Source organism: Triticum aestivum, chromosome 6D (assembly GCF_018294505.1).
Source record: "Triticum aestivum cultivar Chinese Spring chromosome 6D, IWGSC CS RefSeq v2.1, whole genome shotgun sequence".
In the NCBI taxonomy this organism is placed as follows: domain Eukaryota; kingdom Viridiplantae; phylum Streptophyta; class Magnoliopsida; order Poales; family Poaceae; genus Triticum; species Triticum aestivum.
This window is the reverse complement of record NC_057811.1, coordinates 12,024,018-12,096,106: the sequence shown is the minus strand read 5'-3', so window position 1 is coordinate 12,096,106 and position 72,089 is coordinate 12,024,018. Positions and strand designations below refer to the sequence as shown.

Genomic DNA, 72,089 nt, shown 5'->3' with positions numbered 1-72,089 from the left:
TAATTAACGTGTTAATCAGGGAAAGAAAGGTGGTAACTAGTGCAGATCCTCCTTCTTGCCATACAAAAAAACACAATAACGTACGTGTGCATCAGGTTACACTGAATCAAAGCTAAACTTCAGGTGTTACATTACAGACAAGAAGACGACAATAAGTTTCAGGTCACGTAATAATAATCTCTGGATAAGAGCAAAAAACCCAGTATAAAGAAGAGTTTTATGTGTTCAAAATCAGTCGCCTCCAGCTTCCTTGATGTCAACAGTGAACTCGTACTCCTGGTCGCAGCTGAGGTAGGAGTCCGACATCAGGTAGATCATGTAGTCCTTCGTGCCTGGCTCCGCGGCGGCGGTGAACTCGAGCTTCACACGGGCCCTCTTCTGGAGGGTGACCCTCTTGATCGCCAGCAGCTGCTTGGTGGAGCTGTCGCCGACCACCAACCACCACCCTTCCTCCTTGGTCTTGGGGAACCTGGGGGCGTGAACCGGCCCGACCTCAGAGTTGGGCAGGTTGGTCATGTCACAGACTGTAAACCAGATTCCCAACTCTGTACCTCCTCTGCTTTGTAAGAGTAGCAACCTACTACTGCTGCTGCCTTCCACAGATTCTCTTCTTCAGCATGTTCCTGTGGCAACTCCCAGGTTAATGCTCCATCTTTCAGCCTCGGTATCCAGGTCTTGTTGTTGCTCAGACTTTTTGGGGTGACATGTACCTTGGGCAGCAAAGAAGGATACACCAGTAACCAAATCTCCTATACGCATCTGTCCCACCATCTTTCACATTCCAAATCTGAAGAATCCAGAACCGGTCCGTCTTTGTGCTTGTCCTATACGCATGCTCTCCTCGTACACCTACTCCTAGGTGTATAGATATGTACCACTCACAGTAAGCATCCCAAAACCAGTAACCAAGTCACTCTCATCAATGGAGCATCACCTCCTCTAGTTGAAAGCAATAATCATCCTTGTTTGCTGTTCTGGCAGCCAAATAAGGTAGGTCATCTCATCATCGCTGTTTGTCGTGAAAGGCGAAATCAGTCACTGGTTGTCTCTCAGCCCCTGTGCTGTCCAGATAAAGTAAACAGAAGAAGTATCCCTTTCCTATATTCAGTTATAATGTGTATGCATGGTGCCGTATCAAATTCGATGATTTATACTACAACGAACGGATGTTACAGGACAAACCCCAAGCTAAGAGGGCAGCAAAACAAGTGCTCTCTACTGCATGTGTTACTGTTTATTCACAAAAAGATACATTCATTAGAAAAAGTAAAATAAATGAAAAAGAATGTCAACTCACAGAGCTGTAAATGTAAATATGGGAGTTGCCACTTCAAGGTGACTGAATAAATGGACTCTCTCATTCTTTGGCTTCAGTTAGGACAGCAACAGCCAACAAAAAGCATCCGTCGCGAGCTGCAGTGTGTGTATTGTAAGGTTGATGCAAGTGAAACGAAAATCGACGAGTGAAAGACTCCTAAACTTGGAGTCGCAGCTGGAGCATTCGATTCCATGAGGTGCCTAATTTCAGTGAGTTGCAGAATGGGAGAACGCCTATTGCTCTAAAGAAAAGAGAAATGCATGTAAAGTCACAGATTTGTATAGCTGAGAGTTACCAGCAGAGAAAGATTGAGTTGTGAAATTAAACTCAGTGGGGAGAACAAACGTACATGAATACATATATCGTTTTTCTCAGGGATTAAAATGTCCAAGTGGTTGATGCTCCTGATTCTCAGCTCCTGTGCTATCTGCTATCCAGATGAAGCTTCCCATTTCTGGCTTAAGGTAGGATCCGATTCCAGCTTTAGCGTGGTGCGTTATCACATATTCACATTCGATGGAGTGATATTACCACAAGTGATTTAAGTGAACGTGCAGGCCAAACCCACCAAAGCTGACAGGACAACAAAGGAAGTGATACCTCTACTGAGCCATTACTGTCCCGCTGTACTCTGCCATGCTTCTGTCCTCCTTCCGGCTTCAGTTAGCAGAGCACAAAAGCCAACGCAGCATCCATTTCCAGCTGCAATGTCCCGTGATACTGCAACGGGAAGCAAGGAACAATACTAACTGAACTTGACAACCGCATTCGATACGATGACGTGCTAAATGTAGTGGGTTCCAAAAACGAAAGTCACATGATTGTAAGTCCGGGAGTTACCAACAAAGAAATAAACAGTTGTGAAATAAAATTCTGGGTCGAGAAGAAACATACAAACATATACATACATGATCCATGCATCTTTTTCTCAGGGATTAACATGTCCAGGTTATTGGTGATGTGTCAAACCTCTGCCTTTCTCTGAGGGGTTGTGCTGCTGATAGTTCTTTGCCTGTCAGCCATGTGTAGTCCAACCTCTTCCTCCTCAACATGCAACTGGCAAGGGAAGTAAGAGCATGTACTACATGGATAGATGCAGTCATGACATTCAAGATATCCAGTCATTACTTGTGGAGCTGTTCTGTAGTTGGGAGTAATATGATGATGGTACCTTCTTAATAAAACGAGAAAGGAACAAGCCTGTGACTGTAAGGATGATGACCTGTCTGCTGCTTGCTCTACTTGAATGTTTTAGACTTTTGTTGGCTGTCAGCTCCTCAAGGTTCAGTCGGGAGGGGAAACAGAGCAAGGGGCTGGGAATTCAGATCTATTCGCTTTCACTTTTCAACATGACTCGTCACGACTCACGGATGCCTGGCTGAGGGTGCGGGCAAAGAAAAGAAAAAAGAAGTCAGCGTGGGAGAACAAGCAATGAGTACTTATTCTGCCATCGCGGTATCTACTACACCAGTACTAGAGGAACAATTACAAGCGCAACTACACACACCAATCTTTGTTCTCAGATGGAATCTATACATACATACATACATACATACATACATACATACATACATACATACATACATACATACATACATACATACATACATACATACATACATACATACATACATACATACATACATACATACATACGTACGTATAAACAAAGTTTAGTCAACAATATTCACTCTCACGTGCTTCATATGCTCTGCTACCTGACTCTTTACCGATTTCTTCAATGTTTTATTGAGACCACAACTACCCAACTGAATCTCCTTGAGGCTTGTGAGGGCTGGCAGCCCGCAGAATGCATGTAGCTGGCAGCACCCACCAACTTGTAGCAGCTGGAGCTTAGGTATTGCGTCTTTTTCAAACAGCGCCGACCGGAGGTTGCTTAACAAATGCAACTCCAGCACCATGAGACTCGGGAAAGATGAGCTCTGGAAATGGAGCTGTGTCCCATCGAACGACAACGGCATCAGACGTAGAACTGCAAGATTTGGTAGTAACCCAAGGGCTTGTATGGCATCATCTTGCTCCAATCTGCTATGCCTTAGCACCAACTTGGAGAGATTCTGAAGCGTACGGATCCATTTTGTTACATTGACTAGCTTGCCAAGCAGAGTGAGGCTCTTGATGCTGCTTGGTGGCAACAAACCATCACCCAAACAGCCATCTAACACGTTCTTCTCTTCAAGCCAGCTAACTCTTTTAACTGACAAAGATTGAAGTTGACTATGACCAGCAATGGCAGACCAGAACTCATTGATGTTTCTGTAGCTCAGACCACCCACTTTAAGCTTACGCAGCTGAGTAAGCTCTCCAAACTCTTTTATAGTGGCGTTTCCATTTCTCACGGAAACATCCACAACACCTAGTGCGTGAAGGGCCTTCAATTTACCAATCCCTTTAGGAGGTATAACGCCATCTAGCTTCATCTCCTGGAAGCGGTATAGATTGAATATATCATACCTGTTCAAACCAGCATCTAGAACTTGTGGTCTCAAGAAAAGATGACCTCTGGACAACAAAACACTGCATGTTTGATATGTGGAAATACGATTACTGTAATTTTCATGCTTATCAACTATGTCATCCTCTCTCTTGACACCATGTTTACGGTCCCAATAACCATCTGCCCGAAGGTGCTGTAGCTTCCGAAGATTGGTGATTGTTGTTGGCAACTCATATATACGTGTACCTCTAACATCCAACATTTCAAGGTACCTCAAATTTCCCAAAGAATTAGGCAGGTATAGAATGTTCTGACATCCTCGAAGAGAGAGATACTTGAGGTGATGGAGTTGCCCAATATCATAAAGATGATGATCTTTTAACTCCAGTGTGTCTTCTAAGTCAAGCACTCGGAGGAACCTCATATTGTCAGAGATGAAAAATGATCTCCACTCTCCGAATACGGTCAATGATCGCACATGTGACAAGTCTAGCTTGCTCTCCAGCACATCTTTATCCCTTTTCCAGTTGCTGCCAATGACAAGATGACGTATTGCACCTTGTGTGTCACTCAAACAACATCCTTCCTCCAGCGTCAAAACAAGGTTTTCCTCCCTAGCCTTTGAGATGCATATTTCACGGATCATATCATGAAGTTGGCAAGAATTGATTTTCTGACTGTATTGGTCTGTCCCTTCCCCTGGCAGGATCATACTCCTATCCAAGAGCTCATCAAAATACCTCCGACAAAGCTCAATTGCAGTCACGCCATGCATATTTCTTGAGTAACCCTCTGCAGTCCACCGCCTCACCAAGCGACCCCACCTAATTCTCTGGTCTTCTTGAAATATGGATAGGTATAAGAAAGCAGACTTGAGATGGTATGGCAAACCATCGTAGCTCCTCATAAGAATTGTCTTTATTGTCCTAAGTTCGGAATTTATCTCCAATTCAGTGTTAATACCATCACTCAACTTCTTCCATTCAATAGCAGTTTTTGGTTTAATGGCTAGGAATCCACCGATAGTCGATATTGCAAGAGGAAGTCCATCACATTTCTGCAGGATAAGTCTTGCTTGCTCCATCATAGCTGGGACTAAATCTGTTTCTTCACTATTGTCCTTGAATACCTGCAACGGACATAATTTGGCAAAGTTAACTATTTGGATTAAAAATTTACTGTTGCTAAATTAAGGATATTTAGTTGCATGAGCGTGTTTGTCCTAGTTTCCACTTGTACCTTCTGGAAGTCAAAGCCCTGGCCCTAAGGGTATGTTTACGAAAAACTATCCTCTCCATGGATTTGACATTTACTAAACTAAAATTCTCAACATATGGAGAATTCACTAAGCATTGAAATTTCCTTGTAGCCTGTTTGTGCACTAAATTGTAATAATAGATACTGCTACTATTCAAATGTGCACCTACAATAACATGCTTTGGGTAAAAAAACTATTCATGTACTTCACAAAAAATAATCTAAAAGGTACAAAAAATTTGCCCGTGAAATGAAAAATAAATTTGAAGGAAAAAAATTACTAAATTAGCTGCAATTTCGATGGCGTCCATTAACACTCCTAACAAAGTAATTTAGCTACTTCGATGGCTTCCATTAAACAAACAAGTATAACTCCTTGTATGTTACTTTGACGCTGGAGAGGATAGTTTGATTACTCCAAGGACCACCTAACTCGAGGAAGCAAAACTTTACAACAACGTTTCCCAGGGCGAAGAAAGAATGTAGTTGATTACTCCAAGGACCACCTAATTACAATCTCAACAAAAGTCTTTGTTGCATTTCTGTGCCATGTGGAAAGAAATTGAGGACACAAACTTGCTTGTACATGTCAAACTGCAATTTTTGTTGTGTAACTTTCAAAAGAGCGCAAATCTTTGGTCTTGCTCCATTGATAAAAAAATTAACAATTTATAAGAATAAGCCTACGCCATTACAAACAAACACCAAGAGAAAGGACAACAGCTGAGGACCGGTAACCACTATACGCTCATTGCAACAGACACTCCACCAAACTAACGACAACCTTAATGCCTTACACCCGCTACAACAGACCAGCTAAAACCTTGTCACAGGGAGAGAGAATATAGCAAGAAGGGTAGAGCTAGACCATGCCAACTTGAGAAGATGGCTCATTAACAACAGTGAATTACCTCCTCACACCATTGACAAATGCGCACGTGCCACACCAAAGGTGTATCCTCTTTCCACCAAGTAGGACAAATAGGGTGTGACACACATAATGAGGAGGAAGCCCTGGTAGGCTGACACAGCACACAAGAAAGATCGGCACATTTATTGTCCAACAAACTGTGTCTGGCAACCTAGCTATTGCATCCCCACCCTACAGCTATTGCAGTGAACTTCGAAGTCACCAGATGTTGTCCGACCATTGCCTCGTGATGCAGATAACCCATGCTAGCCAAAGCATGGTCATCGTCTACGAACCCTGACACACTCAAGACACTAGCCAAGACAAGCGGCTCAGCCACGCTGGCGGGACAACATGGCACAAGTTCCTCAACATTCACTCCCTTGCCACATGAAGCCACAAATACCTACACATGATATATGCGCATACACTTGCAAGCTAAACGATGCCCCGCAGACCCAGAGAGACACCAACTGTGGCTCACATGAGCACAGCAACAAGCTTTCTGTTGTCCTGGCCTCCGCTCGAACCTAAGACAACCAAAGCGGCAGAATCCCGATAGCACCGACAAACATGTCAGCTGCTGGCCATCACCGCCCCACCACCCTGCGGAGGCCCCAACATGCCAGTGTACGGAGGCTCCGCTTGTAGCATCCAAGCCCACTGCCCAGTCACACGAGCCCACCACGGCACCTTCCTGAAATTTAGCAAGACGGTCCAGATCTAATATGTTCCTAGATATAATGGACATTTTCCTAGATCTAAAATTACGCACGTACAAGATTATTAGAGTTTAAACATTTTTTTTCAAAGAAGACGTCACCTTTTATACTTCTAAATTACAGATTGAGAGAGAAATATAATGTTACATGAGGTAAGAGTAACGAAATGTGAAGCAAAAACTATATGAAAGGGAAAAGGGCTACTAGTTCTAAAATTACCTTCTTTTTTAAGAGGTCAAGTGCAGCATCCTCTTTCAGACCACCAAGATGGTACCTGTTCTTGTCCTCTACTGAACAATGTTTGGCAATACTGTTTTCTCTTGTGGTGACTATGATCCTTCCAGCATTATACAAACACGATTTGACCAACTCCCACTCAGAGGTGGACAATATATCATCAAGAACAACAAGGCACCTTTTCATTTTTAGTACCCGAGCTAGTTCCTCCTTCAACTCTTGAAGATTCATCACTGATATGCTTTTCTTCTGTGCCCCAGTTGTTGCTCCAGCCGGATCTTCTTGGACAGTATTCTGAAGCTGCAAAGCCAAATCTTTAAGGAGTACTTCTGGCTTAAAAGGACGCAATGCAGTGGCCCAAGCACGCTTCCAGCCACCAAGTTCTTGGCTCCGGTAGATGCTTCGAACAAGAGAGGTTTTCCCAAGACCTCCCATTCCCCAAACTGAGATCACCGTACAACACTTGTTGTCTGGCTGGCCAACTAATTTGATAAGAAAAAATTTCTCTGTTTCTCGCCCACAGAGCAATTCATCAGCCAGTGCCAGTGTCCTGCTGCGATCAAACTTCTTTCTAGCAGTTGAGTTACAAATTTTGTCTTCACCTGCAATATAAGGTTCTTGGTCTTCCTCTTGTATTTCATCGCTGGGCAATGCTGTGTTTGTCTCACCGTTAGTAACTTTGCTTCTGTAGGAAATAGGCTCGGCGGAACATGAAGCTCGCTTAACCTAAAAAAAAGATCTATGAGAATTTATGTACTTTTGCTCAAATGTTGAGGATTTTCAGGTGCACACTTTTTGTGAGTAGTATGCCCAACTGATTATCTCAGTCCAGATACAACGTGTTCATCCTTACTCAACTTCAAAGCACAATATGTTTTCAATTAGCATGCATTTTACGAAGAGGCATGTCTCGACATGTCTCAGCTTTATTTGCCTCTAACTTTAAAGTTTGTTAAATAAGTTTGAGCACCAGGATTAGCTCATCCATACATGGATATTTGCCGATTTTGGTGAGAGCAGTATGCCCAACAAATTATCTAACTTCATATGTATCCTTGGTTCAACTTTAAAATATAATGTTTTTTTTTTCAATTGGAGATACTAGGAGGCATGTCTCAGTTATCTTTCCCTCAAATTTTGATGTTTGTTAAATTTGTTTGAGCACCAATATTGGCTCGGTCGTAGACAGTTGTTTAGGCTACCAAAGCTAGGTTGCTAGGTTGTGCGCGCGTGTGTGTGGGTGCTGTGTGTGGCTAAAAAGAAAACACTAGTGAACATTTATACATCCCAAATATAATCTATGCATATGGAATTCAAGATTTGAATTTCGATATCTCAATCATGAGTCCCACCTTCAGTTTCTCCTCCACAGTAGCAGCCTTTGCTTCGTCGTTGTTGCCAACCATTGCTACACTAACACTGCCCATGTTGACCTGTCCCACTGAATTCTGCAACTAGACGTGAAATGAAAAGAAGAATCAATCATCCATAATAAGAAATAAAAAAAATCTATAACAAAACAATGCAAGAAACAGACTTACCTTCTTGTGGAACAAATAAATAGTTTGATCACAGGACAACTGCTTGAACTCAGAAACTTGGTACGGTTTCTCTGTGCACAAGCTTGCAATTTCAGCTTGCTGCGTGGAAACAACAATTCTACTTAGTTTCTTGTTGTCAGGAAAGTACTTCTTAATGCAATGCCACTCTTCTATCGTGGACAGGTCATTTATGATAACCAGGTAGCTATTGCTACACAACAGTGCATTAAACACATGGACTAAATCACTTTGATCCATCTTCTCCATCTTGGCCAGAACAGCCCCAACACTTGTTTCTTTTCCAGGCTTTCCAACATAATCATAGGAATTTTCATAAAATTGCCTTTCCAAGCTCTGAAGAAAGTCTTGTGGATTGAAAGATGGCTTTCCAACCTCATCATGTGAATTTTCATAAAACTGCCTTAGCAAGCTCCGGAGGAACTCTTGTGGGTTGAAAGGATGCATCAATCTAATCCAAGCATGGAAGCCAAACCTTTTCAATACCTTCGGGTCATCATAAATCTCCTGGATGACAGATGTCTTCCCAACATCACCGCAAGTTCCCCACATGGCAATCACCCTAAGGTTCACATCATTGCTGTTAATCAGCTGGTGGAGGTCCACCACTGATGATTTTTCATGCACAAAGGTGGAAAACCTTGCTTCGGTGATGCCAAACATTGCCGCACTGGCAATGCTGGCCTGCTCCTCTGCTGCGGTAGGATTGGAGCATGAGCTCTCCTTGATGAGGCGATAGCGCAGGTTCCTGTTGCTCACGTCCTCCACCTCAGCCCTCAGCTGCTTCACCTCCTTGGCGATGCGGCGTCGGTCACCTGGGTTGCGGGGAATGCACCCCAAAAATGGCTTTTTCTCCGAGTGGAGGCCAAAGTCCATGAGGCTGTCCTCCACTTTGTAAGCTAGGACCCCGATCTGTTTCACCCAGGTGGTGAGCACCTTGTTCTGGCTTTGCTCCTCATCAGCCGTCATGAGGAACGACTGCATCATCTGCAGCTCATCCTTGATGAAGTTCACATCACGCTCGACGCCAAGCTGCAGCGCGATTTCCTCCGCTGCCTTGGACGTGGCATAGCCCAGTGCGCCGCCCAGCGCGGCCTTCCCCAAGCTCACCCCCGTCGCCTCCATGGCTCTCTCCTTCCTGGCTGTGATGTGGATGTGGTGGTGCTAATGGCAGATGTGAGTCTAGCTAGCAGCTGGTAAGGGCGTGTGGATTAGTAAGGTGAATCCATTTCAGCTACAAGCTTTGTGTCAAGTTGGCACTTTTCTGTCTTCATTACAAGGCTCGAGGAACCAGCTATAACATAGTAATTTAGTTACATTGTCGGTTCTGAATCTGAACTTGTGATTAAACAAACAAGCAGCGCTTCTTGATTACAGCGAGCACATTTGACGCAGCGACTGACCCCAGCTCGAGGAGGCTGAATCTTTTACTGCAGAGTTGTCGCCCACTTACTGTTGTCGTCTCAGAGTATATTTACTGTGTTATTACTCGAAAGAATAAGGCATACAGATCTGGTGATTAGAGACAACACCATGGGGCAGAGAGATGCAACTAAATTAAACTAGGTTGTACCTTCACAGCGGCGAGCTCGCCGGAGACGCGACCACTCACGGCGGAGGTGTTCTGCGCCGTAGGTAACGGACGTGAGGGCGCCGCCGTGCCCCGCCGCGACCCAACCACCGCAGCCTTGCCCGCCGCAATCCGACCTCCCGTCGACCAAATGCCATCGCGGCCCGCCGCCAGGCTTCGCCGTCGCCGCCGCCCTACCGTCTAAGGAGCACAAGGGATTTGGGGGAAGTGGTGGTTACTTGTGTGCTCGGCGAAGCGCCCCTAGATCTTACGCTTTCGTAGCGTGGAAGCGTATTTGTTATTCTTTGTGTTAGAGCATCTCCAACTGCCGTGCCAAAAGACGCGCGCGCGCTGTAAATTGGCTTTTTAACGCGCGCGGAACGTTTTCGCGTGCTCCAGCGATGGCGGAAAATTAGCGCACGGGAAACGATTGCGCGCGCGGGAAAAGGAGGCCACTCGCGCGCTACATTTGGCGCGCCGCGTCCGGCGCGCCTATAAATTGCAGCGCCCTCTACCGCTCTCTCCATCTCTGCATCGCCCTCTGCCGCCTACACGCCACCATGCCGCCTCGCCGCCTGGGAGGTACGGGCTACCGCGGCGTCCGCGTGTGTCCGTCCGGCACCTACTCCGCCGAGATTCGGTCGGGCGGCGGCATGCGGCTCCGTCTCAGAACCTTCAACACCGCCCAGGAGGGCGCCCACCCGTACGACGCTGCGGCGTGGCGCCTCCTCACTAGTACAAAACAGGGCTTTCGTCACAGGGCAATATTCACATTAGTCCCGGTTCAGTCACGAACCGGGACTAATGTGAGCATTGGTCCCGGTTCGTGCGGCTAAGGCATTAGTCCCGGTTCACCTGGGCCCTTTAGTCCCGGTTGGTGGGTGCGATGCCCATTAGTACCGGTTGGTGGCACCAACCGGGACTAATGGGCTTTGAGGCATTAGTACCGGTTCATGGCACGAACCGGTACTAAAGGACCCATCAAACTCTACCCCCTGGACCGCCTTTTCAGTTTTAGAAAAAACAAAAGAAAATAATGGAAATGTCAAAAAAATAAAATAAAATAAGTTTCCCATGTGATATGTGGTCTAGTTGTTGGGAAAATTAACAAATATGAATTTCGACTTTATTTGCAAAATCTCTCTGGAATTTCTTAAAATGGGCATAACTTTTGCATACGAACTCGGATGAAAAAGTTTTTTTTTATATGAAAAATCATCTACTCGAAAAGTTACATCCGAATTTAACGGGGGGAACCCCGTTAAACATTTTCAAAATCCTCAAAAACCTAATAGAAAAAAGTTACGGGGCTTTTAAGATCTGGAGAGGCAAAAAAATTCAAAAAATTTCAAATTGTGGTCAAACAATGGTCAAACTAATTATTCTAGAATATTAGTGTTACTAAATAATTATTTCAGTTTTTTTGAATTTTGGTCAAATCTGGTCAAACTGTGGTCAAACTATGGTCAAACAATGGTCAAACTAATTATTCCAGAAATATTAATATTACTAAATAATTATTGTTTTTAAAACAATAGTTTCAAACTCAAACAGTGAAATGTGTCACTTCATGCTCAAGCTAAATTCGTGAGGGTTAATAGAATTGACATCTTACTATTGTCAGGACAACAACAAGTGCAGACTTCGAAACGAGGGAGAATAGAACCCGGAAGTTAAGCGTGCTCAGGCTGAAGTAGTGAGAGGATGGGTGACCGTCCGGGAAGTTAGATGATTTGGAATGATGAGGGGTGATTAGAGATTAGAGGATAAATTGAGCAGTGATGAGGGGTGGTGATTAGAGATTAGAGGTTAAAATAATTCAGAAATTTGAAAATAAAAAAATTTAAAAAAAATTCGCAAAAAAAAATTTAAAAAAAATATCATAAAATTTCCTTTAGTCCCGGTTGGTAACACCAACCGGGACTAAAGGTGGAGCTCCAGGCTGCGTCCACGTGGACGGCCTTTAGTCCCGGTTCGTGTAAGAACCGGGACTAAAGGGGGGAGCATTAGTAACGACCCTTTAGTCCCGGTTCAAAAACCGGGACTAAAGGCCCTTACCAACCGGGACAAAAGCCCCCTTTTCTACTAGTGCCTGCGGTCCCGTCAGGACATGAACTTCGCCGACGTGGCGACGCGGGAGCGCGCACAGGAGTTGGCGCCTTTCCCGCGGCTTCTCACCGACGAGGATCGTCGCAAGCACCGGAGGCGGGAGCATCGTCTCAGGCTGGCCGAGATGGACGAGCAAGCCATGGCGTTGTGGAGCCATCATTTTCTGGAAGATACCAACGAGGAACGGTTCTTCGCCCAGAGGAGGGCGAAGAGGAGGGAGGAGCGAGCCGACTATCGCGAGGACAAGCGAACGCGGAAGACGGTCGCTAAATACAACCAAGCGCTAGGAGATGCATCCTCCTAGAACTCCGACGACGAGCGGTTCCTTGACGCCTACGCTCTGACGTCGGAGGAGGACATCACTGAGACAAAGTCCGAGTCAAACGAGTAGCAGTAGTAGGATAATTATCTACGAAACCAAATATGTATCGAATCATAATAAAAAAATTTTGAAATATGGCGTGTCTGTTAGAGTGGCGTGGGCGCGCCTTAATTTGCGGCGGCCGCTGGAGCCAGCGCACCGCCGCGCGCAAAAGCTGGCTAACCCGGCGCTGTATCGTCACTTTTAGCACGCGGCGCGTTGCGCGGATGTTGGAGATGCTCTTAAGCGTCTTCAGTTTCGCACGATGCCTTTCAGCACACTATGCAATAAAATCAATAAAAAACAAATCCAAGGTACTTTGAAATATCAACTACTTGGGATTACTACGATCACGGAATTTGCAAAGCACACTATGCGTGCAAGTTATTTAACCATATAATCATATATTTGCGGAATGCGTAATTTTGGAAGACTGGAGCCTATTATTTGAAAGATATATATATATATATATGTGTGTGTGTATATATATATATATGTATATATATATATTCAAGTTTCTAGAAAAAAATAGTATATATGCATGTGTGTGCACACTTTTTTGATTTTGTTTAAATGTATAGAACTAGCATTAATATTAAAGAAGTTAGTTCTAGCCATTGAGAGAGGATCCAGGTGCACACTAAAATTAAAGAAGTTCCCATCATGTGATGACATGTTTATTAATCTCGTTGAGCGTGACACTTGTCCCCCACTAGCAGCAGGCCTCAAACTTTTCTCATTGATTGAGCCCTAGTATTCCAAGTGTGCATGCTCCGGCCGATGTGCACCCACTCTTGACCTACTTGTTTTTATCTCACTGGCTTTCTCTATGGGCAGCGAGTATCTCTACCCCTTTGTGCAAAAACTAATTTTGAAATTGTAATAAAAATCCAAATTTTTAATTAAAAATCATGCTTCTTTAAAAAAGTCCAGGCATTTTGTTTGTTTGAAAAAAACTTCATGATAAAAGGATGGAAAAACTAATTTATAGCTTAAAACCTTTTTCGAGCATGCTTTGTTTCTCAAAGGACAAATGTGTTTTTAATCAAAATATACAAGCAACTAGAAAGCATGACACATTATATTTCTTTTCCAGAATTTGTTGCATTATTACATATTTTTTATGTATTTTTTGTTCATGCTAGAGCCCATTTCACTCCTTAGCCACCCAAAAATTATTTTCTTCATTTAGCTTAAATTGACACTCTATATTTTCTCTTCTCTTTGCTCAATTTCAAAATTGTCCATGTCATCAACTAACAACTTATTATATAACTACTCTAATAGCGCACACCTAGGTCATCTATAGTAAGTGATGGAATTCTTTCTCTTTGCATCTTGTAGCGTGTGCAAGAGTTGTAGGTTTATGTTGGGCATGAAATTTCTGCTCGTGAATTCTCCAAACCCTTCCCTTTACATTCTTGCAAGTTGCATGCTTTACTTTCCGCTGCTCATATACTTTTTGCATGCTTGCTTGAATTGTATTAAGATTGCTTGACTTGTGCTAAGTTTGCTAAAATCTGCCAAGAACTAAAATTGTGAAAAGGATAAGTTTTTATTTGGTCAAGTAGTCTAATCACCACCCCCTCTAGACATACTTTCAATCCTACAAGTGGTATCAGAGCCTTGGTCTCCATTTGCTTTGATTTCCATAGCTTTTGGTAATCATAGCCTTGGTTTCACAACCTAGGAGAGTATGGCGTCTAGCGAGGGAAACTATCACCGTAGAGGTCCTTACTTTGATGGTACTAACTTTGCTAGTTGGAAGCATAAGATAAAAATGCATATTCTTGGACATAACCCCGCCGTTTGGCTATTGTGTGTATTGGTTTGCAAGGTGAATTCTTTGATGGGAGAGAATCGAACCGTGAAGCTACCGCGAAAGAGTTGAAGATGCTGCAATACAACGCTCAAGCTTGTGATATCCTCTTCAATGGATTGTGCCCCGAAGAATTCAACAAAATCAGCCATCTTGAGAATGCAAAGGAAATTTGGGATACTTTGATTGATATGCATGAAGGTACCGACTCCGTCAAGGAATCCAAGTTGGACGTGCTTCAAAGTCAACTTGACAAGTTCAAAATGAAGGATGGTGAAGGCGTCGCTGAAATGTACTCTAGGCTTGCTCTCATCACAAATGAGATTGCCAGCTTAGGAAGTGAAGAGATGACCGACAAATTCATCATCAAGAAGATCCTAAGAGCTTTGGACGGAAAATATGATACCGTGTGCACATTGATCCAATGATGCCCAATTACAAAGATCTCAAGCCAACGGAAGTCATTGGAAGAATTGTTGCTCATGAGATGTCACTCAAGGATAAGGAGGAGCTCCACAACAAGTCAAGTGGTGCTTACAAAGCCTCATGTGAAGCTCCCACATCATCAAGTGAGAAACAAATCTTCAATGAAGAATTGAGCCTAATGGTGAAGGACTTCAACAAGTTCTACAAGAGTAGAAGCAAAGAGAGAAATTCCAAGTCAAGGTCCTACAATGACAAAAGATCTTCTAGTCAAGAACGTGATTGCTACAATTGTGGAAGACCCAGACACTATTCCAATGAGTGTACGACACCCTACAAAAGAAGAGAAGATTCTCCAAAAAGAAGAAGTAGAAGAGAAGAATCACCACCAAGAGAGAGAAGGAGTAGAGATGATCGTTATGAATGAAGAACATCTCGGAGAAGCAAGGATTCGGAAAGGAAGGACAAGTCATCAAGGAGCTACACAAAACAAAGACATCAAGCTCATGTTGATGAATGGGTATCCGGCTCCGGCTCCGACAATCACTCCGAGAGAAGCTATCACTCCGACTCTGAATATGCTGAAGATGAAGGTGTTGCCGGTCTAGCACTTGTGTCAACCAACCCCTATGACATATTTGATTCACCAAATGAAGGACTTGGAAGATGCTTCATGGCTAAAGGCCCAAAGGTATCACATCCCGAGTATGTTGATTTCAATAGTGATGAAGATGACTTGTTAGGTGATGATGATTTACTTGTTGACAACTCTAGTGATGAATACTATGATGAAACGTCAATTAATCGTGCTAATCAAGATAAGACGAATGACAATGATAAGGACAAGATTGAGCTTCTAACTAAAGAACTAAACACTCTCAAGTTAGCTCATGAAACTATCTTAGAAGATCATCGAGAACTTTTAAGGACTCATGAGAAGTTACGCTTTGAAAAGCTCAATCTTGAGCAAGAGCATGAGTTCCTAAAGGCAATCAATGATGATCTTCGCAAGAAAAGTTCTTCTTACATTGCCAAGCGTTTACTCTTATCTACTTACATGCCTCAAGTCAAGTCTAGTAACAACAACAAGAAAGATTCTTCCTCTAGTAGTAACGATAATCATGTTAAAGCCAATATTGTTGCTTCTAGTAGTTCTCGTGATTCCACTAATGATTCTCTTAGCCAAGTTACACTTGAGCAAGAAAATAGCTTATTGAGGGGAATTATAGAGAAAGGTGTTTACAAGAGCCTTGCCGGGAGTAAGCAATTCGAGGAAATTGTACGCAAGCAAGGAAGACACCGAAAGAACCAAGGTGTTGGTTTTGAACGAAAGTTCAATGCCAATGGAGTTGAGTGGGAAGAAGATCAATACCCCAAGACGAAGTTTGTTCCTCAACAAGAGAAGTATGATCCTACTTCCTTCAAAGGGACACAAGTTCAAGATGATCTTCCACCACAAGACCACAAGCAAAAAGGCAAGGACAAGCTTCAAGAGGAGATTGATGCATTTGAAGAAGCTCCTAAGGCCTTGGTCAAGTGGGTTACCAAGACTACGTCAAGTTCTACTTCATCAAGTATGACTACAACTCCAAGGATTCCCATCAAGATGATGTGGATCCCAAAGAAGAGGAACTGAAGAGTTCTTGAGGGTGACTCCGCCAACATACTTCACTCTTATCATTTTGGCAAGAACGAGTGCAATCAACTTCCACATCTTGCACTAGTTCAAGGAGTCACAAACCCTCTTGTTGGTAAGACAAGGGACAAGGTAACCTAATGCCTTCATAGACATCATCTTATGTGTGCATCACTCTATGTCTATGGATATCTTTGTTTGTTCCTTGTGGGACTAACCCGTGTAGGAATTGAAAGTGCAACTCACTCCAAAGGATTGCTGCAAATGATCTACATCAACATTGAGCATCCACATCTTCAACACCTACATGAAGTCATCATCGACAAAACCCAAGGTTAGTTCATCCCTCTAAGGGGGGATCTCACATCTAGGGGGAGCTTTACTCTAAGAATTGAGTCAAAGCAACTCTAATGGTGTGAACACAACAATGCTTTATGTAAAAGTGGTAACCCCACTTGAGCTTAAACGATGAGTATGACCTATGATCAAATGTTCTCATTTGACTCCTAAGTCAATATACTCATATATATAGATGACCTAGTCATCGCCAATTGCTTGATAGATGCTAGAATTGGTTGTGCATGCTTTGCCACATATTTCATTTGTCATTTTATTGTGTGAGCATGTCGTTTGCATATTTTACTCATTCGAGGACATCCACTTGTTGCTTTGATTGTTTGGCTTCACTTCTTTTGCCAAGTGGATGGACAAGAATGCCTAAGAACCTTCTCTAGCTTTCTATGCTCTACTTGTCTCAAACTGTATTCATGCTACATCACAAAGTTTGATCAAGTCAGATTCGAACCACTCTGTGTGAGGAGCACTCGGAGTCCCCGATTAGTCTTAGACTTAAAATTCCAAAACTTGTTTGTGTGTTTCGGTCTGACCGATTCTTCCATTTCGGTCATACCGAGATCACTAAGTCGATCTAGGTTTTCAATCTCGGTGCAACCGATTTGAACTTTTTGGTCACACCGAGTTGCTGTAACTGCTTGCAGTTATGCATCTCGGCGCCACCGAGTTGTTCCACTCGGTCACACTGACAGGGACAGGCTATATATATCCATGGGCAAAATTTTGAAATTTCTCTGAACTCTTTCGCCCGCGCTTAGCCTGCTCTGCCACCCTGGGTCTCCGGATCGTCCTCCTCGTCGCCAGCTGCCTCCCGCCACTGGTCTCCGCCGCCGTCAACGGGAATCGTCTCCGCCGTTGCCGCCGTAGCAAGTCCATCGCCGAACTAGGGTATGGACTTGATCTTTGTGCTAATCTCACTCCGATTCCTAGCACATTGTTTTGCCACGTATCTTGCCACGATTGAGATCATCCTATCCAGAGAAATCACTCTATAGTATAGTTGTGGATTGAAAATTTAGGGTTAGATTTCCGCCGAAATCATCTCGGACCAACCGAGTTGTAGAACCGGTTCCACCGATTCAGCTAAGGCCATTGCACATGTAGTTTTCGGTCTGACCGAGAATTACAAATTGGTGTGACCGAGTTCAGGACTTTGTGAAACCCTAGCAGTCTCGGTGCCACCGAACTGTGACTCGGTCTGACCAAGTTCACTAGTTTAGGTTCCAAAAGCTGCTTCGGTATCACCGAGTTTTCAAATCGGTAGATCCGAAATGCTTTCTGTGGAAAACTAAAACTAAGTTTTTGACTCATTCTTTTGCAAAAACCTCTGTGCTTTGTGATGCTCATCTACTCTACCTCATCTATATCTAATCGCAGGGTCTGCTGTCAGTGTTTGCACTATGTCAGATCAGAGTGACAGTCAGAACAAGTCTGAGGAGCAAGTTCAGTTGAGTGAGGGCACTAGTCCCTCTAGCAGTTATGATGAGGGTAGCAGGAGCACACCCAGCAACTTACCCAAGGCAGCCACCAGGGCCAGAAAGAAGAGAACATCTGATTCTGAGGATGAAGACTATGTGGCTGTTGAGGATGATGCCATTTCAAAGAAGAAAGTGTTGAAGAAGGAGTATGGCACAGCTGCTGCCACTAAGCCTGGAATGAAAACCAAAGCACCTGCAAGAAGAATTCCCATGTCTAAGGCCAGAGCCTCTACTCAAGTACCTTTGGAATCTGAACCCAAAGAGGTTGCTGCAGAAGGGAAGAAGAAGGAAAGAAAAAGAGGAAGATGGTGCAAGAAAGTTGATCCAATGGCAGAATTTGAGAAGCACTCTTCTGATGAAGAAGAAGAAGAGGAAGAGGTTGCTGCACCAGCACCTAAAGCTCAAAAGCTTATGGGAGATGCTATAAGATCAGGGACTGCTTCATCAAAGCCCAAAGAAGCTCCCAAAGCTGCTGCTCCAAAACCCAAGTCTGCACCCAAGAGGAATACAAGGAACATTCCTGCTAGAGAAAAGAACAAGGCCCCAGTGCCTGAAACTGCTGTTGAAGAAGAAGATGATGAGGAACATGTCTTGAGAAAGTTGAAGCCCAAAATTCCAGATCACAATGATGCTCATCCAGTAGCTGAGGAAGGATGCAGGACTCAGACAGTGGAGATTGACTGATCCCTATGCAGTCAGGAGGAGAACTGTTGTGGACTACAGGTTCCATACAAAGGAACAGCAGGACTTCTATGAGACTGTGCTGCTCGACAAGAAGCCAATAGTCTGTGATATGAGATGGGTGGACTGGGAGTACATCAGGAAGAATGAAGAGCATTATCCAGGAGTATATGACAGTTTCAAGTCTTGTGGAGTGGATGACTTTGTTGGGCAGAAGCTCACAAAGTGGAATGATGAGCTTATTATGCAGTTCTACTCCACAGCTCATTTTTACCCAGATGGAAAGATTGTCTCGATGTCTGAAGGTACTAGGTACCAATCATCAGTTGAAGAATGGTCAAAATTGATCAATTCACCTAAGGAGAATGAGGATGACTTGGATGTCTATGCCAAGAAGAAGAAGGATCACAACTCCATGACACATATGTACAAAGAGATCCCAGATGCTGCACTAGAGAGACACAAATTTGGATCAGTACATTACCTTCTGTCAGGTTTGCCAACAATCAACTAGATCCTCAGGCATACTCTATTGCCTAAGTTAGGTGATCACAAGATGATCAGAGGCCATGCTATCAACCTAATTCACATATTTGATGTGCCTCAGAAGTTCAAAGTCATGAGCCTGATTGTGGAAACAATCAAAAGGACTGCTGCTGACCAAAAGAGAAGTTGTGGGTATGCCCCACAGATCCAGGAGCTAATCAACTCCAAGATGGGCACATGCACATACCTCTTGGACAAGGAACACCTGCCCATCTACCCAGACTTTGAGGACAACACTGTTTTTTTGGATGAAAATGAACCATCTTCTGTGCAAGCACAAGAAAAGAAGGAGAAGGCAAGGGTTGAGAAGGCTGCTAAGATGCCAACTGCTGAAGAGGCATCTCAGATCCTCCTGAAGAGCAAGCAAGATCAGCTTGGCTACTTGATTGCCTCCACTCCGAGGATTGAGAAGGGCTTGGCCACCCTACCCCAAAACCAGGAGAGCTTGGAGAGAATCATGGAGCAAAAGTTCTATGCTCTTGATGTCAAAATTACTGAGATCCAAACCATAGTTGAGCAACTTCAAGAGTAAGTGGAGGAGAAGAAGGGCAAATCAACTACAGATGCGTTTGCTAGAGTGTCCAGAGGACAGAGATCAGCTGCAGTGCCTGTTCCAGACACTAGAGCTACAACATCAGCACCAGCAGCAACAGCTCCAGTTCCACCTCCAGCACCTACTCCACCAGCTCCAACAACATCATCTGAAGCCTTCATCCTTATCGTCATTTCTACACCAACCCATGAAGACCAAGCCTGAGAGTCGATCTAGCACTATGCATTTTTATGAACTTTTTGGTAACTTGTTGCCAAAGGGGGAGAAAATGTATAGATCATAGGCTTCGAGAGAGAGAGAGAGAGAGAGTTCGTTTGGTCTCTCTTGTATTTTTTGGTTGAATTCTATTTGCTTGGTTGAGATACTTTATTTGCTTTTGTGTGATACTTGGTTGATCATGTGTTTGATCATATGCAATGCTACATTAATGCTTGTTGGATGACATTATCCTTTTTATATCTCTATATGATCATTCACTTTGCTTGGTGATGAGTGCATGTACTTAATTATTATCATTTTGAGCGCTCCACCAAGATGTATGTGACATGGAAGAGTAACCCATGATCCTAACCCATTGTGCATTTGCAGTCCAAAGCAAATCTTAAACTATGCACAAATTTAGGGGGAGCTCTTGCTTTTCACATACTTCTCAAAGCGACAATGTTTTTCAATCTTATTATCATTTGTCGAAGCTTTGATCTATATGTTGTCATCAATTACCAAAAAGGGGGAGATTGAAAGTGCAACTATCCCTAGGTGGTTTTGGTAATTCCTAACAACATATAGCTCATTGAGCTAATGCTATTTCAAGATAAATATTTCAGGAAAGCTCAATGATTGGCATGGCATGGATGAGTAAAGTGGACCCCTCAAAATGCTAAGGACAAAAGGATTGGCTCAAGCTCAAAGCACAAGACTCTACAATTTATATTTTTAGTGATCCAAGATCACATTGAGTCTATAGGAAAAGCCAATACTATCAAGGAGGGATGAGGGGTTGCTTAATGGCTTGCTTGCTCAAAGTGCTTAGTGATATGCTCCAAAGCCCTGAACTACTTTCTCACATCCACATATGACCTAAACCAAAAGTCAAACTCGGCCCCACCGATTCTTTCTATCCGGCGCCACCGAGTTCAGATGTCATAGCCACTGCCACAAACCCTAGGCAAATCGGTCTCACCGATAGGGATCTCGGTCTCACCGAGATGGGATTGTAATCTCTCTGTTTCCCCTTCGTAACGATTCGGTACCGCCGAGATGAGCGATCGGTCCCACCGAGATTGCAATGCAAACTCTCAATTTCCCTTTCGTAATGTTTCGGTCTCACCGAGATGAGCGAATCGGTCCCACCGAGTTTGCCTGACCTACTCTCTGGTTAGCTCATTACCAAAATCGGTCCCACCGAAAATCCTAACGGTCACTAGATTTGCTGAATCGGTCCGACTTAGTTTTTCAATTCGGTCCCAACGAGATTGGCAAGTTGTGTGTAACGGTTAGATTTTGTGTGGAGGCTATATATACCCCTCCACCTCCTCTTCATTCGTGGAGAGAGCCATCAGAACGTGCCTACACTTCCAACTTATATTTTTTGAGAGAGAACCACCTACACTTGTGTTGAGACCAAGATATTCCATTCCTACCATATGAATCTTGATCTCTAGCCTTCCCAAGTTGCTTTCCACTCAAATCTTCTTTCCACCAAATCCAAATCCTGTGAGAGAGAGTTGAGTGTTGGGGAGACTATCATTTGAAGCACAAGAGCAAGGAGTTCATCATCAACACACCATTTGTTACTTCTTGGAGAGTGGTGTCTCCTAGATTGGCTAGGTGTCACTTGGGAGCCTCCGACAAGATTGTGGAGTTGAACCAAGGAGTTTGTAAGGGCAAGGAGATCGCCTACTTCGTGAAGATCTACCGCTAGTGAGGCAAGTCCTTCATGGGCGACGGCCATGGTGGGATAGACAAGGTTGCTTCTTCGTGGACCCTTCGTGGATGGAGCCCTCCGTGGACTCGCACAGCCGTTACCCTTCGTGGGTTGAAGTCTCCATCAACGTGGATGTACGATAGCACCACCTATCAGAACCACGACAAAAACATCCATGTCTCCAATTGCGTTTGAATTCTCCAAACCCTTCGCTTTACATTCTTGCAAGTTGCATGCTTTACTTTTCGCTGCTCATATACTCTTTGCATGCTTGCTTGAATTGTATTAAGATTGCTTGACTTGTGCTAAGTTTGCTAAAATCTGCCAAGAACTAAAATTGGGAAAAGGATAAGTTTTTATTTGGTCAAGTAGTCTAATCACCCCCCCTCTAGACATACTTTCGATCCTACAACGCTGCTATTTGAAAAGAGTGCGGTTGCGTTACTTAGGACCATTTCACACATCAGCCATGTTAGGATGTGTTCATAATTTGAGACTTGGTCGCCTGTAGAAACGACACTGAGTTAGTCATTCATGCTCTTTTCTGTCATTGAAATGCCATTTTACCTCAATATTTCTGGAATGACCCTGCTTTGAAGATACAGTCATATGTATTCTTCTTCTTTTTTGAAGAATTATAAGAGTTCAATAAAAAAGTTTGCTGCTGTTGTTGCTGTATGAACAGAGAAAGTTTGTGTGCGTGTATGTGTTTGTGTGTTTGTGTGTGTGTGTGTGTGTGTGTGTGGCTAGCATCCAGTTCCAGCTGCAATGTACAGATGGTGTTGTATCACATTCGATGATATTACAACAGAGGAATGTGCATGACACATGTCAAGTCACAGATCTATAAACCTGGGAACTACCAGCAGACCAGAGAAAGAGTTGTGAAAATAAAATTCAATGAAGATCTTCAGATGTCTACTAGAGAGAGAATTTAGATGATATTCACCTTAACGTGTTCCATATGCTCTACCTGCCTGTGCACTTTCTCCTGCACATTTAAATGGAAGCCACAACATCTTTTGTTAATTGCATTAGGGGCACCATAACAAGCAGCCAACCGAATTTCCTTGAGGCTTGTGAGTGCTGGCAGCCCGGAGATGTCATCCAGCCCATCACGCAATTGTCCACAGCATCCAACTTGTAGCAGCTCGAGCTTAGACATTGTGTTTTCTTTAAACAACACTGACATTAGGAATTTTAATGTATCAAGCATCGTGGAGCCGCGCGGCGCTGGCTGCCCCGAGTGCGGTGTTGCGCTCGAGACACCCGATCACTTGATCTTCGGATGTCCCATCGCGCAGGCGTTCTGGTCCGCCCTGCGCCTCTCCACCACGGGGGCGACGGTGCGTGCCCTGCACCTCTTCGACGTCTCCGGTGCCGTCGGTGCGGCGTCGCCACATGCCTTCATCCTGTTGTGCTGTTGGCACCTTTGGAAGCGGAGGAATGCGGTGGTGTTCAGGCAGGAATCCCCCTCTCTGGCCGCTACGCTGAAGGCCTGCCGAGACGACGCCGTCCTCTGGCGTAGTCGGTTCCCCCTGGACGATCGTGGGCACGTTGACGTGTGGCTAGGCGTCCTGCATCTGTAAAAAGTGTGTGTGGTGTTGTCTGGTTTTCGGGAGCTGTTCCCGCCCACGCCCTCCTGCTGTTATATTGTGTTGCCTAAGGCTGGTTCAATATATATTCAGGTGGGGGACTTCTCTCCCCCCCGTTGAAAATTAAAAAAAAATGTATCAAGCTCCAGTACGGGAAAGATGAGCTCGGAAAATGGATCCGTCTCCCCCTGAATGAATATGTTTTCAGGCGTAGAACTGCAAGATTTGGTAGACATCCAAGGGCACGTATGGCATCATTATCATCATGCTCCAATCTGCTATTTTCTAGCACCAGCTTCGAGAGATTCTGAAGCCCATGGATCCATGTTGTTGCATTGGCTAGCTTACCATAAAGAGTGAGGCTCTCGAGATTTCTTGGTGGTGAAAATCCCTCATCTAACTGATACATCTTCTCTCCTAACACGTCCACTACTTTAACTGACAAAGATTTAAGTTGATTGTGACAATCAATGGCAGACCAAAACTTATCGATGTTTCTGTAGCTCATATCATCCACTTTAATCTTACGTAGCTGAGTAAGCTCTCTGAGCTCTTCTACAGTGGCATTTCCATTCCTACGAGAAAAATCGACAACACCTAGTGTGCGAAGGGCCTTCAGTTTACCAATCCTTGTAGGAAGTACAAAATTTTCTCGACGCTCATTAGAGAAGCGGTATAGACTGAATAAATCACACCCCTTCAAACGAGCACTGCAAAGCCCATCTGCACGAAGGTGTTGTAGCTTCCGAAGATTGGTGATTGTCGCTGGCAACCCATATACACATGTACCTCTAACATCCAGCGTTTCAAGGCTCCTCAAATTCTGCAAAGAACTAGGCAGGCATGAAATGCTATCACATCCTCGTAGAGAAAGGTACATGAGGTGACGGAGCTGCCTGACGGATCAAAAACGATTTCCAATCTCCAAACACGGTCAATGACCGTATGTGTGACAAGTCTAGCATGCTCTCCAGCACATCTTTATCCCTTATCCAGCTGCTGCCTATGACGAGATGGCGTATTGCCCCTTGTGTGTCGCTCAAACAACATCCTTCCTCCAGCGTGAAAACAAGGTTTTCCTCCCTAGCCTTTGAGATGCATATTTGACGGAACATATCATGCAGTTGGCAAGAATTGATTCTCTGGCTGTAATGGGCTATCCATTCCCCTGGCAGGATGATACCCCTATCCAAGAGCTCATCAAAGTACTTCCGACAAGTTTCAAGTGCAGTCATGCCATGCACATCCCTTGAATAACCTTCTACAATCCACCGCCTAACCAAGCGACCCCACCTAATTATGTGGTCTTCTGAAAATACGGACATGTATAAGAAAGCAGACTTGAGATGGTATGGCAAACTATCATAGCTCCTCATAAGAATTGTCTTTATTATCTTAAGTTCAGGATTTATCTCCAATTCAGTGCTAATATGATCATTCATCTTCTTCCATTCAATAGCAGTTTTTGGCTTAGTGGCTAGGAATCCACCTATAGTTGATATTGCAAGGGGAAGTCCATCACATTTCTGCAGTGTAAGTCTTGCTTGCTCCATCATAGCTGGGGCTAAATCAATTTTTTCAATATTGTTCTTGAATACCTGCAACGGACATAATTTGACAAAGTTAACTATTTTATTAATAATTATTCCTGCTTAATTAAGAAATAATATGAACTTGTTTGATCTTCAACTTGTCGTTTCTGGAAGCCGAAGCCCTGATCCAAAGGGTAAATTTACTATGAAAATTATTTCTCCTCCTTTGGTTCAACATTTTTGTTGGAATTTCCATTTTTTAATACTGCATAGAAGGGATATGAAGTTGAAATTCCCTACGTATGTGGAATTCACTATGGAATTCGTCTATCGGTCTGTACGAAACATTTTAAACGATTCTAAATCCCAAATTGAGAGAAATGTCAATCATAGAAATATAATCTTATGTGAGGCAAAGCTAATTACATGAAGCCAAATCTATATGAAAGGGAAGAAACAATATTAATTGCAAAAATACCTTCTGTATGAAGAGTTCAAGTGCAGCATCATCTTTCAGACCTTTAAGATGGTACATGTTCTTGTCTTCTTTTGAACAATGTTCAGCAATATTTTTTTCTCTTGTGGTGACTATGATCCTTCCAGCATTATCTGAAAACGATTTCACAAAGTCCCATTCAGAAGTGGACGATATATCATCAAGAACAATAAGGCACCTTTTCTTTTCCTTTTCCTTCTCCTTCTCATTTTCCTTTTCTCCTCCGATTAGTACTCGAGCTAGCTCCTCCTTTAACTCTTTAACATCTATCTCTCTTATGATTTTCTTTTTATCTACAGTTGATGTTGCTCCAGCAGGGTCTTCTTGAACAGTATTCTGAAGCTGCAAAGCCAAATCTCTAAGGAGCACTTCAAGGTTAAAAGGACGCAATGCAGTGGCCCAAGCACGCTTCCATCCACCAAGCTGCCGGTTTCGGTAGATGCTTCGAACAAGAGTGGTTTTTCCAAAACCCCCCATTCCCCAAACTGAGATCACCTTACAATCTTCATTATTTTCTGGTTGGCCAACTAATTCGATAAGATTAGATTTCTATGTTTCTCGCCCACAGATCACTTCATCAGCTAGTGCCAGTGTCCTGCTGCGATCAAGCTTCTTTCTAGCAGTCGAGTTGTGAACTTTTACTTCACTTCCAATGTTAGGTTCTTGGTCTTCCTCCTCTACTTCAGTGGTGAGCATTGTTGTGTTTTTCTCAGTAGTAGTAACATTGTTTGAGATGGAAATGGGCTCGGCAAAACATGATTCGTGCATAGCCTGAACAAAAAACAGATCAATGAGAATTTATGTACTTGTGCTCTACACATTTCACATCTATAGTACCTTTAAATATTGAGGATTTCCATTGGTTGTTGAGAGCAATATGCCCAGCAAATATCTAAATTCATATGCATCCTCAGTTCAACTTCAAAGCACATAGTGTTTTCAAATAGCGTAACATTAAGCACAAAGATAAACAAATTCCACTGATAGAATGTGTGTGCGTGTGTGTGTGTGCCCAGTAGTGCGTGCAAGCATGAATGTGAGGATAAAATGAGCACACTGTTGAACACTTATATAACCCAAATATAATCCAGATAATCAAGATTCGAATTTCGATCTGCTGACGGAATCTCACCTTCCGTTTCTCCTTCTCGACAGCAGCAAGCGTTACTTCAGCATTGGTGTCAAACGTAACCACACTAACATTGCCCATGGTTACCTGCTTCTCTGAATTCTGCAATTAGATTTAAAACGTAAAGAAGATCCATCCATAAGGAAAAAGAAACAAATTTATATGGCAGAAAGCATACAAGCAAAAGATATACCTTCTTGTGGAACAAATAAATTGTTTGATCACATGACAGTTGATTGAACTCCGAAACTTGGTACGGATTTTCAGTGCACAAGCTTCCAATTTCAGCTAGCTGCGTGGAAACAACAATCCTACTTTGTTTCTTGTTGTCGGGAAAGTACTTCTTAATGCAATGCCACTCCACTATTGTTGATAGGTCATCAATTACAACCACATAGCTATTACTACACAACTGCGCATTAAACACAGGGACTAAATCACTTTGATCCATCTTCTCCATCTTGGCCAGAACGGCCCCAACACTTGTTTCTTGTTCTGGCTTTCCAACCTCATCATGGGAGTTTCCATAAAATTGCCTTACCAAGCTCCGGAGGAACTCTTGTGGATTGAAAGATGGCTTTCCAATCTCATCACGGGAATTTTCATAAAATTGCCTTACCAATCTCTGAAGGAACTCTTGTGGATTGAAAGGATGCATCAACCTAATCCAAGCAAGAAATCTAAACCTTTTCAATACCTTTGGGTCATCATAAACCTCCTGGATGGCTGATGTCTTTCCAAGGTCACCACTAGTTCCCCACATGGAGATCACCCTGAGGTTCACGTCGTTGCTGGTAACCAGCTAGTGGATGTTCACCTTTGATGACGAGTCTTGTTCCACAGCGATAAACATTGCTGTAGTGGCGGTGCTGGCCTGCTCCTCAGTCACAGTAGGCTTGGAGCCCGAAGTCTCCTTGATGAGGCGATAGCGCAGGTTCCTGTAAGTGCATCTAGTGCCCCTTAGTGATTTTGGTGTCTTGAAGACTTATAGGTTAAGGGACTAATGCGTTTGTGAGTGTACACAGGTTTATAAGTCTATGAGGAGTTTGATATTTACAGAGAAAGTCGACCCCTAAAAATGAAGTTCTTCGACTGAAGACTTTGGATTTCTGAAGACTTTCTGAATACTTTGAAAGTGAAGAAATTGGTGTGACCTTGAAGACTTGGAATTCATTCGAGGAACATGAAGCGTGAAGACTTTTGTTTTCGTAGTTTCATTTTCTCTTTCTTGAGTCATAGGAAACACCGTACTGTTAAAGGGGGTCGAGGAAATACTAAGGAAAAATTTCCATGTGATGCTCAACTCAAAATTCTACACCTACAATCCCTTCGAGTGAAGCCATTGGAAATCTCATACAGTTCAGTCAATTTCTTCAGTGACAGAGACAAAGTTCTTCTGGTTGCTGATGAATTTGTTCTGACTAAGGAGTTAGGAATTTGCCAGTGCGGATTGCCTACACAGTGAGGAACATGATAGCCCTGAGGAATTTGAGAGTCAAAATTCCGACCGTTGCTGTGCTACGCGCTAGCTGTCCCAAAATATCTACCCCACCTAACGGTCATATCATTGAAGGGCATTTATGTCTTATCATGTCGGGCTGCTCCCTAGGCTATAAATAGCCACCCCCTACAACCACTAGCTGGTTGGCTACTCCGAGAGAAACTGACACTTGTCATTTGAGAGCATCCCATCCTTCGAGGACTTTGAGCGAAAATCATCAAGTGAGGAAAACCCAAACCAAAACCCAAACACCTACAAACCCAAAGTGATTGAGCATCACTAAAGAGGTTGATCCTGCGTGGATCCGACGCTTGTTACCTTTGAAGACTGTGCATCTTCCAGACGGTTAGGCGTCATGGTCTAGAGCATCCAAGAGGAATTGTGGATCGCCGAGTGACCGAGTTTGTGAAGGTTTGGAAGTCACCTAAAGACTTACCACGAGTGATTGGGCGAGGTCTGTGTGACCTTAGCTCAAGGAGAATACGGTCAGGACTGTGTGTCCGGGACTGGGTGTCTTCAGGTTTAAATACCTAGCCGCTCCAACCAGGCGTACAAGTGTCACAACAGTTGGAACTGGTCTACCAAATCATTGTCTTCACCAAGCCTACTGGTTCTATTTCCTCAACTCTTTCATTTCCTCATTACTGTGTTGAGTGCTTGTTCATATCTATGTTTGAAGACTTTGACTGAAGACTTTCTCAATTTCCTCAGTTCAATTTCTTTAGTCTGTTTGTCTTCATCCTGTGTTATCCCGCGTTTACGCTTTCTGTACTCTGTGCTTGTCTTCATTTCATCATGATGACTATGCTTGTGCTCTGTTATGTTTACTTTTGAGTACTTATTCCGCTGCAAGTAGTTCTTCGCTTAGGAATTTCCTCACCCTGAAATTCCTCAGTGAAGAATTCATAAAAATCGCCTATTCACCCCCCTCTAGTCGATATAACACACTTTCAGTTCCTGTTGCTCACGTCCTCCACCTCGGTCCTCAGCTGCTTCACCTCCTTGGCGATGCGGCGTCGATCACCTGGATTGCGGGGTATGCACCCTAGGAATGGCTTTTTCTCGGAGTGGAGGCCGAAATCCATGAGGCTGTCCTCCACCTTGTAGGCCAGGACCCCGATCTGTTTCACCCGGGTTGCGAGCACCTTGTTCTGGCTTTGCTCCTCATCAGCTGTTATTAGGAACGACCGCATCATCTGAATACCCCTCCTCTGAATCTAGTGAGGATGAATCTGATGAAAACCTCAAACTCGGCTACTCTAAACTTGCTAAGATTGCTGTGAAACAACAAAAGGCTCTTGAAAAGGTTCAAAACATGCTAGATAAAAGTGATGATATGTTGGGTGAAGAAATGGATCGCACTAAAACCTTGACTGAAAATCTTCAGAGACTTCAGTCTAGGTTTGACAACCTTCGAGGTCATCATAACACTCTCTTATCTGATCATGAGAAGCTTTCTATGAATTTCTTCAAAAGAAGCAAGATCTTGAAAAGCTAAGAGTGAGTTATGAAGATCTTCAGAAGGAGCGCGATTCATTACTTGCTCAACATATCAGCGCTACTCCGGAAAAATTTGTTCCTCCATGTTTGAAGTGCATTGAACGTGAATCTGCTAATTTTTCACTTGAATGTTCAAATGCTTCTAATGCTACAAATTCTTCATCTGTCTCTGCTATCACTAATTCCTCATCTGAGGACATTGCTAGTATCACTGATGATGCAGGGCTGAAGGAATTGTACATGACAGGCATGTACAAAAGCCTCAAAGGGCATCAGACTCTTTGTGATGTGCTTAAAAAGTAGATCCTCAACAGGAACCCTAGGAAAGAGGGTATTGCCTTTGAGAGGAAACTCAATGCTGATGGTACATATTGGAAGCCTGAGCAGTACCCCAAAACCTCATGGGTTGCAGCAAAGGGACCTCCAGTTGATCCATCCAATTTATCTGGCTTTAAATGTGAATCTCCTCATTCTTCTGATGAGTCATTTGACTCCAACTATAAACTGTTCAAAAATCAGAATGGTGAAGTATTTGCTAGATATGTTGGCACAAACTGCAGGAACGGTTCCCCTATGAAGAAAACCTGGGTTCCCCAAAGGTGCCTTGAAAGTCTTCAGGTGAATGTCATCATAACACCACCTGTGAAGAATAGGAACCCCAGATCAAATTCTTCATATGGATCAAATTCTTCATATGGGTCCAAGTCCTCATACAACAAAATTCCTCACGCGGATCAAATTCCTCAAAAGGATCAAAGTCCTCATATGATCATTATCATGCTAATCCTTCTGTTTCGCAGGGAAGAGCTAAGGGATATGAATATGAGCATTATTCTTCTAACCATTATGTTCATAAGTCCTCGAAGAATTTCTCTGCTTATTCATATGCTTACCCTAATTCCTCTTATGTGAAACGAAGTGGACTGGCTTCTATGCCACCTTTCTCATATGGAGCTCGCAGAGTGATGAACTCTTTGCCACCCCTTCAAATGTGGGTGGTGAAGGAAAAAAACTAATCTCTTATGCAGGGTCAGGTCTCCAGACGTGCTTAAAACGTCTGAAGAATTTGCTGGAGACCTAAAAAATGCCTGAAAGGACGCAGGCTAATCATGAAGAAATGAACTTTCATTTCTCACGTCCTCACATTGCTTTATCTGTTCTATTGCTTGATGAAATCGATCTGATGAAATTGATGTCATATTCTTCATTGATGAAGTATATGAGTTTGTAAACTGCACTAATTCATCGTCAGGATGATCAACCCAAAGCCAATGAGTGGGTCCTCGATAGTGGATGTACAAATCACATGACTCGTGACAAGAATCTATTGATGGATGCTCCCTTATCTCCATCGCATCTGAAGCATATCATCTTCGCTGACAAAGGCAAAAGTCGGGTATTGGGTCTAGGTAAGGTTGCTATCTCAAAGGATCGGCACATGGAGAAAGTCATGCTTGTCTAGTCCTTAGGATACAACCTCATGTCTGTCTCAATGCTTTGTGATCTTGATATGGTTGTTGTCTTTGGCAAATATCGTTGTGTTGTGATCATGGAAGCTGACAACTCCGAAGTCTTCGGAGGCTTTAGGAGAGGAGACTTGTATATTGTTGATTTCTCTACAGGACCACAACCAGCCGTATGCCTACTTGCAAAAGCTTCAGAAGGCTGGCTATGGCATCGACGACTTGGTCATGCTGGCATGAGGAATTTGCACACGCTCGCGAAGAAGAAACATGTCATTGGCATTGAGAATGTCAAATTCCTCAAGGATCACTTGTGCGGAGCCTGTGAAGCTGGAAAGATGACAAAGGCCAAGCATCCAGCGAAGACTATCATGACTACTACTCGACCATTTGAATTTCTTCATATGGATCTCTTTGGTCCTAACCATTATTCTGCTGTTACAAATGATGCATCTCTATATGGCTTTGTTATTGTTGATGATTACTCTCGCTACACATGGGTGCATATTGTTACTTACAAACATGAAGTGCAGGAAGTCTTCAAACGATTTTCCTCGAGGGCTTCAACCAACTTTGGTGTGAAGATCAAGCACATCAGAAGTGACAATGGAACTGAGTTCAAGAATTCTGGTCTTGATGACTATCTTGATGAACTTGGTATTACTCATGAGTTATCTGCTCCTTATACTCCTCAGCAGAATGGCGTCGTGGAGCGCAAGAACAGAACTCTTGTTGAGATGGCTCGCACTATGCTTGATGAGTACAAGACGCCTCGTCGTTTCTGGATTGAGGCAATTGACACTGCGTGCCACATCATCAACAGGGTATATCTTCACAAATTCTTCAAAAAGACAGCCTATGAACTCCTCACTGACAAGAAACCCAATGTGAGTTATTTCAAAGTCTTCGGTGCTAAATGTTGGATTAGAGATCCTCATCACAATTCTAAATTCGCACCGAAAGCACATGAGGGTTTTATGCTTGGTTACAGAAAAGACTCACACACCTACAGAGTCTTCAACAATGTTCTTCACAAAGTTGTTGAAACTGTAGATGTGCGGTTCGATGAAACTAATGGCTCGCAAAGAGAGCACCTACCTTCAGTGATAGATGAACCAGCACCTGAGGAATCTATCAAGTTCAAGGCTACTGAGGATGTCATTCCTACTGAAGAATCTGCTCAAGAATTCGTTCCAGAACATGAAGAACATTGAGCTGGTGCACCTGAAGAAAATGGTGCTGAGGAAAATGGTCCTGAAGAAAATGGTGATCAAATTCCTCGACAGCAACCCGCTCATCCTCGCGTTGCAAACGAAGTGCAAATTGAGAAAATCATCAGCGACATCAACATTCCAGGTCCGCTCACACGCTCAAGAGCTTCTCATTTGTCTAACTTTTGTGGGCACTTTGCTTTTGTCTCTATCACAGAGACCACTAAGGTAGATGAAGCATTTCTGGAGCCTGAGTGGATTCAAGCTATGCAAGAAGAATTACATCAGTTCGAGCTCAACAACGTCTGGGAACTGGTCAAATGTCCAGATCCTCGCAAGCACAATATCATTGGCACAAAGTGGATCTACCGCAACAAGGAAGATGAAAATGGCCTTGTGGTGAGGAATAAGGCACGGCTTGTAGCTCAAGGCTACACACAGGTTGAAGGAATTGATTTCGATGAAACTTTTGCACCTGTTGCTAGACTTGAGGCTATTCGCATATTACTTGCTTATGCTAACCATCATGATATCACTTTATATCAAATGGATGTGAAAAGTGCATTCCTCAATGGTAAGCTTGAGGAAGAAGTATATGTTGCTCAACCCCCAGGTTTTGAAGATCCAAAGCATCCTGACAAAGTCTTCAGACTCAATAAGGCCCTGTATGGCCTCAAGCAGGCCCCTCGGGCGTGGTATGATACTTTGAAGGAATTCCTCATGAAGAAAGGCTTCAAACCCAGTTCACTTGATCCAACTCTTTTCACTAAATCTTATGATGGTGAATTGTTTGTGTTCCAAATATATGTTGATGATATTATCTTTAGCTGTACTGACCAACGTTATAGTGATGAATTTGCCTATATGATGAGTGAAGAATATCAAATGTCTATGATGGGAGAGTTGAAATTCTTTTTAGGCCTTCAAATTCGACAACAGCGCAAGGGCATATTCATATCTCAGGAGAAATGCCTCAAGGATGTACTGAGGAAATTCGGCATGCATGATTGCAAAGGCGTCAAAATCCCTATGCCCACAAATGGCCATCTATGCACTGATGAAAATGGTATTGACTTCGATCAAAAGGTATACCGCTCCATGATTGGCTCTTTATTGTATTTCTGTGCATCTAGGCCAGATATTATGCTTAGTGTTTGCATGTGTGCCCGATTTCAAGCTTCACCGAAGGAATCACACCATAAGGCTGTGAAACATATTCTTCGATATCTAGCTCACACACCAACACTTGGATTATGGTACCCCAAGGGCTCGGCTGACTTTGACTATGCTGGTGATCATGTGGACCGCAAGTCAACATCTGGCACATGCCATTTCCTCGGGCGATCCTTAGTATGTTGGTCCTCGGAGAAACAGAACTGCGTATCACTGTCTACTGCTGAAGCTGAGTACATTGCTGTTGGTTCTTGCTGTGCTCAATTGCTGTGGATGAAGCAAACTCTCAAGCACTACGGCGTCAATGTGAAGAATGTGCCTCTCTACTGTGACAATGAGAGTGCCATCAAGATTGCTCACAACCCAGTTCAGCACTCGAAGACTAAGCACATTCAGATCCGTCATCATTTTCTTCGTGATCATGTGTGGAAGGGCGACATCTCTATTGAGCATGTACGGACTGAAGAACAGCTAGCCGATATCTTCACTAAGCCCTTGGATGAGAAGAGATTTAGCAAGTTGCGGTGTGAGCTAAATATCTTAGAGTCTTCGAATGTTCTTTGAAAAGGACACTCATCCTAATTAACACTTATGCAAAATTGATGACTTAGCTGTGCAACACATGAAGAAACGTTTTTCTTCAATCAATGAAGACTAACACTCTAAGTGTGAAGAAATTAACGAAGAATTTGATTCTCAGAACCCTACGACAATTGTACGCGGTGTCTGAAATCATCATTCTTATACGATGGGTCACGCCACCACCAAAAGTTGAAAATCTTCAATTTAAGTTTTTCTTAAGTCTTGAAATTCCTCAGTTGTTCAAATTCTTCAACTTTGCATTATCTTCACTGTTTCCGTCGTTTTTCTTCATTGGCTATATATATAGAGTTTATGTCCTCTACAGCATTCACTTATTGCTAATTCTTCAAGTTGCCTTTTCTGCTAAGTGAATGTGATCAGACCCTTCCCCCTCTATGCTAAACTCAACCCAATCTATTCACAAATTCTTCATGTGCGTTCTATTTGAAACTCGTTCAAAATCTTCACTGTGTTCTTGTCAGCTGAAGAATTTGCGAACGGAACTTTTAACTTATCTTATCTAAATTTTCGGCTTTGCCGCTCAAACTGTTCCACATCCCATGATAATCCTTATCTATTAACCCACGATCTCACACGATCGCCACCTCTCAGTACGTGGGTGACACATGTCAAGCGAATGAGAAGGGTCAGGGGCACATTCGTCCAAATTCTTTGGGCGAACAGTTTTTCACCGTGGCTATATATACCCCTCCCCTTCCTCACTTCACTTTTACTCCGCTCGATCTCTCTCCCGCTCGAGCTTCTCAAACCCTAGCGCCGCCGCTACTTCATCGTCTCCGGTGAGGAAGAGCTTCACTGCCTCAACCTCGTCGCCGTCGTACTCGCGCCGGCTGCGGATTTCTTCACTCCCCCGCCGACGTAGCTGTCTTCCTCTGCCGAGTTAGGGCGTGGAAGATCTGAGCTGACGAACTTCACATCTACACCTCTCAGTTCGTCGTGTTCTTCGTTCAGGGTAATTAAAAGTTACTTTTATTGCCCTCCTTGATTAGAAAAGTTTCTTAAAAATCTTCAAAGGTGTTTATTCTTCAAATTCTTCACACACTAAACACCTCACATGTCATCTGCTCTTGATTCGTTTCTCTAAGCAATAATTTTTCTTCAAGATTCCTCAATTGTGTGGATCTTTGATCTATACAACTCTGGAACCTAAGACAAAGAATGCTTAATGAAATTCTTCAAGACTCATCTGGCCAAATTCCTCAAACTTGTTCTTTTTGAAAACCCTCTGAGAACGCATATGCCCTCTCGAAATTCCTTGCAACTATACTATGTTCACAGGTACACATGTCCGCTGCTGAATCACTAGGTTATCATCAACTTAACTCATTTGCAGCATTCCTCGAAGAAAAGTTGCATACATCTTCAGAGAATTCCATTGTTCAAATTCCTCAACTGAAGAAAATGGCTGATGGTAAGAAGCCACGGAAGGGTGGAAAGAGGCCTGAGGTCAATACTGCTTTTGAGATCCCTGGGGACATTCATGATGGGTACTGCACACCCCCTGAGGAAGATAAACATCAGCGCAAGGTGCACATTCAGAAGATTGAGAGGAGATGGGCACGGGAATGGAGGGAGTACAGATATGTTACTCCCAAATACATGAAGTAATTCGCTCTAAACCCTCCATGCCCAAGACCTCCATTGGCACCTGGCCAAGAAGCAGATCCCACAAGCCTCAAGCGCGGTGAGGAATATCCTGATGAATGGGCCAAGAGCCAGGAAAAATTGGCCAAACAGGCAAAAGAAGCAGTGAGGAAATTCAATGAAGACTCTGCTGCTGCTGCTACCACTGCCGAGGCCTCTGCAAGCATGCCAAAGAAGGCCATGGCAAAGAAGCCTGCGCACAAGCCAAGTGCTTCACCCTCAATGCCCTCACGACCAAGCTCCTCAGCAATGCCCTCATGGCCAAGCTCCTCAGCAATGTCCTCACGGCCAGTTTCTTCAAAGCCCTCACGGCCAATTCCTCAAGCTGCTCTAGCCCCTCTTTCAAAGTCCTCAGCTCCTCCGACAAAGTCCTCAGCTGCTCCGACCAAGTCCTCAGCACCTGTGCACCTTGCCACATGCCAAAGGACAACGGGCATCTCTATTGCCTCAGGAGCATCTGCTAGTTCCTCAGCAGCTCCAAATTCTTCAACTAGCCCCTCTCTGCTGAAGAAAAAGGCCACTGCTGGACGAGGCTCTCGACCTAGTCCTCACAAGAAGCAGGTAGCCTTCCTAGTGCCGTCTGATGAAGACGAAGCTGATGATGAAGAACTTGCAGACATCATCAGAGACAGGCAAGTCAAGGCCGCTAGAGCCAAAGGAAGCAATGTGCCAATGATACTGGATCCGAAATTGATGCTAGATTTCATCGATCTATGGCACAAGGACCCGAAGACACCTTTGCCGGAGATGAACCTCACTCCTGGTCAACGTCATGTTTTGACTGCCTTCATTGAAGAAGAAAAATGGAAATATGAACAAGGAAGGAGAGTGAAGAAAGCGCAGTACAAGAAACAACGCTTTCTGAGGGAAAACGTTCTGAAGCTTTCCCCTGAAGAACTAGTTGCCTTACAAGCTGAGATCAAGCAACTAAGTGATGAATTTGATCGCTACTATGCTGGCTAGCTTGGAGCCAAAGTCAGGTTTGTGAAGTTGACTGAAAAGTTCACTTCCAATGTTGCAGCCCCAACGCAACAAGAAATTCCTCACGCTGAAGCATCTGCACAGCCTACTGAAGAACATGCCAGCACCGCTGATGACAATCTGGCTGCTGAAGAAAATGAAAGTACCAGGGCTGATGACTGCATTCCAGCCACTGAAGAAAATGCCAGGGCATCCACTAGTGGTGCGCCTGAAGAAAATGAAGAAGTTAGGGCAACTACATCAGCCCTTGTCCAAAATGCCAGGGCATCCACTAGTGATCCATGACAATATACTTTAACTGAGATGTGAGAAAACATAACCCATTATGTTGTCTTCCTTGTCCAACATCAACTCTTTAGCATGTCATACTTAATGAGTGCTCACAATTATAAAAGATGTTTACGATAGTCTATTTATATGTGAAATCTCTCTTCCTTCAATATTCTTTTATGAATTGTTCAAATGACCAATACAATGTTTGCTAACCTTCAATAAATTTACAACCTCTACTTCTTAGGTGTGAAGTCATTAATCCCAATGGGATAAGCATATGAAACATATATAATTTCAGCTTTATGATATCCAAATCATTCAACTATTTACTCATAGGATATAAGTGAAGCACACGAGTAAATGAAAAACTACTCCAAAAAGATATAAGTGAAGATCAATGAGTAGCTAAATAATTATGTAACTATATGAAGACTCTCTCTCATTTAAGAATTCAGATCTTGGTATTTTAATCAAGTAGCAAGCAAAACAAAATAAAATGACATTTCAAGGATAGCACACATCATATGAAGAAGCAAAAACTTAGGTTCAACCGATACTAACCGATAATTGTTGAAGAAGAAAGGTGGGATGCCTACCGGGGCATCCCCAAGCTTAGATGCTTGAGACTTCTTGAAATATTATCTTGGGGTGCCTTGGGCATCCCCAGGCTTGAACTTTTGTGTCTCCTTAATTCCTCTCATATCATGGTTTCTCTTTTTATCAAAAGCTTCATCCACACCAAACTCAACAAGAACGCGTGAGATAGGTTAGTATAAACCAATGCAAAACCTTATCATTTTCTACTGTAACAAATCACTAAAATTATTATTCAACATTGCATACTAAATGTCTCTGCATATTTAATACTCCTATCCTCAAATAGAATCATTAAACAAGCAAACATATGCAAACAATGCAAACATAACAGCAATCTGCCAAAACAGTACAGTCTGTAAAGAATGCAAGATTCATCATACTTCCCTAACTCCAAAAATTATGAAAGAAAATTCCCACTGTAGTAAATTTATCAGAGCTTATTATGCAAAATGTTTCAACATTTTATCACATTCTTAATTTTCTAAGGAATTTTTGCAACAGCGGTAAACTTTCTGTTTTCAAACAGCAACATGTATACTTGCAAAATAAGCATGGTAAAGGCTATCCTTGACATTTTCTTTATTAAAAATAAAGATGCAAAACATTATTCTAAATAACGGCAAGAAAACACTAACAAAAGAAAATGACGCTCCAAGCAAAACACATATCATGTGGTGAATAAAAATATAGCTCTAAGTAAAGTTACCATAGACGAAGACGGAAGAGGGGATGCCTTCTGGGGCATCCCCAAGCTTAGGCTCTTGCTAATCCTTGAATATTACATTGGGGTGCCTTGAGCATCCCCAAGATTAGGCTCTTTCCACTCCTTATTCCATAGTCCATCGAATCTTTACCCAAAACTTGAAAACTTCACAACACAAAACTCAACAGAAATCTCGTGAGCTCCGTTAGCGAAAGAAAACAAAACACCACTTCAAGGTACTGTAATGAACTCATTATTTATTTATATTGGTGTTAAACCTACTGTATTCCAACTTCTCTATGGTTTATAAACTATTTTACTAGCCACATATGCATCAAAATAAGCAAACAACACACGAAAAACAGAATCTGTCAAAAACAGAACAGTCTGTAGTAATCTGTAACTAACGCAAACTTCTGGAACTCCAAAAATTCTACCGAAATAGGACGACCTAGATAATTTGATTATTGATCTGCTGCAATTGGAATCAGTATTTTATCACGTTCTGGTGATTTTAAACAATTGTTTTCATGAACAAAAAGTTTCTGGAATTTTCAGCAAGATGAAGTAACTATCATCCAAGAAGATCCTATAGGTCTTACTTGCCACAAACACTAATTAAAACATAAAACCACATCTAACCAGAGGCTAGATGATTTATTTATTACTAAACAGAACAAAAAGCAAGAAACAAAAATAAAATTGGGTTGCCTCCCAACAAGCGCTTACGTTTAACGCCCCTAGCTAGGCATGATGATTTCAATGATGCTCACATAAAAGATAAGAATTGAAACATAAAGAGAGCATCATGAAGAATATTACTAGCACATTTAAGTCTAACCCACTTCCTATGCATAGGGATTTTGTGAGCAAACAACTTATGGGAACAATAATCAACTAGCATAGGAAGGCAAAACAAGCATAGCTTCAAGATTTTCAACACATGGAGAGGAAACTTGACATTATTGCAATTCCTACAAGTATAGATTCCTCCCTCATAATAATGTTCAGTAGCATCATGAATAAATTCAACAATATAACCAGCACCTAAAGCATTCTTTTCATGATCTACAAGCATAGAAGTTTTACTACTCTCCACATAAGCAAATTTATTCTCTTCAATAGTAGTGGGAGCAAACTCAACAAAATAACTATCATGTGATTGAAAATTAAGATCAAGATGACAAGTTTCATGGTTATCATTATTCTTAATAGCATACAATTCATCACAATAATCATCATAGATTGCAACTTTGTTCTCATAATCAATTGGAACCTCTTCCTAAATAGTGGAATCATCACTAAATAAAGTTGACACTCTTCCAAATCCACTTTCAAAAATATTATAAGATTCAACATCCTCCAAAATAGTGGGATCATTACTTCCTAAAGTTGACACTCTTCCAAACCCACTTTCATCAATATAATCATCATAAATAGGAGGCATGCTTTCAACATAATAAATATTCTCATCAAAACTTGGGGGACAAAAAATATCATATTCATCAAACATAGCTTCCCCAAGCTTGTGGCTTTGCATATCATTAGCATCATGGATATTCAAGGAATTCATACTAACAACATTGCAATCATGCTCATCATACAATCTAGTACCAAACATTTTATGGACTTCTTCTTCTAGCACTTGAGCACAATTTTCCTTTTCATCATACTCATGAAAGATATTAAAAAGATGAAGCGTATGAGACAAAATCAATTCCAATTTTTTGTAATTTTCTTTTATAGACTAAACTAGTGATAAAACAAGAAACAAAAAGATTCGATTGCAAGATCTAAAGATATACCTTCAAGCACTCACCTCCCCGGCAACGGGGCCAGAAAAGAGCTTGGTTGACGGGGTGTGAGTGCCGCTTACCTAGCCTCCCCAGCAACGGCGCCAGAAAAGAGCTTGATGTCTACTACACAACCTTCTTCTTGTAGACGTTGTTGGGCCTGCAAGTGCACAGGTTTGTAGGACAGTAGCAAATTTCCCTCAAGTGGATGACCTAAGGTTTATCAATCTGTGGGAGGTGTAGGATGAAGATGGTCTCTCTCAAGCAACCCTGCAACCAAATAACAAAGAGTCTCTTGTGTCCCCAACACACCCAATACAATGGTAAATTGTATAGGTGCACTAGTTCGGCGAAGAGATGGTGATACAAGTGCAATATGGATAGTAGATATAGGTTTTTGTAATCTGAAAATATAAAAACAGCAAGGTAACAAGTAATAAAAGTGAGCACAAACGGTATTGCAATGCTAGGAAACAAGGCCTAGGGTTCATACTTTCACTAGTGCAAGTTCTCTTAACAATAATAACATAGATAGATCATATAACAATCCCTCAACATGCAACAAAGAGTCACTCCAAAGCCACTAATAGCGGAGAACAAACGAAGAGATTATGGTAGGGTACGAAACCACCTCAAAGTTATTCTTTTGGATCAATCTATTCAAGAGTTCGTACTAGAATAACACCTTAAGACACAAATCAACCAAAACCCTACTGTCACCTAGATACTCCATTGTCACCTCAAGTATCCGTGGGCATGGTTATACGATATGCATCACACCATCTCAGATTCATCTATCCAACCAACACAAAGTACTTCAAAGAGTGCCCCAAAGTTTCTACCGGAGAGTCAAGACGAAAACGTGTGCCAACCCCTATGCATAGGTTCATGGGCGGAACCCGCAAGTTGATCACCAAAACATACATCAAGTGGCACGTGATATCCCATTGTCACCACAGATAAACACGACAAGACGTACATCAAGTGTTCTCAAATCATTAAAGACTTAATCCGATAAGATAAGTTCAAGAGGAAAACTCAATTCATCACAAGAGAGTAGAGGGGGAGAAACATCATAAGATCCAACTATAATAGCAAAGCTCGCGATACATCAAGATCGTGCCATAGAGAGAACACGAGAGAGAGAGAGAGATCAAACACATAGCTACTGGTACATACCCTCAGCCCCGAGGGTGAACTACTCCCTCCTCGTCATGGAGAGCGCCGGGATGATGAAGATGGCCACCGATGATGGGTTCCCCCTCCGGCAGGGTGCCGGAACGGGCTCCTGAGAGGTTTTTGGTGGCTACAGAGGCTTGCGGCGGCGGAACTCCCGATCTATCTTCTTATTCGATGGTTTTAGGGTATATGGGAATATATAGGCGAAAGAAGTCGGTCGGGGGACGCTCGAGGGGCCCAGGAGACAGGGGGTGCGCCCAGGGGGTGGGCGCGCCCTCCTATCTCCTGGCCTCCTCGAAGCTTCCCTGGCTTGTACTCCAAGTCTCCCGGATCATGTTCGTTCCAAAAATCATGCTGCCGAAGGTTTCATTCCGTTTGGACTCCGTTTGATATTCCTTTTCTTCGAAATACTAAAACAGGCAATAAAACAGCAATATGGGCTGGGCCTCCGGTTAATAGGTTAGTCCCAAAAGTAATATAAAAGTGTATAATAAAGCCCGTAATCATTCAAAACAGATAATAAAATAGCATGAATGCTTCATAAATTATAGATACGTTGGAGACGTATCAAACTCCAATCCTTCCATCTGCATCAGATGTGAAGAAGACCAACACTACTGGAATCAGCTAATTTGCCATCTGCCAGCTCTTTGCCGTCTGCTAGCTGACGGCAAAGAAGCTCTTTGCCGTCTGCCAGCTCTTTGCCATCAGCTACCCAAAAGCAGACGGCAAAGAAGCTCTTTGCCGTCTGCCAGCTCTTTGCCGTCGGCCAGCTGACGGCAAAGAATCTTTGCCGTCCGCTGGCGGACGGCAAAGAGTGAGGTGGCCCCCACCCCCCGCCCGTTTTTGAAAAACTTAACGGGCCACCTCTTTGCCGTCCGCTAGCAGACGGCAAAGAGGCAAAAAAGCGGACGGCAAAGGGGGGCGGACGGCAAAGAGCCTACTACCTAACGGCCCGTACCCCCGCCCGTTACTCGCTTCTTCCCTCTCCCTCCCACGCCGCCGTTTCTCTCCTCCCACGCCGCCGCCCGCCGCGCGCCGCCGCCGCCCCGTCGCCCCCGCCGCCCCGGCTCGCCGCCGCCCCGGGGCCCCGTCGCCCTCACCGCCCCGGCCCCCCGCCGCCCCGCGCCCCCCGCGCCCCCCGCCCCCGCGCCCCCCGCCGCCCCGTCGCCCCCGCCGCCCCGGGGCCCCGTCGCCCTCACCGCCCCGGCCCCCCGCCGCCCCGCGCCCCCCGCCCCCCGCCGCCCCCGCCGCCCCGGCTCGCCGCCGCCCCGGCTCGCCGCCGCCCCGGCTCGCCGCCGCCCGGCTCGCCGTCGCCCCCAGGCCGCCTCCTCCACCGCCCCGCCCCCTCCTCCACCGGCCTCCTCCACCCCCCAGGTGAGCCCCCATTTTTCAGTTTTTTTTTCTTTTTTTTTCTTTTTTTCCTTTTTAGTTTTAGTTTTAGTTTAGATTTAGTTTTAGTTGTAGTTTTAGGTTTAGTTTTAGGTTTAGGTTTAGTTTTAGGTTTAGGTTGTAGAAGAAAAAAGAAGAAGAGGAAGAAGAAGAAGAAGAGAAAAAGAGGAGAGGAGGAGAAGAAGAAGAGGAAAAAGGAAAGGAAGAAGAAGAAGAGGAGGAGGAGAAGAAAAAAGAAGAAGAGGAAGAAGAAGAAGAAAAAAGAGGAGAGGAGGAGAAGAAGAAGAGGAAAAAGGAAAGGAAGAAGAAGAAGAGGAGGAGGAGAAGAAAAAAGAAGAAGAGGAAGAAGAAGAAGAGGAGGAGGAGAAGAAAAAAGAAGAAGAGGAAGAAGAAGAAGAAGAAAAAAGAGGAGAGGAGGAGAAGAAGAAGAGGAAAAAGGAAAGGAAGAAGAAGAAGAGGAGGAGGAGAAGAAAAAAGAAGAAGAGGAAGAATAGGAAGAAGAAGAAAAGGAAAAAAGGAAAAAAGAGGAAAAAACCCCGACCCGACACGGCACCCCGACCCCGACGCGGCACCCCGACACGGACACCCCGACCCCTAGACCCCGACCCCGACACCCCGACCCCGAGCCTGACCCGACACCCCGACCCCGACACCGACACGGCACCCCGACCCCGACCCCGACATCCCGACCCCGACCCCGACACCCCGACCCCGAGCCTGACCCGACACCCCGACACCCCGACCCCGACCCGGCACCCCGACCCCGAGACGGCACCCCGACCCGACACCCCGACCCGACACCCCGACCCGGCACCCCGACCCGACACCCGACCCCGAGACCCCGACCCCGAGCCTGACCCGACACCCCGACCCCGACACCGACACGGCACCCCGACCCCGACCCGGCACCCCGACAAGACACCCCGACCCCGAGCCTGACCCGACACCCCGACCCCGAGCCTGACCCGACACCCCGACCCCGACACCGACACGGCACCCCGACCCCGACCCGGCACCCCGACCCCGAGACCCCGAGCACGATACCCCGACCCGGACCCCAACCCCGACACCCCGACCCCGAGCCTGACCCGACACCCCGACCCCGACACCGACACGGCACACCGACCCCGACCCGGCACCCCGACCCGACACCCCGACCCCGAGACCCCAACCCCGACCCCGACACGGCACCCCGAGACCGACACGACACCCCGACCCCCGACACGTCCCGAAAAGGTGTTCTTTGGCCTTCCAGAAGCCGACGGGGTCATATATTTGTGAATTATTAGTTAGGTCATATATCTTTCGATTTTGTTATGAAAAACATCATATATAATTGTGTTGATCGGGTAGTTTTAAATGTGCAGTTGTTTCATCGCTGCGAGGTTTGGTGTTCGACGACCTGGCCGTGCGTTTGACGAGCTCTGCCCCTTCGTTCGTGGGTGAGCACAAATGACATGTCCTCCTCCCCCATTAATTATTTGATCTATTCCGATGAAACTTGATAGCTAGATATATATGTGTCTTGAATTATCAGTATGCGTAACCAATATGTGTCTCCCGTTCGAAAGCGTCATAGTTATAAATATGCATGCATTTGCATATTTATAACCTTGATTCTTTCGAATTGTCCAACGCTATCCATGGACAGCCCGAGTATGTTTAGATTGGGTTCGTTTTCCCATATGCTTTGCTCCGGATCCGACGCATAAATTTCGTCAGTGCCTCCCCTGTTGTTCTCCGGGTACACATCCTCTCTGTTTATGGTGCGGCAATTGGGAAAAGAGGACAGAGGCTGAAATGGGCAAACACCTGCAGAAGAGTGGTTTTACGCCCGATTATACGGTGTGGACATTTCATGGTGAGTCTGCCCAACGTGACCGAGCCGAGGTGGATCGTCGTCGCACCGACGAGCATGGTACCGGTATGGAAAACATGGTGCAAGACTTTGATGATGCTCGGGATTCGGACGAGGAGATGGAGGAATCTGCAAAGGCCTTCAATGAAATGTTGGAGTCTGCAAAACGTCCGCTCCATGAGCACACTGAGCTTTGTCAGTTGGATGCCATCTCACAAGTAATGGCTCTGAAGGCTCAGTTCAACTTGGGCAGAGAATGCTATGATGTAATGATGACAGTATTTGGACGCTTTCTACCCAAAGGCCATGTAATGCCTGCAAACCTGTACCAGTCGGACAAAATCCTCCGTGCACTGAAGATGCCCTATGATAAGATACATGCCTGTGAGAAAGGATGTGTCTTGTTTAGGCTTGACTATGCGGACTTGAACTGTTGTCCCATTTGCAAGTCTTCCAGGTATGTTGTGGTAGACAACGGTATGGGTGAGAAGACACAGACCAAAATCCCCGTTAGTGTTCTTCGGTATATGCCAATCGTACCAAGACTTCAACGTCTTTTCATGGTCGAAGAGACGGCCAGACAGATGACATGGCACAAAACGGGCAAAAGAACCGAACTAGATGCAGATGGGAATCTGATGATTGTACACACATCGGATGGTGTTGCGTGGAAAAAGTTTGATGAATTACATGGTGACAAAGCGGCAGATCCGAGGCATCCTCGAGTCGGCATCAGCACGGATGGGTTCAGTGTGTTTGGTATGACGGCAGCCCAATACAGTTGTTGGCCCGTATTTGTCTTTCCACTCAATCTCCCCCCCGGACAGATTATGAAAAGAAAGAACATTTTCCTGACGTTGATAATTCCAGGGCCCAACTATCCGGGGAAAAATATGAATGTGTACATGCAACCGCTTAAGGACGAATTGCAAGAAGCCTGGGATAATGGGTTCAAGACATACGATGCCTATAGCAAACGGAACTTCATAATGCGTGTCTGGTACATGTACTCGACGCATGACTTGCCGGCGTATGCGCTATTCGTTGGCTGGTGTGTGCATGGAAGGTTCCCGTGCCCCACATGCAAGGGAGCTCTTGAGTTTCGTTGGCTTCAGGCCGGTCGCAAGTTTTCTTGCTTCGACATGCATAGAGAGTTCCTGAATCCTCGCCATAAGTTCAGGAAAGACAAGAAGAACTTCATCAGAGGTAGAGTTGTCAAAAACTCTGCACCACATGCATTGACAGGCCAACAGACCCTGGATCAGTTAAACGCTCTCGAGCCAGATCCCGAGCGTCCAGGGTACTTCAAGGGGTATAATTCTAAGCACGCCTGGACTCACAAAACATGCTTATGGGATCTGCCTTACTTCAAAGACCTCCTTTGCCCACACAACATCGACGTGATGCACACTGAGAAGAATATCGCCGAGGCACTTTTTGGTACATTGTTCGGCATAGATGGGAAGTCAAAGGATAATACTAAGGCTAGAGTCGATCTGGAGGCGCTATGTGATAGGCCGTTACAAAACATGAAAGAACCGAAAGGAAAGCAGAACTGGACGAAGCCAAAGGCATGGTTCAATCTTGGAAGGCCGGCTATGAGGGAAATTATCTTGTGGGTGAAAATGCAGTTGATGTTCCCCGATGGGTATGCAGCGAATCTACAGAGGGGAGCCAGTCTTGATAAATTGAAGATATTTGGTCTCAAGAGTCATGATTGGCACATATGGATTGAGCGGGTAATGCCGGTGATGTTGCGTGGCTTCATCCCTGAGGATGAATGGCTAGTACTGGCAGAACTCAGCTATTTCTTCCGTGTTCTTTGTGCGAAAGAACTATCGCCTAGCGTGCTAGAAGAAATGGAAGAGTTGGCGCCGGAGTTGATCTGCAAGTTAGAGAAGATCTTTCCACCGGGCTTCTTTAATCCAATGCAACATTTGATTTTGCATCTCCCGACCGAGGCAAGATTGGGGGGGCCCGTGCAAAATCGTTGGTGCTACCCAACTGAGAGGATGCAGAAGACGCTTCGACAAAAATGTAAAAATAAACGTAGAATTGAAGCATCGATGGCTGAGGCATTCATCACTGAGGAGGCGGCAAACTTCGTGACAGCACACTACGAAGCCAAAAATCGTCATTTGCATAATCCGAAGCCTCGGTACAATGCTGACGACCCTAAAAAGGGTGGATCCAACCTCAGCCTATTCAAAGGGAATCTCGCACCAGCCAGTGTTTCAAATCCAGTATCTTTGGATAACGAACAATGGCGGACCATTTCGTTGTATATCTTCAACAACCTGATAGAAGTGCGGCCGTACATCGAGTAAGTTCTCGGTACATAGTTTCGCAACTTCTATTTCCTTTGAACTGCTCTTATTCCTGGATATTTCATACAGTCGATACGTCGCCTTATTCTCGTATGGAGCGGTGATCCAAAAGGATTCTGTCGAAGAGTATGAGCTTCTCGCAAAGCAAGGTGGCGGCTATCCCGGTTTCATCTCTTGGTTCAAACAAACGGTAATTTCTATTAGACTTGTAGGCTAATTTGTAGGCGGCTATCCCGGTTTCATTCGCTAATTTGTGCGTAATGCAACAATCCTTTCATATTAAACTTGTAGGCTAATTCAGAGTCTATGGATGCCGAATTGAGACAAGTCGCTAATGGTTTTGACTATAAGGTCCGTTCATTTGACAAATACGACATCAACGGGTATCGCTTTCGTACCTATGGCAAAGAGCTATCTATGGCCGACCGAAAGTCTACAAATTGTTGTGTATCTGCTATCGGCGAAGGAGGTACCGAGTATTATGGGAGAGTTGAAGCAATTTATGAACTTCTATTCTATGGTGAAAACCCACCGAATGTCGTAGTCTTCAAATGTTATTGGTTTCAGCCGAAGGAGACTAGAAGAACTCATGAACATATAGGGCTAGTTGAAATCAACCAAAGCACCCATTTAGATGTTCCTGATGTCTATATTACGGCTCAACAGGCAACCCAAGTATTCTATCTACCGTGGGCCTGCCAAACTAATCCAAATCTGAAAGGTTGGGATGTCGTTTATGAAGTGCCGCCACGTGCTAGACTATCTCCCCCAAAGGAAGAGGATTATGAACCTCACATTAACCCAGACACATATGAAGGAGAATTCTTCCAAGAGACACGTCTTTCCAAAAAGCGTTTCAAGAACCGCTATACTTCACCCCAAAACATTGAAGTAGACAGTGACAGTGAATCCGACATCACCCCAGAGGAGGAACAAGAAGAGCCGGAACAAGAAGAGGTTACTGCTGCGGATGACCTGTCATTGCTTGACCGATTACGTCAAGGTGGCCTTGCACATGTTGATGCCACTGAACCCTATGAGCCCGTCATTGATTATAGTGATGATGATGATTATGCATTTATTGATGATACTGATCGAGATTATTAGTAGTGTCAGGTATTAAATTTTTTAATGTTGTACTTGATGATGATACACTTAAGTGATACACATATTATTATTCATGTCGGTCTTTTTTTTATGTTGTACTAATTTCGTTTACTGTTTGTCATGGCAGGTGTTGAAAGATGGTGGGCGCTGGTCGGGAGCGCGCCAAGGCTCCTTCTTCCTCGGCGCGTGGTCTGAGGTCTTCGATTCCAGACGTACCTCTTCGCCGAGCGTTGCTGGACAGTATGTCCACACCGCCGGGCCCTTCTTCGTCCACCGCGGTGCCCAGCAGGGGACGAGGTAGGAAGAGAGGAGGTGGGGCACGTGGTCGCGGGAGAGGAGGTAGGGTGACTGCTAGGGCGCCTTCCTCGCCGCCACCCCCAGCTGTTTCACCCGAGCACGTGACTGCTAGGGTGGACTCGTCCGAGGAGGAGGCTACACGGACTCCGGTCCACGAGCCTCCGGTCCACGGGTCTTGGGCCCACGAGCCTCGGGTCGACTGGCCTTCGGCCCACGAGAGTTCGGCCCACGAGACCCCGGAGGAGCACACGTCCGGATGGGGTACCTGGCCGGATCAGCCCGAGGAGCCGAGTGGCCATGCTGATGATGGCGGGGAGCCGACTGATCTTGAGGAGGAGGGTGGCACCGTCTACCAGCGTGGTGCTACACGGCTCCCGTCCGTGCCGGCGACCCGCGAGCAGAGGTGGTTGATCTTCCCTGATGGGGAGAGGTACGTAAGTGCATTTAAAATTTTTGTACCTTCTGCATTCACGTTTCTTCAAATAACTAATGCGTTGGCCTTGTCATGCTGCAGGGGTTGGGACCACCATCATAGTGTCCGCCGGCCCAACTCCGTCCTTGGAGTTCTTTGCCGGCAAAACTTCCCGGGGTTTGTCACGTTGCCTGGTGAGGGTCGGCTTCCAGAGCTTGGGTTGAGCTGGGAGCACTACGTGGCTGCCCCGGCCCCGCCGGATGTCATTATCGACGGTGTCGTGTGCGACACGAGGGCAGACATGGTGATCAGGACGTTCTGGGTAATTTCTCCTTTACACATTTCAAAATCTTCAACTAGCTAGTTATTAATTGTACTAATCAATATTGTCTCATTTGATTGCAGACATTCTACAGGTGTGAGGAGGGATACGAGGAGGACTGCGCAAATGTTATCGAGAACGTCTGCAAGCGCCTACTCCAGAACTTACGGCACGAGGCTCGGGTGCAGGCTGTTCGAGACTACTACGCCTTGCGTGGTATCAAGAAGACCAAGCCGGCGTGCCGCGATAAGTTCCTGAGTAAGGAGCAGTACATGAAGGTAATTCTTAAGGCCTTCTACTTAAGTTCCTTCATTTAGTAATTCTTAGCCGTAGCGCTCAAGTTTCTATTTGCTAACTTAGGCGCCTCCGAGATGGTGTGCGGATCGGATGGATTGTTGGGAGGTGTTGGTCGATGAGTGGTGCTCACAAGAATGGCTAGCCCTCCACAACCAGGCCAAGGACAAACGTGCCCAAATGGAAGGTGTGCCACACCATCAAGGCAGCTCCAACTTATATCAGTTCGGGCGCAACTGGGTATGTGGTTTGCTTCATGATTCATGCAATTCATTCATCATGCTAGCTTGAGCCCTTTAATTACTAACTTTCATTGCTTCTCTCTTTCAGGCACGCCACAATAAGGCGGATAAGGTGCCAGAGGTGTACGACCTGTATGCCATGGCCCACACTGGCTCTTACAAGAAAGTCAAGGCTTTCTCTCAGTCTGACCTCGATGATGCAAACAACTTCACCAACATCTCCTCCCACAACAAGCTCGTGAGATATAGAGATGAGGGGAAGGCGAGGAAAGGGGAGGACTTTAACCCGAGCCAGGGTCCCATTGATCCAGAGCTGGTGATGATATCTGGTGGCGGGAGGTCCCATGGCTCCATAGCCATTGGAGATGGACTTATCCGTTGTCCTAGCACTCTCCCGGAGATCAAGGCGCGCCAGTCGAGCTCCGCTCCTGAGATAAGGCCTCGTGAACGGCCAGTGCAACTCGCCATCAAGGTTAGTGATACGTACTCAGTTATCTGTCTCCATTACATTGTGTGCGCTTCCATCAATGATTACAAATGGTCATGTGAGTGGTGTTGCAGGCTGCTATACAGACTGAGAGAGATAGAACGGAGAAACTTCTGGCAGAGGCGGCGGAGAGGCAGCGGGAGATGGAGGAGAGGACGAGAAAGATGATGGAGGAGGAGAGGGCACGGAATGACATGCAGGCAAGGGCCATGTACGAGCTCCTTGTGGTAAGTTTCTTCTGCAGATTACTTGCTAGTCTTAACATTTGAGTCTCATTACTAACTAGTATGACTCTGTTCTGAAAACCAAATGTGCAGTCTGTGTGCGAGAAGTCCGGTCAGCCCGCTCCGCCGATGCCAGTGATTGCTCCTGGGAGCACGGTGAGTTTAGTTTGAATGGACATTAGTTGGTAGTCTCAACATTTGAGTGTCGTAATGCTAACGAGACATTGAAAATGATCTTTGTTGCAGCTTAACTCCAGAAACGCATCGCACGATCCTTCTCCAGGTAGCGGCACTAGCCACCCCGGTCCTACACCTCCCTGATCACGGTAAGTTTCTCTAGTGTTTTGCTTAACAAATGCATAAAGACCTAGACTTAGCTTTATTTCCTCCAATATGCTTACCATAATGACCTAGAGTTAGCTTATTTTCCTCCAAAATGACCCATTTTACCTAGGTTAGCTTATAAATGATGCAGTTCATCCAAGTTAGCTCAAAAATGACCCATTTCACCTAGATTAGCTCCTAAATGATCCATTTACCTACGTTAGCTTTAAAATGGCCCATTTCACCTACGTTAACTCCAAAATGACCCATCTTACCTAGGTCATCTCATAAACGATCCATTTCAACAAAGTTAGCTCATAAACGATCCATTTCAACTAAGTTAGCTCAAAAACGATCCTTTTGACCTAAGTGAGCTAAAAAACGACCCATTTCACCTTAGTTACCTCAAAAACGATCCATTTCAACTAAGTTAGCTCAAAAACGATCCATTTCTAACTTTCTTATTTTGCCATTTTGCAGATTTCATTATGTGCTGGATGGAGTGCTTGTTCTACTCTTCTTCTTCTTGTCTTCTCATTCTTGTCTTCTCATTCTTGTCTTCTCATTCTAGTCACCTTAGCTATGGAGTGCTACTTTATGTATGGATGGAACTTGTTTATGTATGAAATGATGGATGGAACTTGTTTATGTATGAAATGATGGATGGACCTTGTTTGTGTATGAAATGATGTATGAACTTGTTTATGTGATGAATGCCTGTGAAATATATCTATATGTCATATATATTTTCTGTGCAAATTGTGGGATTTAACAAAAAACAGAAAAAACAGACAATATGCAGGCTCTTTGCCGTCTGCCACCGACGGCAAAGAGCTCTTTGCCGTCCGCCGCAGACGGCAAAGAAGCCACGTGGCAGCCAACTGTGCTTCCTGGGAGCTGACCCATTTGGTCAGTTTGCCTACAGTGGCAGACGGCAAAGACTTTGCCGTCCGTGGCGGACGGCAAAGAACCTGCAGTTTGCCTACAGTGGCAGACGGCAAAGAACCTGGCATCTAGTGACGTGTAGATGACATCATAAGGCGGACGGCAAAGACCAAAGGCTCTTTGCCGTCTGCGGCGGACGGCAAAGGTCTGCCGTTAGCCACTTAACGGACTGACAGCGCAAATATTGCCGTCCGCCCTCTTTGCCGTCCGCCGCAGACGGCAAAGAGCCTTTGCCGTCCGCCGCCAGGAAGCAGACGGCGAAGAAGCTGTTTACCGTAGCCTTCTTTGCCGGAGCCTTTTGCCGTCCGCGGCTGACGGCAAAGGTCTTTGCCGTCCGCCTTTCGAGCCTTTGCCGTCCGCCATGGCAGACGGCAAAGTAGCTGTTTCCTGTAGTGCAAGGCTGCAGAGCGTGCAGCTGTGAAGAAAAGGAAGGCATCAACTTCATCAGATTCTTCAGCTCCAAAGAAGATGAAGCCTTTGACAAGCTCATTTGCAAATCCCATTGATGTTGTTCCTATTTCATCTATGCCATCAAAGGACCTTGTTCCTTTTGATGAAGATTATGTAATTCCAAGTGAATCAGATGAAGAAATTCCTTCTGCTGCTTCATCAGAGCAGTTGGATGAAGAAATTGAAGTGGATGCAATCCCTTCAACACCAGTTGTTTCCTCGCCCATGCCTCAGTTTACTGCTGAAGAGGCCGGCGTTGAAGAAATGGAAGATGAATATGTGGACATTGGCTGCACCACACCCGTGCTGAATGATGACTTTTGGGAAAGTCAGCACCCCAACTCGCCATTGTTCACACCACTCCAGCAAATTCCTCAGTCCCCCGTTGCTACTGAAGTACAAACAGGATCTGAAGAACCTCGTGCAACCCCATCTGTCCATAAAGAAATTCCAGCCACTAGTGCTGAAGAAATTGTTAATGAAGAATTGAAGACCCAGGCTGCAACTGAAGAAGAGCCTGAAATTCCTCAGCCTGTTGATCCTGAGATTGTGATTCCTGAGGTGGTGATGCAATTGACTGATACTCCTTAGCCCAAGCCAAAGGATCCCTTCTCGAAGAAGCAGAAATTCAGGGCTGAATATTTCTTTGGCCAGAACGGCCCCAACACTTGTTTCTTGTTCTGGCTTTCCAACCTCATCATGGGAGTTTCCATAAAATTGCCTTACCAAGCACCGGAGGAACTCTTGTGGATTGAAAGATGGCTTTCCAACCTCATCACGGGAATTTTCATAAAAATTGCCTTACCAAGCTCTGGAACTCTTGTGGATTGAAAGGATGCATTAACCTAATCCAAGCAAGAAATCTAAACCTTTTTAATACCTTTGGGTCATCATAAACCTCCTGGATGGCAGATGTCTTTCCAAGGTCACCACTAGTTCCCCACATGGAGATCACCCTGAGGTTCACATCGTTGCTGGTGACTAGCTGGTGGAGGTTCACCTTTGATGACGAGTCTTGTACCACAGCGATAAACATTGCTGTAGTGGCGGTGCTGGCCTGCTCCTCAGTCACAGTAGGCTTGGAGCCCGAAGTCTCCTTGATGAGGCGATAGCGCAGGTTCCTGTAAGTGCATCTAGTGCCCCTTAGTGATTTTGGTGTATTGAAGACTTATAGGTTAAGGGACTGATGTGTTTGTGAGTGTTCACAGGTTTATAAGTCTATGAGGAGTTTGATATTTACAGAGAAAGTCGACCCCTAAAAATAAAGTTCTTCGACTGAAGACTTTGGATTTCTGAAGACTTTGAAAGTGGAGAAATTGGTGTGACCTTGAAGACTTGGAATTCATTCGAGGAACATGAAGCGTGAAGACTTTTGTTTTCGTAGTTTCATTTTCTCTTTCTTGAGTCATAGGAAACACCGTACTGTTAAAGGGGTCGAGGAAATACTAAGGAAAAATTTCCATGTGATGCTCAACTCAAAATCCTACACCTACCAATCCCTTCGAGTGAAGCCATTGGAAATCTCATACAGTTCAGTCAATTTCTTCAGTGACAGAGACGAAGTTCTTCTGGTTGCTGTGGAATTTGTTCTGACTGAGGAGTTAGGAATTTGCCAGTGCAGATTGCCTACACAGTGAGGAACATGATAGCCCTGAGGAATTTGAGAGTCCAAATTCCGACCGTTGCTGTGCTACGCGCCAGCTGTCCCAAATTATCTACCCCACCTAACGGTCATATCATTGAAGGGCATTTATGTCTTATCATGTTGGGCTGCTCCCTAGGCTATAAATAGCCGCGCCGCCCCCTACAACCACTAGCTGGTTGGCTGCTCCGAGAGAAACTGACACTTGTCATTTGAGAGCATCCCATCCTCCGAGGACTTTGAGCGAAAATCATCAAGTGAGGAAAACCCAAACCAAAACCCAAACACCTACAAACCCAAAGTGATTGAGCATCACTGAAGAGATTGATCCCGCGTGGATCCGACGCTTGTTACCTTTGAAGACTGTGCATCTTACAGACGGTTAGGCGTCATGGTCTAGAGCATCCAAGAGGAATTTTGGATCGCCAAGTGACCGAGTTTGTGAAGGTTTGGAAGTCACCTGAAGACTTACCACGAGTGATTGGGCGAGTTCTGTGTGACCTTAGCTCAAGGAGAATACGGTCAGGACTGTGTGTCCGGGACTGGGTGTCCTCAGGTTTAAATACCTAGCCGCTCCAACCAGACGTACAACTGTCACAGCAGTTGGAACTGGTCTACCAAATCATTGTCTTCACCAAGCCTACTGGTTCTATTTCCTCAACTCTTTCATTTCCTCATTACTGTGTTGAGTGCTTGTTCATATCTGTGTTTGAAGACTTTCTCAATTTCCTCAGTTCAATTTCTTCAGTCTGTTTGTCTTCATCCTGTGTTATCCTGCGTTTACGCTTTCTGTACTCTGTGCTTGTGAAAGTGCTAGTTATCGACTAGAGGGGGGGGTGAATAGGCAATTTTTATGAAAGTCTTCAAAACATGGGAGTTTCGAAGACAAACAATAGAACCGAACCTATAAACATGCAGCGGAAGGTAGACTACACTAGACAAGCCATAGTCGAGCAAGTATGAAGCTAAAGCATGAAGACTAATAGCAGCCAGGTAGTATGGATCAGGATGGAAGATGGTATGAAGCCAATCAGAACAAGTAGTCACACAGTGAAGTAAAACATGTAAAGCAATCAGGCAATGACTTCACAAAGACAAACCGTAAGTAAAGGAGTGTGAGAGATAGAACCAGTGTGTTGTGAAGACAAGGATTTGTTCGACCAGTTCCAGTTGCTGTGACAACTGTACGTCTGGTTAGGGAGGCTGAGATTCAACTCAGAAGACCGCGTCTTCACCTTATTCCCCTTGAGCTAAGGACACCTAGTCCCCGCCCGATCATTCTGGTAAGTCTTCAAGGTAGACTTCCAAACCTTCACAGACTTCGTTCACCGGCAATCCACAATGACTCTTGGATGCTCAGAACACGACGCCTAACCGGCTGGAGGATTCACAGTCCTCAAGTGTAAGAAGTCTTTAGATCACGCGGACAGAAAGACTTCAGTGATGCCAAACACTCTTTGGGCTCTGGGTGTTTTGGGCTTTGTCCTCGCAAGGATTTCTCTCTCTCAAACTCTTCGGAGGTGGGTTGCTCTCAAATGACAAAAGCCGTGCACTAACTCTGAGCAGCCACCAATTTATGGTGTAGGGGGTGGGCTATTTATAGCCACTAGGCAACCCGACCTGATTTGTCCGAAATGACCCTGGGTCACTAAGGAACTGACACGTGTCACAACGGTCAGATTTCAAACACACACGGCAGCTTGACTTGGGTTGCGTAAAGCCGACTCATCCGACTATGGATAAGATTTGCTCTCATTGTCTTCGCTCGAAGACATAGGTTTTGGTTGAGCATCACATCAGTCACTCTGACTTTGTTCACTTGGACCCCACTTAACAGTATGGTGGTTCCTATGACTCAACAAAGAAGAATATGAACAGCGAAGAAAGCTAAGTCTTCGCGCTCCAAAATCTTCACGCAATGTCTGCTCACGTCATAGTCTTCAATGTGAATATCTTCACATACCACCATTTTCTTCAATGTCTTCATACATTTTTAGGGGTCATCTCCGGTAGGTAAACCGAATCTTGAGGGACCACTACCTGTGTTATCCTGCAATTCTCACAAACACATTAGTCCCTCAACCAGGTTTGTCGTCAATACTCCAAAACCAACTAGGTGTGGCACTAGATGCACTTACAATCTCCCCCTTTTTGGTGATTGATGACAAACTGGTTGAAGTTTTCAACGGGGATAAAAGTATGTGAAATTGTAAGGTATTTTAGGTATTGTCTTCATAAGTAGCAAAAGGCTCCCCCTGAAGATGTGCATATAAGTATTTTGCTTTTGGAACGCAAATGCACATGGCAGGTTGTACTTGTGGAGATCCTCTTTAACTTATGAAGGCAATTTATCATGCATTAAATCATATAGCGAAGATAATGATATGCATAATGAAAAATGGACGTCTGCAATATGACTTCATGCGGGATTTATCATCGCATATGCGGAATTTATCATCGCATCTCAGAATAGCAGAAAATGTAGCAGACGACCATCAAGTTTTAAGTGTTACAACTCAGGAAACCAAATGTATCAAGAAAAGAGTTGTAAGCACTTGGCAAAAGTATAGCAACCACCCATTTGGACCCGCTTGAAGACTATCAACATATGCTTCTCCCCCTTTTGTCAGTAAAGACCAAAAAGGTTTGAAGACATAGTCTCTACTCGTTCCCATGAGGAGTAGGTGAGGCAGCAGGGTCGTCGTTGAGGTTTGGTGGTGCAGACGAACTTGGTGCAGTGTCGACTCGCGCTGACGATGGAGGTGGTGAAGTAGCATCGTCTTCATCATCGATGACTCTTGCATTCACTGTTGCAGCAGAAGAGGAGTACTCAGAGTCTTCAAGAGATGGAGTTCGTCGCAGTACAGCCTTTCTGGGAGGTGTGGTGTCAAACTTGAATCGTTCAAAGAAGCCATCGTGGTGAAGATCATCTTGAGGACACATAAGAGTCAGCCCTTTCCATGTTCACCGACAGGTTTCATGGGTGACAAAGGCATTCTTGGTGGCAAGGTTGCGAATCCTGTTTACATCCACCAAGAGGCTTTGCATTTGGCGCTTCGGCCGGTCATGATGCTTATCCTATTTCTGATGAAGGGCAACGAGAAGCTCTCGGTCGTTGAGAACACGAGATCGTTTCCGAGGCTGTTGAGCAATTGTGCTTTCAGTGGCTTCAGTTTGGGCACGGTGAGGTGCACGTGTAGTACCAGCCAAAGGATAAACATGAGTGGCAGCCAGAACTCCTTCAATGGGCTGAGTGAAGCTTTGGTGATCAACATTGTGAAGATAAATTGGCTCCTTGGCAGGCTCTGGGTAGATGGCTTCAACAGACATATCAACCTCTGGCAAAAAGATAATATGGTTGCGTGCAGAGGGCTGATAGTTGTAAGCAGAGTGGAGCTTGATCAGACGCATGATCCACGGAGCATAGAACTTCAGACCAAAGATATCAGAGCCCAATGCAGCAAGTTGGCGGATAAAGAAGTCTTGAGCGTTGAAGCATTTTCCATGAAGAATATGGAAGACCAAAGTCTTCATTGCACCTTCCAGCTTTGCATTTGGAGAATGTCCTTTGATGGGCCAAAGAGTTCGCCGTATAATGTGATAGATGGTACGTGGCAGATACTCAAGGTCTTCAACAAAGAACTCCTTAGGAAGCTCTGCATCTGGAGGCAAAGGCTTCATCGTGCTAAGCATCTGGCTCATGTTGGGTTCAGCCTTCTGAAAAATGCTCTCCAAAGCATCACTGTGAAGCTGACAACCAGGTTCAAATAGATCACTTGGAGTGGGCAGGCCAGTAAGCTCAATGACATCAAGAGCTTTGGCTTCATGATGGACATTTCCTGTCATCCACTCAAGGACCCATGTCTTCGGATCCCTGTTGTAGCCACGAATACGAAGGGTGGCATAGAATTGGAGAAGCAGTTCTTCATTCCAGTGTTCCTTGTCAGTGACGAACTGCAATAGGCCAGCCTCTCTGAAGCAATCCAGCGCTTCTTCCAAGCAGGGCAGGCCAGTTATGGCTTCAGTGTCAAGATGCATATGTGGAAATATGCGACCTTGATTGTACAGAATGCATGAGTAATAGCTGCGCTGCTGATAGCTCCAGAACCGACCAGATGAAATCTTGGGCTTGGTATAGGGGTTCTTGTCGCTATCAAAGAAGGTGTTGTGCGCAATGAAGCCATTGATATTGAATGATCCTGGTGCAGATGCAGTACCTGGAAACCTTGGCAGCCTCGGCTTAGGCTTCTGAACCTGAGTCATGTGCTCCACATGATAGTTGAACTGAGGTCCTAGAGCAGGCGGAGGAACCAGAATTGGCCATTTTACTGTGACAAGCTCGCCTTGGTAGAATTCTTGCTCAATTGTGTGTGGCCTTGGAGGCGGAACAGGAGCAGTGGCATTTGTAAGGGCATCTGGCTGCACATTGGTTGCAGGTGCATCATTGGCTTCATGCACAGTGTTCATTGCAGGCTCCACATTAACTTTAGCCATGACTACGTCATTGGCTTCAGTAGTGTTATTGGTGGCAGCCTCAGGATTCTCAACCTCCACTTGAGTAGCTGGAGGGTCGGGCACAGACACGTTCTCTTCTTGAACAACTTCTTGAGTGGTAGGGGGAGTAGCGACACGCTCTTCTTCTCCTTGTCTTTCATCGGCTGATGCAGCCGGATTGTCTTCAGAAGCATTAGCTTCAGATACTGGGACCGTCACAGAAGGATTGTCTTCAGGGAACACTTGACGTGCCACTGAGCTGGACAGGTTGGAGTCTTCTTCTATGATGGTAGTCATGGAGACGGATGGCCTCTGGCCTTTGCGAAGCCGTTGGAACGCGGGCGGCGCTTTTGGTGATGGTGTGGTCTCCATGTAGTTGTCATCATTCGAAATGGGGCTGATGACTGGCGCAGGTGAAGGACGGGGTGTACTTGGTGAGTCTTGGTTTGGAGTTGCTGGTTGGGGGCGATCAGCCCATGAGGCATCCTGGGAGATTGGCGTCAAGGGAAGACCAATACTGATGAGCTCGCTGTTCGTGAGAACAGGCGATGATACCGTTGGGCGCTCAATTTGAGGAAGAACTACATCATCTTCAACATTGTCATGAGGACCAATGTCTTCAGCCGTGACTGGATCAACGGCTGGGTTTTCTTCAGCTTCAGGAGCCTCTGTGGAAGCAGGCTCATGAACGATCAACTAACGCTCTTGATTTTCAGTAGCAGTATGAGCAAAAGCAATGGGCTCAACAACAAGGGGCTCTGTGGGAGCAGCCCGATCTCTCTTCTTGGTTTTTCTCTTCTTGGTGGGAGGTGCATTATCAGTGGTGTTCTTGAGTTTGCGCTTTCGGGCATCAGCTTCAGCTACCTTGGTTCTCTTTTGTTCTGAAGCCACTGAAGGGGCCTTAGGCTTCGAGCCTCGCATGCTGGCTGGGAAGACAATGTGAGGTTCTTCCTGCCTTGGAGCTTCAGTTGGGGCCACAGTTGACTTCTTCTTCTTCTTGGCGGCCATCGAGGGATCAATGCCTGGACGCCCAAGTGCCTTGCGCTTCTCAGCTTCGTTGTAAGCTTGAACACATTTGTCTGCAAGATTCTTCATGCACTCTCTTGAACCTTTAGCTTCTTCATGTTTCTTTCGAAACGACTCCTTGAGATCATTCAGCATCAGCTTGAATTTCTGAACATCAGCCACACTAAGCTTGGCTACATGCTTCTTGAACTGCTCTTTCTCAAAGTCTATCTTGTCCTTCAATTCAACAATTCGCTAAGCCAGAGCCAGCTCAGAGCAATTGCGCCTTGGAAGGCAATGCTGACGCCAATGGGTAGCTGAAGATCATCAAAGCTGAGATCTTGATTGTCAAACCACTCATCAATGAAATTCTTCAAAATGTTCACATCAAAGAGGGGCAGATCATTGAAAATCTCCGCCTCTTGCTTGCTCCTTATCAGCTGCTCAAGAGCATCGTCACCAAATTCTTCATCTGAAGACAGATCAATGGCTTCAGATTCGTTCCTCAGAACGCCAGCTGGTGTGAGTGCTTGACTGGATCTTTGAACAGATTTCTGTGGCTTCTCGCGCTTCTTGGAGATGCGAGAGAGATCTTCAGAGGTGTTACTTGGAGCAGGAGGGCCTGTTGCCAATGGCTTCACTCGAGAAGCTTTTGGGGCATCAGTTTGTTTTGAAGCCTTAGCCTTCTTGTGCTTCTGCGGCTTAGGAGGAGGAGTTGGTGCATCATCAGTGTCAGCAGCATCATCAGAATGATCCACTTTTGCTCGTTGAATGGCAATGTAGGAGAGGAGGCCTTCGAAGTTGTAGAAGGGGCCGATCCTGTTTTCATTGGCTTCACGGGTCCCATCTTTCCGGGGACCAGATGGACCACGGTTGAAGTCACAGCCAAATTCCTTCTTGTTGTTTGCAGCAGAGTCTTTTGCAAACTGGTAGTTGCGGTTGAAAAGATTGTCTTCACGACACCATAGTAGTGAAGAAGGGTCAGCATCCTTAGGCTGTGGTCCGCGCACCATGCATGGATAGAATCCTTGCTCAATAGCTTCAGCCTGGGTCCTGGGAGGAAGATTTTTGTACAAAATATCACCCCAGGGTGCCTTGATGGCATTCTTCTCTGCATACTCTTCTGTAACGAAGCGATACTTGAACCATTCCTCTGCCCAATATCTGCGAATCCATTGGATTCGATTCTTGCGGCCAGTATAGGTTTCCTCTGGATCTGTTTTGTACAGCTCGTGCAAATCTGGAGGCAAATCCTTGGAAGTGTTCCCACGGTGCTGTCTGCCACCCTTTCTTGCTGATTTTTTGGCGGCGATGAAGCTTAATCTGAAAGGCTTCAGTACTTGCAAGGGCTTCCGACGACTGTGACAGCATTAGAGGTGCGAGGGAAGGGGAAGAGGTCATACGCATTCTCAGAAGATTTTGAAGATAAATCAGTTTGAAGACATTGACCTCACAACGCGAAGACATTCACTTATTTGATGAGAGTTGGTTCCAGATTTGTACAAATCCAAGAATGAGTACAAGTGAGGAATCGAACTTGTAAAGAAGCATAAGTGAATAGACTAGGCATAGTATGAGATACAGAAGGAGATAGATTCAACTTTGGAGATCTAGAAACCACTTTTGGTAAGGAAGGATGAATCTATCAGATCGAAAACACGGTAAAAAGTGAATTTTAATTACCACACGAAGAACTGATAGACGGGACGAAGTTGGAGGCCGAGCAGTTCGATCTTCCGTGCCCTAGCTTGGCGACGGAGGATGCCTACGGCGACGGCGGAGAGGACGAGGTCGGCGGCCGGCGTGAGGACGGCGTCGGAGAAGTCGCGGCAGCTAAGCGCTTCGTCGCCGGCGTCGTCGAGAGCTAGCAGAGGAGCTAGGGTTTGTGAGAGGTGGCGAGGTGGAAGAAGAATTTTTGACCGAGATGTGATGGGTATTTATAAGGAAACAGACGGCACAGCGCAATTACGCAGGTGCCCCTGGCGGTTCACATCTGAAGGACACGTGGCAAGCATGCAACACATTGAGAGTTGTTCCATGTTCCCACGCGCGCCTGGATTGTCGGGGTGGTCGTTCCGAATTCTCCGGGTTTCAGGCAAAAGGATATATAGCATTAAAATAGACTTAATGATTGTCTCTGTATCTTCTGCTGACAAGGACGCAGAGAAGACATTCGACAGTTTCAATAGAATGCATATGATTTGGATAGACAGAATTTGAGGTATAAGCATAGAGGAGGTTAGGGTCCGATCACATTCACTTAGGTCAAAAGATTCAAGTAATAAGACATAGCTATAAGTGAATGCTGTAGAGGACAGAACACAATATATGTATATAACAGAGTCAAGACCAAATCAACATGGTGAAGATAATCATGAATTCAAATCAATGTTGAAGACAAATCAAATGTGAAGACTTTGCAAATATGACGCCAAGAGAAACACTTCAAACAAGAGTTTGGTGGTGGCGTTACCCACCGTATAGGAAGTATTAGACCCAGACACGGCACACAATTATCGTGGCGCTCCGAAGTCAATTTCCACATTAATGTATTCACACTTAGAGTGTATGTCTTCATTGATTGAAGATATACATTACTTCGTGTGTTGCACATCTAAGTCATCAAAATGCATAAGTGTTAGGATGTGTGCCTAATCACATGACATTTGAGGATTCCAAGATATTTAGCTCACACCGCAACTTGCAAAACCTTTTCTCATCCAAGGGCTTCGTGAAGATATCAGCCAACTGCTCTTCTATCTTGACGTGAATGATATCAATATCTTCCTTCATAACATGATCTCTAAGGAAGTGATGACGAATTTCAATGTGCTTTGTCTTCGAGTGCTGAACTGGATTATTTGCAATCTTGATAGCGCTTTCATTATCGCAGTAGAGTGGCACATTCTTCAGATGGATGCCATAGTCCTTGAGAGTTTGCTTCATCCACAGAAGCTGAGCGCAGCAAGATCCAGCAGCAATGTATTCGGATTCAGCAGTGGAGAGAGATACACAGTTTTGCTTCTTTGAAGACCAGCATACCAGAGATCGACCCAGAAAGTGACATGTGCCTGATGTAGACTTGCGATCCACCTTGTCACCAGCATAATCAGCATCCGAAAATCCAACTAGATCAAACTCCAAGCCCTTTGGATACCATAGTCCTAGTGTTGGGGTGTAAGCCAAATATCGAAGAATTCGCTTCACAGCTAAGTGATGCGATTCCTTAGGTGTCGCATGGAATCGGGCACACATGCAAACACTAAGCATGATATCTGGCCTAGATGCACATAAATAAAGTAAAGAACCAATCATGGAGCGGTATACCTTTTGATCAAACTCTTTACCATTGGCGTCGGGGCTTAGATGACTTTTGGTTGGCATTGGCGTCGTGTAGCCTTTGCAGTCTTGCATTCCAAACTTTTTCAGGCAGCCTTTGAGATATTTTTCTTGAGATATGAAGATGTCGTTGCTTTGCTGACGAATTTGAAGACCGAGAAAAGCTCACCCATCATGGACATCTGATATTGTTCTTGCATCATGTGACCAAACTCATCACTGTATTTCTTGTTGGTGCATCCGAAAATAATGTCATCCACATAAATTTGGCACACAAACAGTTCACCATCATATGTCTTCGTGAAGAGAGTGGGATCTAGAGAACCAGGTTTGAATCCTTTGCTCTTCAGGAAGTCTTTGAGTGTGTCATACCAAGCACGAGGGGCTTGTTTGAGGCCATACAGTGCCTTGTTTAGCTTGTATACCATATCAGGATGTTTTGGATCTTCAAAGCCAGGCGGTTGTGCAACATACACTTCCTCTTCAATCTTTCCATTGAGAAAGGCACTCTTCACGTCCATTTGATACAGAAGGATGTTATGATGATTTGCGTACGCTAGCAGTATGCGAATGGCTTCTAGCCTAGCCACTGGAGCAAATGTTTCATTGAAGTCAATTCCTTCAACTTGAGTATATCCTTGAGCAACGAGACGTGCTTTGTTTCTGACAACTTGACCATGCTCATCTTGCTTGTTGCGATATATCCATTTGGTGCCTATTATGTTGTGCTTGCGAGGGCAGGATGCTTGACTAGTTCCCATACATTGTTCAGCTTGAACTGTTGAAGCTCTTCTTGCATGGCTTGTATCCATTCAGGTTCCATAAAAGCTTCAGCAACTTTCTTGGGTTCAGAGATTGATACAAATGCAAAGTGCCCATAGAAATTTGCTAGCTGTGTTGCTCTTGAACGACTAAGTGGACCAGGTGCATTGATGATGTCAATTATCTTCTCAATATGTACTTCATTTGCAACACGAGGATGAACTGGACGAAAACTTTGCTCTTGCTGATCATTGTCTTCACTCTGAGGATTGGCTTCTGGCTGAGCATTGTCTTCAGGCTGATTAGGTGCAGAAATGATAAGTTCCTCTTCAGCCTGGGCCTCAGACGGTATGATCTCTCCGGTTCCCATTTGCTTGATTGATTCACTAGGAGGTACTTCATCTAGCACATTTGGCAGGTGCTCTCTTTGCGAGCCGTTAGTCTCATCGAACCGCACATCTACAGTTTCAACCACTTTATAGTGAAAGAGATTGAAGACTCTGTAGGAGTGTGAATCCTTTCCATAACCAAGCATAAAACCTTCATGTGCTTTCGGTGCAAATTTTGAAGTGTGATGTGGATCCTTGATCCAGCACCTAGCACCAAATACTCTAAAGTAGCTGACGTTTGGCTTCTTACCAGTCAGAAGCTCATAGGATGTTTTCTTCAGAAGCTTGTGGAGATAAACACGGTTGATGACATAGCATGCAGTATCAATGGCTTCAGGCCAGAATTTTCTTGGAGTCTTGTACTCATCAAGCATCGTCCGAGCCATTTCAATAAGAGTTCTGTTCTTGCGCTCCACGATGCCATTTTGCTGAGGTGTATAAGGAGGAGAGAACTCATGAGTGATGCCCAAGGTATCAAGATAAAGCTTGATCTTGACGCCATAGTTGTTCATGGCACGGTTGGTGAAGCGTCTGAAGACATCCTGCACTTCAGTCTTGAAGAGAATTATGTGCACCCAAGTATATCTTGAATAATCATCAACAATAACGAAACCATAGAGACAAGCAGTTGCAGTGAGAGTAGAGTAGTGAGTGGGACCGAACAAGTCCATGTGAAGCAGCTCGAAAGGTTGAGATGTAGTCATGATTGTCTTCGAGGGATGCTTGGCCCTTGTCATCTTCCCAGCTTCACAGGCACCACATAGATGATCTTTCTTGAACTTGACACCCTCGATGCCTATGACGTGTTTCTTCTTGGCGAGAGTGTACAGGTTCCTCATCCCAGCATGCCCTAGCCTCCGATGCCAGAGCCAGCACTCTGAAGCTTTTGCTAGAAGACATACGGCCATCTGTGGTCCTGTTGAGAAGTCTACCATATACAGATCATCTTTCCGGTACCCTTCGAAGACTAGAGACTTGTCAGATTCCATTAGTACAAGGCAACGATATTTTCCAAATAGCACAATCATGTTTAAGTCACAAAGCATTGAGACAGACATTAAGTTGAAACCAAGGGATTCAACAAGCATCACTTTATCCATGTGCTGATCCCTTGATATTGCAACTCTACCTAGGCCCAATACCTTGCTTTTACCAGTGTCAGCGAATGTGATGTGACTTTTGTCACATGGACGTAAGGTTGAGTCCATGAGAAGACTTCGATCACCAGTCATGTGATTAGTGCATCCACTGTCCATAATCCATTCTGAAGCACGAGGTGTCATACCCTATAGTACAGTTAGGAGGATAGGCTTCACAAAGTGTATTGTGAAGCATAAACACTTGATGCACAAGAGGATTATCAAAGCTCAGATCAAGGTTAGGACTGATAGGATGACTAGCAAGCGATTCAGGAACAAAATATATAGTAAGACCATTTTGGCATTTTATCTTGCGTCCAGTAATGTGTTTTAGGTCCCCAGCAATAGCATCAGACGCCTTTGATTTCCGGCTGGAGACCTTTCCCTGCAAAAGAGAGTTAAGTGTTCTTAACCACCCACATTTTCAGGGGTGGCTTCGAAGCAATGAGTCTTAGTGCAGCATCTGAGAATTTCGGCTTTGAAGCCCTAGCAAATAGCCTTGCAGGAGGTGAATAATACTCATATGAATAGGCAGAAAAATTCTTAGTTTTATGAACATAGCGGTTTGAAGAAACACGCTCATATTCATACATCTGAGTATAATTTTCCTGCAAAACATTGGCGTTAGGGTGACTCGCATGAGTCCTTTGTCTGTATGAAGCCTTTGGGCCATATGAAGCCTTAGGTCTGGGATTTGTCTTCTTCCCTGATGGTGTCATGATGACATTCACAGGAAGATTCTCAAGACACTGTTTAGGCACCCAGATCTTCTTCATAGGTGGTCCATTCCTGCAGTTAGTACCAATATAGCTGGCAAACACTTCACCATTCTGATTCTTGAACAGTTTATAGTTTGCATCAAAAGATTCATCAATGATAATTGGGTTAGCGCAAGTGAATCCAGATAAGGTGGATGGATCCACTGAAGGTCCCTTTGCAGCAACCCATGTGGTTTTGGGGTACTGCTCAGGCTTACGGTAAGAACCATCAACATTCATTTTCCTCTCGAACCCAACACCCTCTTTCCTAGGGTTTCGGTTCAGAATCTGCTTTTTGAGGACATCACATAGTGTTTGATGCCCTTTGAGACTTTTGTACATCCCTGTTTCAAGCAATGTCTTCAATCTAGCATTCTCATCAGCAACTGCGGTGGTATCCTCCGCATAGGGGTTAGTTACCACATCGACAGTTGAAGATATTGCAACAGTAGAAGCAGTAGAACACTCAGCAACAGAATTAGCGTTATCATGCTCAAGACATTTTAGACATGGTGGTTCAAATCCTTCCTGAGCGGGACTGATCTGTTGAGCGCGAAGTGACTCGTTTTCCTTTTGAAGATCTTCATGAGCAACCCTCAATTTGTCAAGTTCTTTCTTCCTTTGAAGATAATCATAGGAAAGCTTTTCATGAGTTGTTGAGAGCGCTTCATGACGACCTTCAAGTTCCTGATACTTAACATGAAGATTTTTTATGTCTTCAATTAAGGACTGAGATCGAGTCATTTCAGCGTCCAATAGATCATCGCTTTTGTCTACCAGTTTTTGAATATGTTCCATAGCTTTCTGTTGTTCATTTGCAATTTTAGCAAGTGTTTTGTAGCTGGGTTTGGATTCACAATCAGAGTCATCTTCACTAGATGTTTGAAAGTAAGCATCGCGTGAGTTTACCTTGGCACCCCGTGCCATGAAGCAGTAGGTAGGAGCGGAGTCGTCCTTGTCACTAGCATCAGCGTTGGTGACGGATCCATTGTCTTCAGTGTTGAAGATGGACTTGGCAACGTAGGCTGAAGCTAGAGCCAGACTTGCAACGCCAGAGTCAGATTCCTCCTCAGACTCCACCTCTGCCTCCTCAGAAGCAGACTCCTCCTCTGAATCCATCTCCTTGCCAACAAAAGCACGCGCCTTGCCAGATGAACTCTTCTTGTGTGATGAAGACTTGGAAGAGGACTTGGAAGAAGATTTTGAGTATTTCTTCTTCTTCTTGTCATCAGAATCATATTCCTTGCTTTTCTGCTTTTTCTTCTCATTGTCCCACTGTGGACACTCAGAGATGTAGTGGCCATGTTTCTTGCACTTGTGACATGTTCTCTTCTTGTGATCATGGGTGGAAGCTTCATCATTTCTTGAGCTGGATCGTGAAGACTTTCTGAAGCCCTTCTTCCTAGTGAACTTCTGGAACTTCTTCACAAGCATAGCAAGCTCCTTTCCAATGTCTTCAGGATCACCGGAACTGCAGTCAGATTTTTCTTCAGATGAGGAAACAGCCTTTGCCTTCAAATTGCGAGTTCGGCCATAGTTGGGACCATAGATATCTCTTTTCTCAGATAGCTGAAACTCATGTGTGTTAAGCCTCTCAAGTATGTCAGATGGATCGAGTGTCTTGAAGTCAGGGCGTTCTTGAATCATAAGGGCTAGAGTGTCAAATGAACTGTCAAGAGATCTCAGAAGCGTCTTGACGATTTCATGCTTGGTGATCTCAGTGGCGCCGAGAGCATGAAGTTCATTTGTGATGTCAGTGAGGCGATCAAACATGAGCTGGACATTCTCATTGTCATTGCTCTTGAAGCGGTTGAAGAGATTGCGAAGGACACTAATTCTTTGATCTCTCTTAGTTGAGAAGCCTTCATTGACCTTGGAGAGCCAGTCCCAGACAAGCTTCGACGTTTCCAGAGCACTCACACGGCCATACTGCCCTTTGGTCAGATGACCACAGATGATGTTCTTCGCAGTAGAATCGAGTTGAATGAACTTCTTGACATCAGCAGGGGTGACACCTTCACCCGTCTTGGGAACGCCGTTCTTGACGACAAACCAAAGATGGACATCAATGGCTTCAAGATGCATGCGCATCTTATTCTTCCAGTAGGGGTAATCAGTGCCATCGAAGACAGGGCACGCAGCGGAGACTTTGATTATCCCTGCAGTCTACATAGCTAAAACTCCAGGTGGTTAAACCGAATCACACAGAACAAGGGAGTACCTTGCTCTGATACCAATTGAAAGTGTTAGTTATCGACTAGAGGGGGGGTGAATAGGCGATTTTTATGAAAGTCTTCAAAACATGGGAGTTTCAAAGACAAACAATAGAACCGAACCTATAAACATGCAGCGGAAGGTAGAATACACTAGACAAGCCATAGTCGAGCAAGTATGAAGCTAAAGCATGAAGACTAATAGCAGCCATGTAGTATGGATAAGGATGGAAGATGGTATGAAGCCAATCAGAACAAGTAGTCACACAGTGAAGTCAAACATGTAAAGCAATCAGGCAATGACTTCACAAAGACAACCCGAAAGTAAAGGAGTGTGAGAGATAGAACCAGTGTGTGGTGAAGACAAGGATTTGTTCGACCAGTTCCAGTTGCTGTGACAACTGTACGTCCGGTTAGGGAGGCTGAGATTCAACTCAGAAGACCGCGTCTTCACCTTATTCCCCTTGAGCTAAGGACACCTAGTCCCCGCCCAATCACTCTGGTAAGTCTTCAAGGTAGACTTCCAAACCATCACAGACTTCGTTCACCGGCAATCCACAATGACTCTTGGATGCTCAGAACGCGACGCCTAACCGGCTGGAGGATTCACAGTCCTCAAGTGTAACAAGTCTTCAGATCATGCGGACAGAAAGACTTCAGTGATGCCAAACACTCTTTGGGCTCTGGGTGTTTTGGGCTTTGTCCTCGCAAGGATTTCTCTCTCTCAAACTCTTCGGAGGTGGGTTGCTCTCAAACGACAAAAGCCGTGCACTAACTCTGAGCAGCCACCAATTTATGGTGTAGGGGGTGGGCTATTTATAGCCACTAGGCAACCCGACCTGATTTGTCCGAAATGACCCTGGGTTACTAAGGAACTGACAAGTGTCACAACGGTCAGATTTCTAACACACACGACAGCTTGACTTGGGCTGCAAGTAAAGCTGACTCATCCGACTCTGGATAAGATTTGCTCTCATTGTCTTCGCTCGAAGACATAGGTTTTGGTTGAGCATCACATCAGTCACTCTGACTTTGTTCACTTGGACCCCACTTAACAGTACGGTGGTTCCTATGACTCAACAAAGAAGAATATGAACAATGAAGAAAGCTAAGTCTTCGCGCTCCAAAATCTTCACGCAATGTCTTCTCATGTCATAGTCTTCAATGTGAATATCTTCACATACCACCATTGTCTTCAATGTCTTCATACATTTTTATGGGTCATCTCCGGTAGGTAAACTGAATCTTGAGGGACCACTACCTGTGTTATCCTGCAATTCTCACAAACACATTAGTCCCTCAACCAGGTTTGTCATCAATACTCCAAAACCAACTAGGGGTGGCACTAGATGCACTTACAGCTTGTCTTCATTTCATCATGATGACTATGCTTGTGCTCTGTTATGTTTACTTTTGAGTACTTATTCCGCTGCAAGTAGTTCTTCGCTTAGGAATTTCCTCACCCTGAAATTCCTCAGTGAAGAATTCATAAAAATCGCCTATTCACCCCCCTCTAGTCGATATAACGCACTTTCAGTTCCTGTTGCTCACGTCCTCCACCTCGGTCCTCAGCTGCTTCACCTCCTTGGCGATGCGGCGTCGATCACCTGGATTGCGGGGTATGCACCCTAGGAATGGCTTTTTCTTGGAGTGGAGGCCGAAATCCATGAGGCTGTCCTCCACCTTGTAGGCCAGGACCCCAATCTGTTTCACCCAGGTTGCGAGCACCTTGTTCTAGCTTTGCTCCTCATCAGCTGTCATCAGGAACGACTGCATCATCTGCAGCTCGTCTCTGATGAAGTTCACATCGGACTCAATGCCAAGCTGCAGCCCGATTTCCTCTGCCGCCTTGGAGCTGGCGTAGCCGAGTGCGCTATCTAGCACGGCCTTGCCCACGCTAACCGTTGTCACCTCCATGCCTCTCTTGTCCCTCTGGCTCTGCTGGAGGAGATGCAGGAGGAGGACCAATGCTAGCTCTTGCTGGGTGGAGTAAAATGGGGATCCAGCCGGAGGTGCTGGTGCTATGGAGTTGCTGATGGACTGATGGAGTAGTGGTAATGAGTGAACCACAGAATGCAGATGGTGGATTGATGGACGATAATGAGTGATGGAGGACATTGCACATGATGAAGTAACGAGCGAGCGGCACATGATGGAGACATTACACATGAGCCATGAGCAAGAAACTGTACGCCGGAACCCAAAACGAGCGAGCAGGGCGGCGTGGGCGTCGGCCCCCTCCACTCACTCACTCACTTGTACTACTACTCTTGTTGGTTGGGCCGCCGCTGATGAGTAATGAGTAATGAGTAATGAGAATCAATTCAAGAAGGTAGAAATCAGAACCAAAATGATCGGATTGCACAAGCTACCAACACTGCAGCTGATGGATTGAATGCGGAGAAATGAGTGACCCACATTGCAGCTGGGCTGGGTTGGGGTCAAGTGGACGGCATCTGGGCTGGGGTAAAATGGACGGCAGCTGCGTTCGGCCCCCACCACTGTCTTGTCGGTCGGGCCACCGCCGCGACCCCATCGCCATCGGACCGATGACGCGGCCGGAATCGTACCACTGCAGTGGCGATCGTCATTGGGACCGCCGCGCGACGAATCGCCACAGTTGGCCATCGGACTCCCACCGCACCCCGTCACCAGGCAGGCTCCGTCGCCGCCAAAGCTTCGCCGGCGGCGGATCAAGGCGCCGATTTTTCTGATTTGGGGCTTGTGTGATTGCGGTAGCGCTATCCGGTCCGATGCTCCCTAGAGCGAAGCAACGCGCATTATCTGGGGGGCACCGTATTACGCTTACGAAACGCGAAGGCGTATTTCTCCTCTTTCAATCACGTTCCCCCCCCCCCTCAACGCTTACATTTTTCTTTTTCGAGAAAACTTCCGATCTATTCGTCTTCAATCATGTCAGTACAACGAACACTAGAAATAGTAAAAATTACATCCAGATCCGTAGACCATATGAATATAATTACGGAATGCAATTCGTGAAATTCGAAACAAGTATGGTGGTCCAGCCAACTTTAAGCAGTTGTCCTTCACATCAGTTTTTTTTTACAAATTTCATAAAACACTTTGTATGAATGATAATTAAATTCCTTTATTGTTTCATCTGCGATATTTTTTTGTGAGAATGTTTCCTTTGCAACTTAGGATTCTATACCGAAGTTGCAGTAAATACGATTGGACATAAAGAAACGGAAATATTTAGAATCATCTCCTTTCCTGGAAGTGTCAACCAAGACCAGGTACTGCATTAAGTTACTGAATGGTCGGTGTTCAATAAAAAGATTTATTTTCTCCGTTTTTAGAACAAAATTATTCAATGGACACAGAGTTGTGTGGCACTATCACATTTGGCTTCATCTTGTACTCCCTTTGTACGATGGGACTACAGACCCCGCGGTATGGATAGAAGATTTCTTTCTCCACATTCACATGGCCCGCGGGGATAATCTACACGCCATCAAGTACCTCCCACTAAAACTCAAGGGACCGGCTCGGCATTGGTTGAATAGTTTGCCGGCAAACTCCATTGGAAGTTGGGAGAACCTGGTTGACACATTCCTGGATAACTTCCATGGCACTTATGTGCGACCACCGGATGCTGATGACTTAAGTCACATAACCAAACAGCCCGGAGAGTCAGCCAGGAAATTCTGGACTCGGTTTCTAAGTAAAAAGAACCAAATTGTCGACTGTCCGGATGCCGAAGCCCTAGAGGCCTTTAAGCATAATATCCGTGACGAGTGGCTTGCCCGACATCTCGGCCAAGAAAAGCCGAAGTCCATGGCAGCCCTCACGACACTCATGACCCGCTTTTGTGTGGGCGAGGATAGCTGGTTGGCTCGTAGCAACAACACAGGAAGCAATCCTGGCACATCAGAGGCCAGAGATAGCAGCGGCAAGCCCCGACGCAACAAACACAAGCGTCGCAAAAATGGTGATAACGCCGAAGACACGGCAGTCAATGCCGGATTCAGTGGCTCTAAGTCCGGTCAGTGGAAAAAGCCATTCCAAAAGTACAATTCGGGCCCGTCCAGTCTGGACCGCATACTCGATCGTCCATGCCAAATTCATGGCACCCCAGGAACACTAGCCAATCATACCAACAGAGAATGCTGGGTCTTCAAACAAGCCGGTAGGTTAGGTGCCGACAACAAGGAGAAGGGGTCTCAAAGCGATGACGACGACGAGGAGCCCCGATCACCGAACACAGGAGGGCAAAGGAAATTCCCCCCGCAAATCAAAACGGTGAATATGATAAACGCCACCCACATTCCCAAGCTGGAACGGATGTGCACTCTTACGGATGTCGACTTGACGAAGTCAGTCGCCCCACAATATACACTATGGACGATCACTTTCGA

General features: G+C 45.0%; 1 protein-coding gene and 1 pseudogene across 3 annotated transcripts; both read right to left on the bottom strand.

The window, feature by feature from the left end:
• Positions 1–2,718: 2,718 nt before the first annotated feature.
• Positions 2,719–10,278, bottom strand: LOC123143063 (disease resistance protein Pik-2). Of its 3 annotated transcripts, none has more exons than XM_044561840.1 (5): positions 10,035–10,278; positions 8,444–9,938; positions 8,255–8,356; positions 6,885–7,628; positions 2,719–4,905 (listed from the first exon to the last, which is right to left on the bottom strand). In XM_044561840.1, exons 2-5 carry the CDS (start codon positions 9,584–9,586, stop codon positions 2,992–2,994), a joined length of 3,903 nt encoding a protein of 1,300 aa, XP_044417775.1. In that variant the 5' UTR covers positions 9,587–9,938; positions 10,035–10,278; the 3' UTR covers positions 2,719–2,991. The 3 variants fall into 3 exon arrangements, with proteins under 3 accessions (XP_044417775.1, XP_044417777.1, XP_044417776.1); XM_044561842.1 differs by having other exon boundaries at positions 8,255–8,350; XM_044561841.1 differs by having other exon boundaries at positions 8,444–9,913.
• A 12,571-nt stretch (positions 10,279–22,849) lies between these two features.
• On the bottom strand, positions 22,850–69,627 carry LOC123142312 (disease resistance protein Pik-2-like; annotated as a pseudogene).
• Positions 69,628–72,089: the final 2,462 nt, after the last annotated feature.

What these genes read in the sequence shown, in the direction of transcription:
- LOC123143063 (XM_044561840.1), bottom strand. Translation starts at nt 9,586, where the DNA reads ATGGAGGCGACGGGGGTGAGCTTGGGGAAGGCCGCGCTGGGCGGCGCA. An exon ending in TTTATTTGTTCCACAAGAAG is followed by an intron (nt 8,357 to 8,443) that starts GTAAGTCTGTTT and finishes TTTCACGTCTAG; the next exon opens with TTGCAGAATTCAGTGGGACA. An exon ending in CTGTGGAGGAGAAACTGAAG is followed by an intron (nt 7,629 to 8,254) that starts GTGGGACTCATG and finishes TCTTTTTTTTAG; the next exon opens with GTTAAGCGAGCTTCATGTTC.